The 56713-nt window shown below is 37.6% G+C and overlaps 1 long non-coding RNA gene across 1 annotated transcript; it reads right to left on the bottom strand.

Moving 5' to 3' along the window:
- Positions 1–785: 785 nt before the first annotated feature.
- On the bottom strand, positions 786–18698 carry LOC115428596 (uncharacterized). Its single transcript, XR_003936656.1, has 3 exons — positions 18688–18698; positions 6066–6069; positions 786–915 (listed from the first exon to the last, which is right to left on the bottom strand). It is a non-coding gene; the product is annotated as an uncharacterized LOC115428596 (long non-coding RNA).
- Between the last annotated feature and the right edge of the window lie 38015 nt (positions 18699–56713).

Here is a 56713-nt window from a genome sequence, read left to right as displayed (position 1 = left end):
AGTAACACTTCGTTTTTATGGGTTAATTTATTGCCCAGCTTTGCGCATATTATACAATTACACGTACAAATCTGCAAAAAGTGTTGCTGTCAGTATAATTCTCAGTACCACCATGTGTGTGCTTTCACCACCTCTCCAGCCTTACCTCCCTCCCCTTCCTCGGCCTCCCTCTGCATTAGCATTTAGATTTAGGTGAATCCACAATGTTTATGTGTTACATGTTCTTGTTCATTCAAATATTGTGTACCCAAGGCTCTACTGGAGGGTTCAGGAGCTCAGAGACAGTCTGTGTCACATTTGTTTTTGGAGCATCAGAGCACAACCAAACCACAGAATTCAAATGTTTGTTATTGTTACAGTGAAACCATAATGTGACTGTCCTGACTGATGCGCAGTAGGGCTTTATCTGTAGACCACATGCCAGCACCATCACATACAAGCATGGAAATATCCAACAAGACAAAAAACAAAACATGCAGGATGACATTTGACTGTCCTGTAGTCTTCACTTAGTATGGATCATAATGAGATCAAGAAAAGACAGTTACATAAACCCCCTTTACACAAGGTTGGTGATTGTTGAGAGATCATTAAATGATGAAAAAAATGGCCAGATTCTCAGTGATCTTTCAATGAGCCCCCAGTGATCACCAAGATCTCTCAATGATCTTCCAGTGATCTCCATGGTCACCGCGGTCTCCTCAAAGGTTTGACTCGGTCCAAAACAGTCTCTCAGCAATTGCCAAGGGAAGCAGTCTCAACGAATGCTGAAGTCGTGTTCAAGGAGCCCTTAATGATCTCCCAATGATCTCTCAGCAATCTTTCAATGAATGCCAAATTTTACCACCCAGAAGGTAGAGATGGTTGAGAGATCAGTGAGGGAATGGGTATGACTATCTCGATGACCCCCCCTGTCTGATCTGACTGACCAGACTGTTTAAAGTAGGAGGCCAAAGGCACAACGAGCGCACAAGGATCTCCCAAACATTTACACAGAAATGGCTTTTTCTAGGCTGAGGAGATGGTTGGGTGATTGGGCCAAGTTTTGATTGCTCAATGGTCCCCCAACAATCTCCGTACTGTGTAAAGGGGCCCTTATGTATCTGTGAAATACTGTAGTCAGTTGGTCAGGAAACAAACTGTCAAGAAAAACAACAAGGTTGATGGGGTCTGAGAACAAAACACAAATTCAACTGACACAAAGAAAAGCACCAATTACACAGTTAATAAAAATGTAAATAGCTGCAATAGACCTGCAATAATTATAAAAGACTAGTGATAACGTTTTGATAATCATAGTAAAATAAAGTTACTGTCATAAATTAGAAAAACATGCAGGATGATATGGGACTGTCCTATCTTTACTTTGACAACAGATACTACAGCTGATCAAACAGTAGTGGAAAAAACCTTTTTGGACACCCTTAACCCATAAAAACCCAGTGCTATCTTTAAACAGGGACACAGAAACATGAACATATCTCGCCAGTTTTAGCTTCACGCCATTGGTTGCCAGTGTGTTTTCGAGTTGGTTTTAAAATTCTTCTATTTGTTTTTAAATGTTTGAATGGCCTTGCCCCTCCTACCTCTCTGACCTGATCCACCCCTACGCCCCCCCTCATGCTCTCAGGTCAGCAGATCAGCTGCAGCTTATAGTTCCAAAAACAAAAAAGAAGCTTCGTGGGGACCGTGCCTTTTCTGTTGTTGCCCCAAAGCTGTGGAACCAGTTGCCCTTAGACAGGCTCAGTCTCTGCCTGTCTTTAAATCACGTCTAAAAATGCACTTTTTCTCATTGGCTTTTAATCAATGAGTGACATGTTTCTTTTATATATATATATATATATATATATATATATATATATATATATACTTTTTTTTTTTTAATTTATTTTTCTTATGCTGTATTTATCTGATTTTAATTTGTCTTTGTTTTTATGATGGTTGTATTTTGTTGTTCTTAGCCCGCTTTGCACCCTGTGTTATCACTGTTTTTACTTATTTACTTATTTAACCCCTTGTTTTATGTTTCGTGTACAGCACTTTGGCCAGGTGTAAAGTTCTTAAAGTGCATTATAAATAAAGTTGGTACGGTATGGTATGGTATGGTACTTTTGTGGCTGTTCCCATATGATTTTTTTTCTCAAAATTTACCCTTTCTGAAGTGATTTATCACCATTTATTGCAATAATATCCTCTGTGTTTTACATTGTTTTAATGAAAATCCATGATTTTTTTATATTTTATTTATTGATCATGTAGATGTTCATAAAAGTTCAGATTGAAGTTGAGGGTTATTAGAAACAGAGACAGAGACAGAAACTTAAAAAAAAGTGATTTTTTTCAACAAAATTGATTATTAACTGAACAGAAAACAAGTGTCTCCATCCACTGTCATTGATCCAACTCCATGGGTTTTACTGCTGAATCAATGCTGTAGAAGACGATGGTGTTTCCACATTCACATCCACATCCACATTCTACGGAGCCTCTGAATGTCCAAATCGGTCATATCTGATGACCATGAAAAGATGACAAACTGCATTTTCCACCAATTATTTACATGTATTGATAGGGTTAGTGGATCAACAGATATGAAACAGTTTAATTCAGTAGAAGACTTTGGGTCTTTATGGGTTAAAATCTGACACAATATTATCATGAAATATCAGCAGAAAAATCTTTTTTGTGTGTTTTTTGTGGCAGCACAAACAAATGCAAATGTCTTGTGTGTGTGTGTGTGTGTGTGTGTGTTTTTTTTAATAACAAAATTAAATGCTTGACAGTGTCAGTATGTCATATCCTGGGTGTGTTTTATTATCTTGCCAAAACATCCAGTTTTGACCTTGGCAGAATTGTGCACATGCAGAAGAGAGCATGTGGGTTTGGAGAATGGAACAATACTTGGCAGAGTTCAATGACTTGAGACTGATTCTTAATGCAAAATATCACAAATGCATGGGTTGAACAAAACATTTTCCCACCACTGTTTTAAGATGGTGGTTTTAAAAGTATTGTGAAGATTGAGAAAATATGTTTACTTTTGTATTTATGAAAATATTCAGTTTTTATTTTTTACTTTTTAGAATTGGTCAGTCAGCTGCCAAGAAACACAAGAGAGTTGATGGGGACTGAGGACAAAACAGTAACTCAATGAGCACAAATATGAGCACCAATTACACTGTTAATAAGAGTGGATGTTTGTTATTCAGAGCTGCAACTTAACTAACTTAATTAACTTAACTGTAGCTTTCAGATAATCATAGTAAAATAAACCGTCATAAGAGCAGCAGTTTGAAAATGAGCTAATTAGCACTTATTGTTATACATCAGCTGTTGTTAGCATGTCCTGTGGATTCTTTTAAATTCTGTAGCTACAGTTTTCATCATGTGGTTTTCAGTATCACTCGATGGTGTGTTATTGAAGCATGTGAATCTAGACCATCCCAACATCTGTCTGTAATCCTGACCACTGAGAATACACATCTCAGTCCAGATGTGAGACTGATCTTCCAGGTGCTATTGGGATCAAATTGATAAATGTTTTATTTTTCAGGGAAATTAGTGTGGTTTCATTTTGCAGCCCAATTGGGTCATGCACTTCTTTGATAAATGATACCTGGCTTGATAAATGTGTTGGCTAGTTCTGTATAATACAAGAACTTCACTTGACTTTGATCATTTTTTACTTGTTGTTGTTATACAAACACAAAGACACATGGCTCTCATTTGCTATGTGGCTAGCCTTTATAAGTCTGGATAAACATGCAGGTGCTACACTGTCCCCTATCATTTTCAACAGATCCCCTCACAGCAAGAGGGACTGCACAGGAAGCCAAAGAAGCAAAGAGCTGTGGCTACTGTCTTTAGCATTCATGTATTCACTCAGAACTCAGTCAAAGTGGTAAAAGCTCTGAACACAGCCAACTGGGGATCTCTGGGAAACAAGTCTAGTCCCATTTCATCCTTTATAAATCAAAGCCCTCTCCAGGACTTGGATTGAGAACAATGCCCCTGGAATGGGACGCCATCCATCTCGCTGCCTGATGCAAATGTGATTGGTGTGTTTGGATGTAAGCAAGGGGTGCATGATGCATGTACTGGCCAAAACATGTGACTTTTTATGCATTTCAATTGCATTTTTGTAACTGTATGCGTATCTGAAAGCTGTACCTGAAGGTCCGCCGGATGTAAAACAAAACATATTGGCTTCGTATGTTTCCAAATGCAGTGGATACATTAAACATCACGGTATCTGAAATACAAAAATGCATTTTGTATGAACATTTCTTGGGACATGTATATCATTTGCAGATGCAGATTATAATCAACCCAGTTTCCTTTAAAGTGGATGTTGAAAATGTGAAAAACAGGAAAAGGCCTCTCTAGAGCCAGTACATGATTTATGCATTCTGAGATTTTTAGGGAATAGTAACTGGTCTGCACTCACACATGCAGATAATGATAATGAAGGTAGAAAACACACAGCAGTTGATTTTACACCAATCATTTAATGGTAATTATGAAAACTATAATCAGTGGCTGTGGTTAGACCTCCTTAACCCATAAAGACCCAGTGCTAATTCTGTGGCAGTTCCCAAATGAATTTTTCTCTGTATTGAATCTTTCTTAAAGGGCTCATATTTTGCTAAACCCACTGTTATTAGTCTTTGGTACGTTTATTTGTGTATTTGGAGACCCTAATAGTTCCAAAAGTTTGAATTTGAACCCTCCAGGTGCTGCAAAGCTGAGTGGATTTCTACAACCTGTTCTAATTCCTTCTTAATTTGTTATGTCCATAACTAGTCATCACAACATTTGCACATATAAGGTCAAGACTTCCAACAAATATTTCTCCGAGTACGCCATAATTGTTTATTAGCAGCATCGGTTGTAGTAAAAACTGAAAATATGTCCAAACTTCGAGCCGATTACCTAAAATGTTAATTTGTTGGTTGTATTAACAAACACAAATGGCTGAACGGGACAGAGGAGCATGGTCAAGAACCTGGAGGGCATGGAGCATTTGCATTTAAAGGGCCAGCGCTCAAAACAACCTTTCTCATGTCATTACTCAGAAATAGGGTTGAAGATGGACCTGTGGAGTTGAATTATTGAAGAATTCAGACCCAAGCATAGCATTTACAGTTTATGTAGACCACAGGGAAATGTTTTAAAATGCACAATTCCATTTAAAACAAGCAAAAGATAACTCCTTTAAGTGATTTATCACCATTCATTATAATATTCTCCTCTGTATTTAGCATTTTTTTGAGTGAAAATCAGGTATTTTACACCAGTTATTTACATGTATTGATAGGATTAATGGATCAACAGGTATTAAACAGTTTAGATCAGTAGATGGTTTCGGTGTCTGTTTGGGTCTTTATGGGTTAAGTCTTACACACCAGACGTTTAACCCTATAATGCTAAAAAACATATATTTGGTACATGAGTTTTGAAGCCCTCTACATGATCAGTGGGATTTTTGTTTCTTGGAAAACCTGATGTATACAATTAGACACATTCAATACACAGATAATCCACCAGGGGGGAGGAATTCGTTCACCAGAGGCCTTTCCAGTGACACTACAAGATTGTCATTAATGAGAAAGGAGGCAGAACTTTGCCAGTTTTGAAAAGGAATTACCAATTTGTTAGACATGTTTGTGTTATATTATGTTTCTTTAATAATATTTCAGGATTTCTAAGTACTCAAAGCATCTTTGAGTACTTAGAAAAGCGCTATATAAAACCGATGTATTATCATTATTATTATTATTATTATTATTATTATTATTATTATTATTATTATTATTATTTAGCATTGAGGCCTGATGTATCAAATATGATACAAAATTGAAAATCATACATGGAAATTGATATTTGAAAAAACAAAAATTGGCTTGTTCAGAAGGACCAATAAAGGCTCCATTTTCAAAGAACTGGAATTTTTCTGCCAATAATTTAATGGTTCAGGCTTTACAGGGTTAAGCCAAAGCTGTGACCTTCTACCAAACACTTTTATTACTAAAACCTAAATATTTTCAAAGAACTAAGATATGAACTCCACTCTGGATTTTGTGTAGCTACCGTTCATCCCAACTGCAATCCTTTTGAAGAATGTAGCAGATCCTTCAGTGATAAACTATGCTGAGATTATATATCCAAGGTTTGCGGAAACATAAAATAGCAGCATTTTATCCTGACAACTGGGTTGTGGATATGTGTTACCCCTCTGAGCTCATTACAGCTGATAAGTTGGGGTTGGAAGGTGGGGTGGGAACCCGCTCGGTTAACAAGGGAGAAGCACAGTGAGTACCAGAGGAGTTGGAGCTTTGTCCTTCCTCCCACACTCAGCATCTCTCTCCTGGATTTCCTGCTATTGTTCTCTAATAAGCCCAGATTCTCGCTGTTGCTCACATGCCTGTTTGTGTGTGTAACATCCATCCATAACAACATCATTATCAGGCTTTGTTTGAAGCCCCTCTCCTCTCCTCTCCTCTCCTCTCCCTCTTTCCTCCTCTACTCCCCTCCTCCTCTGCCTCATCTGCTCATCCTTGGCAGGCTTCGTTGAAGAGAGGAAGCAGAAAGGAGGGAAGATGTGGAGTGAAGAAACTGTGTTGGCTGCATTAGCATATCAGACACATGGTGAGGGCTGGAGATTGGGTACTGGAGCAGATGTCGATTTACATATTCAACGTGGAGCCAGCGGTGCATGTGTACATAGGTGGGTGTGGGGGGAGAAAGTAATGGATGTCACAAGTGTGAAAGAGGCATGGGTGGAGCAGAAGTGGATGGAAATGGAATGAGGACTGAATCATAATCAGCGGAAACGCTCGCATCCATCCAACTTGACCAGCGAAACTCATTTCACACGGTGGAGTAAATTAATCACTTTGCCGCTTCCCCGGCCCTCTTTTGTTTTTTTGGAATAAGATTAGCATAAAAGGACGATGGCTGTGATTGACGGGTGTGTTTTGCAGAGTTTCTGCCAGGCTCGGGGAGCTGATGAAAGCTCAGAAAAGCTGTCTGACAGTATTGATGTAGTTAATTAGAGTAAACACAGAGCACTCACACGCCGCCTCGTTATCTTCTGCTCACACACATACACGCTAATATGTGTTGTCTTTATATCTCTATTTACCAGCCTGAAATGTGAAACCTCATCACTTCTATCTCTCTGTTGTTTGGCTCTTGCAAACAATTTTAAATATCCTTATCGTTGTACTTTTTGGACTCTTTAAAAACTTTTCGATTCTACCTTTGTCGCTAACCTCTTTATTTTAACACTGTAACTTTTTGCTGTACTTCTGTGTGTTTCTAGAGGGAGAACAGGTGGTTGCAGAGTTGCCTTAGCTACAGTGTATTCCAACCTCAAAACAGCAAGGAAGCAAAACAGACATGAATCACACTTGACCAATGTTAGGCCAGCATGAAGTGTACTTTCCAAAGAGGAACTGAGGGCAGGTGCTCGTGTGAGTTTGTGTACTGGTATGGCTGTCTTAGTGAGAACCAGTTTTTAACCACTGAAATGAGGACCTGACCCCAACACGCTGCCTCTCGACCTGCATGGAACAGGTCGTACACATAATTTTAAATCATCCTCCATATTTTGACCAAAAAATAAATTGGTTTAAAACCTGGAAAGTTTAGTCAGAACTGGAAAAAAAAATACTAGGTGTTTTCTCGACCTAGACTCCACACTTCATTAACATTTTCCCAGTGCTGAAGATTAGTCACATTTTATCACTGATGAGTTTAATGTCTGTTTTAATTTGAATGTTAATGTTTTTATATTTTAACTTTCTCTCACCTTAAATGTATTTTTATCCCTCTCCTGTGATGCTTTTATGTTTTATGTAAAGCACTTTGAATTGTCCCGTAAATTAAATGTTCTATACAAATAAACCGGCCTTGTTTGGTTTGGTTTGGTTACTTGGTATTTATTTAAACCAGTCACACTTGTATCACGCATGCATTATTCTGAACATGCCCATGCCAAACATTCTGCATTGTACTAGTTATGGGAAAAAGAAGAAAAGTAGAAGGATAAATATGAAATTTGCAACCTCATATAAATACAGAAACATGTTCCTAAGTCAAACCACCATACGGATATAATGTGATATATACACTGCCCAGTCAGTAAAAAGTAGATGCTTGGACTCACTGAACTAATGTACATGTGCAGCCATGATGATGTAAATATGTAATTATATTTAATGCTTAATTCAGATTCTATATTAATATAAATATTTACATTAACACTAAATCTCTCTGTTTTTCTCTTTATGTTTTCATTTTCACTTTTTCACAATCAAAATTTTCAGTCAGATTAATCACAGGGCTGCTGTGGATTAATTTCGAGTAATCACATTTAAATATTAATTTTTAATCTATATTAATCGCGTTTCATTTTGTATGAGCAAACAGACTCAAGAAAGAAGGGAATATATATGTACGAAAAGAAAAGTAAACTCCTTCCTGCAGTGTGTATAATACTTTATGTCAGTCAACTGTTCTGTCTTGGATTTTTTTGTCCTCATATTTCCATCCAGAGGGCCAACATGCTGTTTAGTGTCTTCCATCTTTATGGGTTGGTTCTACTGCCTGTCACTACCGGATCAACTGACCATTTGTGCATGAGCGATGTTAACTCTACTTGGACAAACTGCCCGAAATGCATTGCCATAGATCATGGGTGGCCAACCCTGGTCCTGGAGAGCCACAATCCTGCATCTTTTAGATGTTTCCCTCTTCCTGCACACCTGACGGTCGTTATCAGGTTTCTGCAGAGTTTGATGATAGGCTTATCATTTGAATCAGGTGTGTTGGAAGAGGGATACATCTAAAACATGCAGGATTGTGGCTCTCCAGGACCAGGGTTGGCCACCTCTGCCATAGATGTTCAGAGTCATTCTGCACTGCAGTTGGGTTAATTGCGTAAAAATGTTTGATGAGATTAATCATGATGATGGGTTAATGTGTTAATTTTGACAGCCCAAGTTTTTTTCTGTCTTTTTCTCTGCACTTGCTTGTTGTATGTTGCTGCTATTGAACCTTTAAGTGATTTATCACCATTTACTGAAATATTATCTTCTGTATTTTGTGTTTTTTCAGTGAAAATCTGGTATATTCCTAGGTCAGGTTTTTTTTTTTTTTCCTGTAGATGTTCATAAAACTCAGATTAAAGTTGAGTGTTATTATATCAAAAACTTGACTTTTTAAGCAAATCTATCATGAACTGAACATAAACCAAGTGTGTCCATCCACTGTCAGTGATCCAACTCCATGGGTTTTGCTGGTGAATCAATGTTGTAGAAGATGACAGTGTTTCCACGTTCACTACAGAGCCTGTGAACATCCAAATGGGTCATATCTGATGACCATGAAAAGATTTTACACCAGTTATTTACATGTATTGATAGGATTAGTGGATCAACAGGTATTAAACCGTTTACACCAGTAGATGGTTTTGGTAGACGGTGGATGTTTGGCTCTTAATGGGTTAATTTCGATAATGTCAACTCTATAATTGCGAGCCTCATATTCCCAAACATATGTAAACTGACACATACATATTCATGAGACCATATCTGTACTTTCAAGGAGAATGTGGGACCTGCATTACCAGTTTACCCAAACTCTGCTGTCTAAAATACAAACATGCAGACATAAAAAGTGTGTGTGTACAGTTCCTTGCACACACACATACACACATGTATACAGTGCACAATTTACTGTAGCCTACACAGTGTTATCAGACACCTCCCCTGGGCAATATGTGTTTGTGCCTGTGGCTACAGAATATTCTCCCCAGACTGACCATCTCTCAAACACAACGGGTGTCAGTTTGTGTGTTTGTGCCTGTGGCAGTGCTCTAGACTGATATTGCTGCCACCCTAAAGATTGCAACCCCCTTCAGGGTCTTCCTTTCCATCCTCCATTTTTACCTTTTTCAATCCGTCATCTGATGGTCCTGCTGTATGCGCTTCTCATCATCATACCCTTTGGCCTCCGTGGTCATTCCATTTTGTTGATTGTGTTTTTTTTCCCCCCATCCTTTCTCTTTTTCTTTACCCTCTCAGTTTTTCCGTCTCCTTTAGCTTTGCACTTACATTTTTGCCCCGTTTGTGTGTAGCTGCTCTTTCTTCTTCCTTTTTTCTTTTTTTCAACAGACTTGGTCCACACTCAATATTATATTGATTGGTTTCCTTCTGTGTTCTCTGACCTTGCTGTAATAGTGCCGGAGAGGTCACGGCAGATAGATTTCTCTGAAAAAGACACTGTCATGTTCGGTAATCTATGGTTGCACCGTGCCAATTAACGGCAAATGGACCGCAGACCTTCCCCGTTTAGCTTTTTTTTTTTTTTTTTCTAGACTAAATATGTTTTGGTACATGAGGTCCTGAGGCAGAGAAAAACAGGGCTCTTTTCAAAGGCAGGTAAGTGGAAATGGACATGAGGGAGATCACAAAGCAGCAATGGAGAGTAGTGAATAAGAGCATGAAATGGAAAAAAGGGGTTTTAGGGTGGGGCAATTGAAATGTATTGCTGAGCTAAAGGCCATGATTTACACTGAGAGGGGCCAGGGCTTTTTTTTTTTTTTTTTTTCTCTTGGTTTTGCATGGACATCTCTTTTTCTTGCTGCTTTGCTTACATTTTCTTCACTTCTTCTTCTTCTTCCCTGCTGAATTCACTGTTGATTTGTGAACAACACATCCTCTGGCCGCCACAGAACACACACTGTAGTGCGAATACACACAGATACACACATAAGCTCTGAATCAGCTGCCCCAGAGGAATGCTTCTTTCACAGATGGTGTGAGAAAATTCAGTGCTTCCATAGTGACACCCTCATGAAACTTTCAGCCCCCCCACCCCACCCCACCCAACTCCTATCCTCCTCTCTGCATTTCAATCTCAGGCATCATTCCTTCCTCCTCCTCCTCCTCCTCCTCCTCCTCCAACTCATCTTCAGCTCTCCTGTCATCAGTCTACCTTTTCTCTCTATTTTCACCTCTTTTTCAGTGCCCTTATCACAGTCGTTGCTGTCCCACCTGGTCCCCATAGCTTCATCTGCGCATGTGTGGAAATGCAGTTACTTCCTGTCACCAGCAGTGTTTCAAGGGTTTAAATAAAATAATGATCTTTGGTTCTACTCATCTGTCAGTGTACGACTAATACAAAAATAGAAGACTCCGCATAAGTATTTCATTTTTATTATTGTTATTATTATTATTATTATTATTATTATTATTATGGTCTGTTAAATAGAATCTTACCAGAGCTAACCAAAGAATACAGAAGCAAAGAACTCAGGTGCAGTAATTGTTTTCATCACCTTTTCTCCCCTTTAAGGGTGCTGCTGTCGATGTATTATGAGAAGTATACGGGGCACATCCACTCAGAATTGTTGCCAATTTCCCTAGTGGACAATCCCAATATTGCACTAAAATAGTCCCCCGTGACCTGAAAAGCACTTTCCCCAAGAGCATCTGTAAAACCACTTGGATGGGGAGACCTACACCTGCAAAAACCATCAGATAACATTTTTATATCCACTCTTTAGTATGCTTAGGTTATGTGTTAACTCTTCTATAAACCTAAAACACAGAATCCCAGGAGGAAGGCAGGGGCAACAGGTGAAATGTTTGTCCAAATAACACAGGAAGCCAGAAATGTTTTCCAGTAACTTCCTGTTCAAAAAACAGGCATCATTTTTTGAGTTGAGGGTTTAATTCTAATAACATATGTTCAACAGTGTCTTTGAGTACCTAGAAAAGTGTTATATAAAACCGATATTATTATTATTATTATTATTATTATTATTATTATTATTATTATTATTATTATTATTATTATTGTGGTCTGTTGAATGGAATCTTGCCAGAGCTAACCAAAGAATATAGAAGCAAAGAACTGAAGTGCAGTAATTGTTTTAATGACCACTATTGGTCCATGATTGGCTTTTTAAGATCTTATGTGTTTTATTGTGTTCAGGTTCCAATAAATACATCCAGTTGTCATTCCACCATTTCCTATGTGATGATGAAGAGCAAAAGAGCAGAGGAAATGGATGAAGTTGAAAAGTAAAGTTACAATTCTTAGATGCCCTTGCTAATATTAGCATGTTAGCTAATTACCATTGGTTCCCACTGCATCTGCCAAACCATAACTTTATGGATTCCCAGATATATAATACATTTTTTTAGGTGTTTGATATGTTTAGACTTTTTTTGTTTTGTTTTTGTCAGTCTTTTATCTTTATGGGTGTTGCCCTCATGTGTCAATACTGTATTTAAGACACTTAAAATTGTTATCTATTACAGGTAAAACACTGACTGTGGAAAAGTAATCATTACATTTGGGTTAAATACATGAATTCTGCCTCTTCTGGACACTAAACATTCCTGTAAATAAGCATACACCTGCCACTGCTGTTGACTGTGTGGAGTTGGCAATAAGATTTACTGCCCCATGATGTTGGACTGAACAAGCAGATGAAGCCATGAAACCCCAGTGCTTTGTGTTTTTTTGTTCGTTTGTTTGTTTTCTACAGTTGTTTTATTTCGTTTAATCTATTTCCATATTTTGTTCTTTTATTTTGGTTTATCTTATTCTTCTGTACAGCACTTTGGTCCACTGTGGACGTTCTTAAAGTGCTTTACAAATAAAGTTGGATTGGATTGGATATTGCCACTGCACAAAAACTATTTTACTTCTTATCAGGATAAACTGAGAATAACAAGGACTATAGCTGCAGCAATTAGAGGAAAAAGATGAAACTGTGGTGCTTTTTGAGAACCACCTCTTGTCTATAATGGCCTAAAAAAACATTTGCTGTAACAGTAAGATATATTGGGTTTTGGTCCTTGGCAATGTAAGTTCTTAACTCAGTGTTTCTCAATGGGGGGTGTTGGGACACTGCTGGGGTGGTGTTTGGAACGAGAAAGCTGAGAAGGGGGTGCTGAGACCAAAATGGGGGTGTTATGGGGGTGTTAGTCTGTATAAGTACCAATATCAAGCTGCCAATGTCAATAGCGAATCACTGTGCACACCCCACCACGTTCCTCCGCAATAAGGTACATCATGATACCCCACCCTCCCACCCCGCAATTTTTTTTCCCAGGGGGCAGCAGGGTCATGATAACGTAAAGGGGCATTTACTCAAAAAAGGTTTAGAAACACTGTCTTAAATAATGCAAACCAGCGAACCAACTGCAACTGCCATAAAAACACTTTGTTGATAATAAAATAAATAAGAAGAAGATGAACTGAGTTGAAACTTTCTAAAGCAAAAAGTAATATTCCTTCATTTAAATCCACAAAACTTTATTCAGCAGAAGTGGTGATAGAGCGTCATCTCTCTGTGCTAAACCCCTCATTTGTCCGCCCTCCATCTGCTTTCTTCTCTTTTTGCTTTAAGGTCAGATAACATACTCTATCTCCCCTCCACCACCACCACCATCACCACCACCTCCCACCATTTTGTCGGTCCCTTTCCCCCCGTTCCTCTTCTCTGAGCACCGTGCTGTCATTGTTGAGGCACGGCTCTCTGGGGGTGCTAATGTAGGAGACCGTTACCAGACATGCCACTGCAACTTATTCTTTCTAATGGGACCGGGGACTTCTTCCTCTTTCCACACGAACCATCGCTCAGCTTTGCATTATACATTGCGGTCGGTGCCGCTCACGCAGAGGATGAATCACACTGTGGAAAGAGGAGATGGAGGGGTGCCGCTGCAATTAGTGTACGCTCACAGACTTCTGTGGTCTACACCATGACCTTTCCTGGATCTGGATTTTACTCCAATCACTCTTAAATCCCTATTCCACCATGGAAAAACAGCTGAGCTAATCAGAGTTTAATAGGTGGGATTAGGAATGGTGATCTTAATTTATTTACCTATATTTTTTAATTACAGTGTGAGGAAAAATATACAAAACACGGGTAACCGTAGCAACAGACTGTATGCTTATTCCCATGTTCCATGTGTTTGCTGAGCCATCCAAGACAATAGAAAAAAACATGACAGAAGACAAGGTATTTCACAACTTATGTTAATTTAACATATCACAATTAATCATATATATTGTGAGAGCATGCTAAGGAACATTTACATTTAGATTATCAAATTAGTTAAAAACTGTCTATGCTACATTTTGTTGTTTTGCGTTCTTGCATTACATCAGAGGTTTCCAACATCCAGAAAGTTGGAATAAAATATTTTTACTTTTTCTCTTGAAATTAAAACTTTTAAAAAGATGTAAAAATTAACTATTATTCACAAATACAGAGCACAGGATTGTCCAAAGAAAATACTTGTTTAAAAGACTGGGATCAATCTTGGTAGTTGAGATAAGGACATGATTTACCTGAATTAAATTAAATATGTATTCTCCTCTGTTGTATATTTAGCAATGATTACATTGAAAATTTTTTGTTTGTTTTCATATGGAAACATTGTGTTAATTGTAAATAGGGTAAAGCAAAATAAGTCTTAACTTCAGCCCTTAAACCCTTTTGGTTGCATAGTATATGGAACAATGGATATGGTGTTTTTGTTTGTTGTTTAAAGTAATTAATGACTGAATAAACTACTACTTCACTTTAAATGATTGTGACAATTTGATTGATTTAATCTTGATAGATAAAGTGTAACTAGGACTCAGTGTGTAATCATTAAACCAGGTCAAAGGTGATACTGATGTGTATAAATAGGAAGAAAAAGAGGAATTTGTCAAAAAACAAAATTATTCCAACTTTATGGTCAACAGTGTCTATAGTAATCTATATTCATCATCACATAATTTGGATATTTCTCAGTGGGGTCATATCCACTTTAACATTTACCAGCGTTACCATCTAACATTATTTGCAGCTACTTCTTTAGAATGATATACTATATTGTACATGGATGTCACTAAATGTAATGTGAAGAAAACTGTAAAACATTACCTCATCTGATCGCTCACATGTTCAGCAACAATGATTATGGAAACAGCAACTCCCATGATTCCATGCTGCAACCCATGGAGCCCCGTATTAGGGCTTATTTGAGCTTTGACATTTCAAACATGATTGCTCTTCTTCAAACTTCACATTGGGTCTATCGTCTCAGTTTTGTGTATCTTTTGTATTATTGTGTATGTATTATTGTAAATAATATGAATCCATATTGTAAAGACCTTTGTAAACACTGTAACAAATCACATGATTTGAAACATTCAGGGATTTGGGGTATTTGAGATGGATTCTATATGTTTCTGTGCTAAAAAAAAAAAAAAAAAAGTCACAGCTGAAACAAATTTGTAACACAGGAGCCATACTGAAGTGTAGGCTTTTTTTTTTTTTTTTTTTTAATTCCATTTCTTTAATCATCCATTACCTAGCAGGATTATTACATGTATTTAATATGTACATGTCTTGGTTCTCCATTTCATATTTTACTTCTTATACATACAAAGTTATGCATATGTATGTGGTCTACTTAAATACCAATATATGGTTACAATTTCTAATAGGTTTATTTATAGCATGTGTATATATGTACGACATGGATATTAATATTAGATTTGCAGATAGGGATATTATCTTATTCCAGTGATATCACATGTATGAAGTGCACAGTTTGGTAGATTTAAACCTTGGAAACAGTTGCAATGCTGAAGTTTGGATTGCAGTAACTTGAACAGTATCAAATCGGCGTTGGTTTTGATGGTTTTAGAGCAGATTGTGATATAAAACTGAAAATCAATGGAGTTGAAATTGAAAGGGTGTACAAAACAAAATTTTTCAGAGTGATTATTGGCCATAAACTCTGGTGGAAACCACAAATAGAATATATCAAATGTAAAATGTCCAAGTCTGTTGCAATTCTTTATAAAACTAGAGATTTGTTAAATAAGAAATGTTTGGACATACTCTATTGTTCACTTGTAATGTCATATATGTCATACTGTGTGGAAATTTGGGGCAATGTGTATAAAACTAACATAGACCCTATGATGAAACAAACAAAAAAAAAACCTATTAGAGTAATAAATAAAACTGGTTACCTTCAACCAAGTCATTGTTTTTGTGTAGGATCTGGTATAGTAAAATGTCCTGATATTATAGATTTAAAAACAATGGAAACAAGAAAAGCACTCAGAGAGCGCAGACCTCTGCCAAGACAGATCTGCCCCCCCCCCCCCCCCCCCCCCCCCCCCAGTCACCACCAAAATATAATCATTTCTTCCTTGTGCCAGTATCAACATTTCCTGAAAATTTCATGAAAATCCGTCCATAACTTTTTGAGTTATCTTGCTAACAAACAAACAAACAAACACGCACGCAAACACACAAAGCAAAGTGATCACAGTACCTCCTAGTGGAGGTAGTTATTTTTCGTCTTCCTGTTTGTATTAATTTTTTTTTTTTTTTTAAATTTAGGAGAAAGGAATTATAATTAAGAGGGTTGTTTATGTTTGAAACATGTAAAGTAAGAACAAATGTCAAATATCGCTGTGTTTCTGTTATTGGTGTGAAGTTATGGAATCAGTTGAATGTTGAATTGGAGTTGAGTAACTTGATGTTGAGTTTTAAAAAAGCTAATTTGTCAAATTTTCAAGGGCTATACAGGTCAAATAATCTCTAAGAGACTTAAGAAATTGAATGTAGATTAATTTATGTTAATGTTTTATTTGCAGCAATTTCAGGTAATTCAAATGATGAGAGTAGGAAAAGCAGAAATAAGCCTCTGGCTTCAGCTTCTTCCTTTGTCGGATACTAATTGTGTCATTTGTTAATTCTTTATATGTACCTGTATGTGTTTTGTACTTTACTGAAATATGTGCACCATTACTGTGATAGAAAGGTTTATTTTAATGTGAAATGTTGCTGCAAAATGGACAGTCTATCCAATTTTGTGTTTTATAAATAGTCATAATTTAGTCTGATATATGAGCATTTTTGAGTTACTTATGGAATCTGACATATGAATTTAGGGTAGGTGAAGGATAGAGTAAGGCATCAGGAGATTATGAGTTTAACTTCATCCCGCTCCTTTTTGAATGGTTTACTTTCTATATATATATATATTCGAAAAATAAATAAATAAACAAACATGAAAATGTTTATTCATTCATTCAAATCTAGGTCTAACACTAAAATCTAACCTATTGTCATATAGAGAGAATCAGAACCAAAGGCCTGTCTCCACTGTACTGTTAAGGTTAGTAAAAGCCCTCCTAATATTTGAGAAAATATGACCCATTGTTGTGATGTTTATTGTGCCTTCATACACATATATTTATTTGATGGTGCAGGTTTTCAGTCTGTCTCTGCAGACCGCACTCTGTTAATAAAAAATGCTGCTCTCATGCTGCACAATAACATCCAAATGTATTTAGGTTGAATTCATCTGTAAGAATGTGTAGATGTCATGTCTCGGTAACAAACTAACAGTTGAGTTTTGACGTGTTTGACACATTGCCTAACAAGTTCCAGTTTACAGTATGCCAAACTGACAGGTTGATGCGTCTTTGACAAATACATACACACATACTCTCAATCTCTTATTCTGTCTCTACCCTGTTCTGTTCCTCTCTCTGTCATGTCCCCGTGGGGCAAAACACACCAACATTATGTCTCCAGGATCCGGACCCCCCATAACCCTGGAGGCCAAACATAGCAGCAGCGAAGGGCCGGGGTAAGATGGGTTCACCAGGAGAGTGCTTTCTTTTATTCATACAGGTTCTCCATCCAAATGGAGTCTTCTGAAGGAGTTACATTAGGACAGCTGGTAAGGGAGGCAACACACGTTACAGCTCAGTGAATGTAGTGCCACATTAGGCTGGGGCTGAGATGTGTGTCTGTGTAACACACCAACACCAGGCTAGGTGGAGATGGGGACATATTAGGCAGGGTTTAGACCAGGGGTGTCAGACTCATTTTAGTTCAGGGGCCACATTAAGCCAAATTTGATCTGAAGTGGGCCGAACCAGTGAAATAATAACATAATAACATATAAATAATGTCAACTCCAAACTTTCCTCTATGTTGTAGAGCACAGATGTCTAACATGCAGCCCGAGGGCCAAATCCGGCCCGCCAAAGGGTCCAGTCTGGCCCCTGGGATGAATTTGTGAAATGCAAAAATTACACTGAAGATATTAATCATTTTAGTTCAGGTTCCACATACAGACCAATTTAATCTCAAGTGTGTTGGATCAGTAAAATACTACCAGAATAACCCATAAATACTCACAACTCCAAATTTTTCTTTGTAAATGTGTAAATTATCAATGTCATTTTACTGTATTTACACTAAAACAAACTAACACTTCACAAAAACACAAATATCCTCAACAAATAGAAACATTTTTAAATGTCTAAAGTGTAATTTTAACAATATTCTGCCTTTTATTAGGTGTTTTGTGTATTTGTAGATCCACTGTGATATGTACGTTGTAATTGACATATGTAAATGATAAACTGAGAAATAATATTGTTAAAATTGCACTTAGTTTTCTTAAGAAATTTCAGTTTGTTCACATTATTCACATTGTTTTAAAGGATAGTTGTTAGATGTAAACATTTTCATCACATAATTTTACTTTTTTTGCTCTAAAACATAGAAGAAAGATTGGATTTGACATTATTTATATATTATTATGTTATTATTTCACTGGTTCGGCCCACTAGAGGTCAAATTTGGCTTAATGTGGCCCCTGAACTAAAATGAGTTTGACACCCCTGTTTTAGAGCAAAAAAAGTAAAATAATGCGATGAAAATGTTTACATTTACCAACTATCCTTTAAAACACTGTGAATAACATGAACAAATGAAAATTTCTTAAGAAAACTAAGTGCAATTTTAACAATATTATGTCTCAGTTTATCATTTACACATGTACATTACAACATACAAATCACAGTGGATCAACAAATACACAAAACATTTAATAACAGGCAGAATATTGTTAAAATTACACTTCAGACATTTCAAAATGTTCATATTTGTTCAGGTTGTTTGTGTTTTTGTGAAAATTTACTTTGTTTTAGTGTAAATACAGTAAAATGACATGAAAATGTTTACATTTACAAAGGGAAAAATTTGGAGTTGTGAGTATTTATAGGTTATTATGGTAGTATTTTACTGATCCGACCCACTGGAGATTTAAGTGGTCTGTTTGTGGTCCCTGAACTAAAATGATTAATAGGAAGGAGGAAGGAAGGAGGTGAGGAAAAAAAAGGGTTTTTCCTCGCCTCTGTCACCAGTCACAAGTGTTTGCTCCTGGAGGATTGTGTTGGGTTTCTGTAAGTTGGCTTAGGGCCTGGTTTTGGCCGGCTCTATATGTGGAGTGTCATGAGGTGACTTTTGTTGTGATTTGGCGCTATATAAATAAATTGATTGATTGATTTGATTGGTTTTCCCCTGTAAGTCGCTTTGGAAAAAAGCGTCTGCCAAATGCATAAATGTAAATGTAATGGAATATCTTCAGGGTAATTTTTGCATTTCACAAATTCATTCCAGGGGCCAGACTGGACCCTTTAGTGGGCCAGATTTGGCCCCCGGGCTGCATGTTTGACACCTGCGGTTTAGATAAATCTTTTAAACCTGCATCTGCCCCTTATGACATTATAGGGAGGAAAGATGGATAGGATCATTGCACGCGCTCAATGGGGAATACAACCCGGGTGTTAAAGGGTTTCCAGTCATAGCTGTCAGCCCCTAATTCCATTTACTTTCTCTGGTTTCTCTCACGAGCCATATTCAGAGCGTCAACAAAATGATTCTCCTGTTCATGTGCCAGTATCAATAAGTCACACAGGTGTATGAATGAATGCATTAGGTCTGAGGCGGGCGGCTCCGGGCCTGTCCGATCAGGCCCAGGCTAATTTTCTGCTCAAATAGATGGGAGACGGTGTGGCTATCGTAATCTAAGCTCTTAACAGGAGGCTCATTCTGTGTAGGTACATGCACGTCCACAGTATGTGCGTACGTGTGTGTGCCGCTCTAAGTGAGTGCGTGCATCTTGATCTATTTAGTTTTCGTCCCATCTTAATCTTGGTGGAAGGCTGTTAATTAACCCTGCTGTCAAGTCGGTAGACGTCTAAACCAGCAGCCGTCACTTCTCCTGGGTCTTGTTACTGCTGTAATTAGCGGTGGATAAGAAATTACAAATGCCCCCACTCCCTCCCGTTAAGATTAGGACACCTTGCCGTTTCTCATTCTGATGCATGAGTCTACCAGAGATACGTGTGTGTGTGTGTGTGTGTGTGTGTGTGTGTGTGTGTGTGTGTGTGTGTATATACAGTATGTGCGATGGTGGTTTAATCACAGAAAGTTAGTGACTGTGCAGCAGCAGTTTCTTCACCCTACATATTATCAGTGTGAGTTATGACAACACTTAAACCTTTATCGGGCAAGTGACTATTTTTGGTAATTTCCATATGCATTACAAGACAGTGGCAACAAAAGTTAAAGTGAGGCAACAATGTCAGGTCAAATATGGTGTACAGGGTCTGCTGGGGCACCGCTACCAGCTGTGGACCCCATGGAAAATAAATGTTGTAGGCCCTTCAGAAAACAAGGTATGGAGGCTGGTGCACACCTAAAAAGTCTACAGGGGACAGGTGCGTAGGAGCATGAGGTACGAGTGAAGAAGAAAAAAGGTATCCCGCACACTGTCCAATCAGCTTGCAAAAAACTTCAAGTTGATTGGACAGTGTGCAGGATACCTTTTTTCTTCTTCACTCGGCCCTTCAGAAAATAATCTATAAATGTTTTTTTGGGGGGTATAGGGGTGTGTTTCAAAAGTGCTGTAACAACCAAAACAACTTTGGACGTCCAACTCCCAGCTTCTACGCCTCTCTTTTACTTCAAAACTTACACGAAATTTTCCCAACTTCTAACCTATATCCACTAGGCCCCCCTGGAAATGCTGGGCCCCATGAAATTGTCATGTTTACCCCCTCTTTATGGCACTCCAGAGGGTCTGTAAGGCCCACCGCTGCGTGAACAGTGGGCATACCTGCTTTGTTAGGTACCATGAAGTAATGGTACTAATGTAAGGAAGGCCCTGAGCAGCTCCTTCAGTACCAGACTCTTACATCCCCTGTGCAAGAAGGAGCACTTCTGCAGGTCATTCCCCCCCACAGCCATCAGACTGTATAACAGTACACAGTGACCCTCCACCACCCCCATATCACATCACATATGTGCAATAAATATGTAAATATCTTTAAATTTTATACTTAAATTTTTATACTTTTAAAGAACATTTATTTCTACCTGCCTTTCTTTTGCACTGGTGTGTTACATATTACCGCTGTAAACTGTTAAATTTCCCCATGGTGGGATCAATAATATCGTATCGTATCGTAATCTTATCTTATCTTATCTTATCTTATCTTATCTTATCTTATCTTATCTTATCTTATCTTATCTTATCTTATCTTAAATAATGATCAAAGGGATAATGTGTATGTTGTGTCTGGATCAGCACTTATGTTGGTCTAATGTTCTAAAAGTGGTGTTCTAATGTTCTAAAATACATGTTCCTTTCACTTTACATGTGTTTTTTTTGTGTTTTTGTATATTTACTTCTTGTACTTGTGTTTGTTTGTTCTGTTTTCTGTGTTTTTGCCACTTACGGGTAAAGAACCAAATACGGTAACTTCAGTGACCTTGATTTTTACATTACAGTAAAGAAATAAAGTGTTGTTATATCCTCCACTAACACATTTAGGTTGAAAATTTTGAATTTCAGAGTATTTCTAAGAGTGAACTATAAAGGGTTCAAGGTTCAATATTTTTATCTATTTATCTAGATATTTATTTTATCAATATTTTTTAGCAGTGGTTCCCAGATGGTGGAATGCCCTTCTGCCTGAGCTATGAGCAGCAGCCTCAGTGGACGTTTTTAAGAGGCATCTTAAGACGCACCTTTATTCTATTGCTTTTATGGCTATTCCTTGATTTATTGGGTGTTTTAAAATTTCATATTTAATTTTTTTCACTTTGTATTCTTTTTTGTGTGTTGCTGTCTTGTATCTTTTCAATTTGTAAAGCACTTTGTGAGATTTTCTCTGTGATAAGTGCTATATAAATACATTTTACTTACAGTTTGTATGATTTGTGCTGTGATTGTGTTTCTCTGCTGTGATTGTGTGGCTCTCTGCGTTTTGAGCAGAGAGCCAGTCATTTCTTGATGTTAAATGACTCCATCTCTAAGCGAATTACAGCACTGTTGCTAATGTCATGAAGCAGCAATGAGAACTCACTTGCAAACATACGTCTTTTCACTGAAAAAACGAATTGGGTCATGTATTAAGAGAAATCGGTGTAGAGGGTGTTAACATATTGCATATTAATACATGACTCATGGTGATTTAAGGCATGAATTAATGCAAGTGTACCATGAAATCCTGTTGCTCACCATAATGATCGAGTCACAGCGGCTTTGAGAGATTATTTCACTTTTTATCACCAGTTGAGGAATTTGAATTCAGAGCAGATGGTGAAAAATCTATGACACTTATGACCAGGACCAAAGAGTCAAACTGTTGAAGCCTTATATTAGCTTTACCTGAAGTTTAGGACACTTTTTCTTTTCTTTTTTTTTTTTTTTTTTTTTTTTTTGCATAGAGCTGGATTTAATCATTTGACTTGGAATCTTTTTATGGCCAGAGGAGAAATTACCAGTAAATTACCATAAAGTAATTTTAAGTTTTCACAGTGAAACTTGGCATCATCATTAGATAAAACATTAAATTAAATGGATTTATACCTGTATGTCCTCTAAGCTTATATTATAGGTATAACAGTAGAGGTTTTTTATTGTGTTGCCCCACTCCTTTGTGTTATGCAAATAAATGTAAACTTTTGCCTCTGATGACCATTATGAATAAAACAAACATCATGTGAACTGTTAAAATCTGCTAAAATGGTGGGATAGCTATGTATGATGTCCTTATTTGATAATGAAGTATGAGGTAATGCCATAACACAAGAATGACTTGATCATAACTTCATGATGAGCTATCTATCTATCTATCTATCTATCTATCTATCTATCTATCTATCTATCTATCTATCTATCTATCTATCTATCTATCTATCTATCTATCTATCTATCTATCTATCTATCTATCTATCTATCTATCTATCTATCTATCTATCTATCTATCTATCTATCTATCTATCTATCTATCATCCCTCCCTCCCTCCCTCTCTCTCTCTCTCTCTCTCTCTCTCTATCAATCTATCTTAAAGCAAATTATTCATATTATGGTGCACTCATACTGTGAAGTTCTACTATACTACATTTACATCCATATTATCAAACATCATTCTTATTATTACCTACTTATAGTTAGTTCATCTGAGTATATATATTTACTAAATTGCTGGTTGAGTAAATGCAAATCTGTGATTAAACTGTGATTAAAATCTGTCATCAAACTGGCTTTTAAAGATCAAACACTGGCCCCTTTTACACAGGACTTCTGTTACGGAATATTTCGCCTTTATTCCGGAACGATGTCTGTGTAAATGAAATGGTGGATCATTTGGTCCCACCTTTATTGCGGCTCTGTAACGCCTCTGGAGGTAGCAACAGAGCTGTGATAAAGGTGGAATCATGATTCTGGAACACTATGTAAAAGGAACGCCTCTCGTTCTGTAACCAAGGTGTTGTTTTGATGACATGTTGCATGTGCGACCCCTGCGCCAGGGGGATTAAAAATGAGCGTGGGTCATGTACAGTAAACAAACATATCAATGCAACCAGAAAGATGTCAAACTGGGGAGACGCTGAGATCTGCGAGCTGTTGTCACTTTGGGCAGAGGACTCTGTCCATGCTAGCATTTGTGGAACGGTGAAAGACGGGCTGACTCTGCAGAGGTTAGCAACACTGCTATGCCCGGGGTATTTCCGATGCGCAAGTTATATGACACACTATACACTGCACTGCGTCACCGCCCCTTTGATTCCGGAACAGTGGTCCGCTGTGTAAAAGTCCAGCCTGTCTCTCCTCTGTTACTCCTTTGGCTTGGCTGTGGAAATCAGTCAGTGGTGGAAAAAAGGTGGGATCATCATCTCACCTTTTTCTGGGATCTCTGTGTAAAAGTGGCTGAAGTCTGATAAATGAGAGGAAGAGAATTTACAGGCTTTTCTGTTTCAAAGCCCAATATAAACATATAAAAAATATACTTGCAGCCTTTACAGTGTAAATGTTTTTGACACCAGAAACAAAGGGTAAAAAGTTTAGATCAGAATGGAAGTTTATGCCAGTCTTATTGAGTTTGGAGTCACAAGAGAAATGCAGTCATCGCTTTTGTGTATATATTGTGAGAAATGTTGCAGTGAATTAAACACCCTATGTGGGCAGAGGATGTCAATAGATTTAGTTGACTGGTGTAAATATGTGAGTGATAAAAGACCGCTGGCCTCCACCTACACCTCCCACACTTATGTCTTTACATCAGGAAGCAGAGGAGAGGAAAATAACTACATGAGGTCATGTATCCTCAAAAAATAATGGATAAAGGAATACACAACTTTTAGTCAATGTGCGAGCTATGACCCAATGAGTCATGGAAACTTTTAATTTGATAAATATATACACATAAAGTTGTTGAAGATGAAAATGTTTTACAGGTTGAGAAGAGATGGATTTATTTACACATATCACTTGTACCATAAATAAAAATTTTTTCCACGTTTCTTAAGTACATTATTGAACTAGTAAAAGCATTACAAAATGCAGATTCAATTTAGTTGTAAGTTTGGTTCTAATATTGTATTGTTTATCTTATCTTATTTTATTATAACATTATTGTAGGTAATTCATTTATCAGACAGGAGTAGTTGTTTGTTTACCTGCTTTACTAGTTTCAGCTACTTCCCGTAGCCTTCATCAGAAGCGTCACATGATGTTGCTGTGACATGTCTTACAGGTTGCTCAGGAGGATTGACCAGACAGCACGTCACAGCAACATCATGTGACGCTTCTGATGAAGGCTACGGGAAGTAGCTGAAACTAGTAAAGCAGGTAAACAAACAACTACCCCTGTCTGACAAATGAATTACCTACAGTAGTTATATTTGGAAGCCAGTATGAACCTTTACCAGATATTATATCATTGTTTACATTATAATGTTGTGTAAATGAGAGGTGGGGGTGGGATTTAATTATAAGTTTTCTTTATTCCACTCCTTTTGGAGCAATACATATTGAATTAATTTTGTTTATACACGTGTACAAGGCCATTCCAATAATGTCTTGATCAGCTCTATTTATTAATTTATTTGCTCTGCTGTTAGTTATAGACACAAAAGTTTAGTTTTTTTCTGCTTGAAACAAATACATGTCATGAAAAAATAATTTCTAAGTAAAGGAACAAGAAGTGATGACCATTTCACACATCAGTTTTTTCTAGACTTGCAGGCCTGTGCATATTTTTAATGTCACTTTACTATGAAGAAACAGTTCCCAGGGGGGACTGACCAAATTGTGCACATCTACGTGAAGTTTAATGTAGAGCTTAATTTTGGGAATTTTGTTGAGGGTGAACCATTAGAATTCACCACATTGCTACGGCAACATGATTCAATATGGTTCCACAACCCTATAATTATGCCTGTGCAGTTTTTTCATCATTACACAAAGCGTTGTTTTGGAAATAGCACCCTATGATAAAAATGGTAAAAAAAAAAAAAAAAAATCTCAACTCCTTTCTTTTTGTAGGTGTATGATTTCATTGCTGAATTTAATTGCAGGGGAAAAAGCAAGTGTAATTGCATAGTTAAATAATGAAATAATCATAAAATTGGCTAGAGAGAAGAACATAGATGGGGTTTCATATTTTTAGACGTACATTTTTTCCTCTTTAGATTGTAAAGGCAGCTGGTCTAATGGTCTAAATGAAACCTCAAATGGGGACTTGATTTTTGAACATTTCCAGGAGGCGCTGTTGGTACATTTTGACATTGTGGATTTTCTTGGGTTTTCGAGGCTCGGTCCCTTTGAGGCCTATAAGGTTTAGTGTGTAGAATCTGCCTGTCATGGGAGCTGTCCATGCTCCTGATTTAGATTTTGGCTAAAGTTTACATCAAATCTGTCACTAGTTGGCCTCAGACCTTCTGAAATATAAACCAGTGAATCATGCATTTCAGCGGTCATCAATAATTGATGTGAAGAAAACACATCAATAAGTCAGCCTTTCTAAAATCAGCTCAGCTCCTTCAACAAAAGTTTCTCGTTAGCTGAAAATATTCCATGTACAAGGGGACACTTTCCCAATCACAGACAATAAAATGAAAGACGAGCAAGAAAAGAACATTTCACTTGCAAGTCACCATTATAATTAATCTCCTCTCAGCCTGGGTGGAATTAAATATTTCATTATTAAAAAAAGGGGGGAGGGGGGGATGAAGAGAAATTCTTTAATTCACTTCAAACAGAATCGAATAAGTAAGCGAGCTCAACTCCTAACTTGGCATCTGCCTTTATCCCTGCGTCTTCAGCAGAGATAAAATAAACAAAACTTGATGGTTTCATGCCGTACCATCTTGTGCCTCATCCAGTTTGATAGCTTCCATTGTGTATTTTGTGATGAAATACACAATAGAAGTTAAAATGCTTCTGCCTCTCGTGCAATTCTTTGTGATTAAAAGCCTTTATTGATAAGCAGGGCATGTGGAGAGCCTAGGTGTTTGATGCCTTCTTCATCAAAACATTTCTTTTGAGGCCTGCTGAAGGACAAGACATGCATAGTTTACACACTTGAAAGCTCTCACACACACAAAGCATACACAAATTGAAGTGTGCAATGAATATAAGACTGCCACTGCTAGATCCTATTCAATTTGAGTGATTATATTTCTTTCAAATTTAGGAGTGTAATTAGTTTCAGTTTCAGTAATGTGAGTTGTGAAAATATGTTGTTCCTTATGCAAAAGACCTTTTCGAGCATCCGAAACGAAGCCGCCTCTATCTCTTGATTTGTTTACAACATAATTAGACATTCTCACTGAGAGTATTCCAAGTTTGATTTCATCGAGGAATGGGATGACAAGAACGTTGGACATCAATGCTATTTGGTTCCCTTGATCATTTGCTCACAAGGAACCAAAGTAATCATGATTTTAGGAGGCATGAGAGGATGCACCTGAAAATTTTGCATAAGAATTATGGATCAGAGAAAGGCTACAAAATCAGATGGTATATTATAAAGATTAAGTTTAACAAATAGCATAAAAGTTCCAGATGAGAGTGGATTAATTAAAAAAGTCTGAATGTCAATTGTATAAAGGCGGCCATACACTGTGCAATTATTTCAATCGTTGCACGCAGATCCATCTCAAACTGTGCGAATCAACCATAAAGTCAGGCTCATGATTTGTGTTCTCACACTGTACAGGCCGACGCTCGTATGCGACCTGACTGCTCACACTGTAGGACCATACACCAGAGGACGCACCACACGTTCCAGTGTTGTATCCAGAAATACAACGTTAAAATACCAAGGAATCCGGAAGTGCATAGACGATTGTGTATTTGCGTGAGTCACAAAATGGTAGTGCTGAACAAAAACACAACGAGCTGCTTTGGCAATATGTGCCATTATCTGCAGGGAATCAAAAAAGAAGAAAAGACGACAACGTGTTTGGTGCAGGGATTGGTTGGCCAGATGTGGACAGTATGGGCTGTCAGTCCTACCGCAAAGGGAACTAGAGGTAAACTGCAACAGCTAAACTGCACTAGGCCAATAGCCAGCTACTGTAAGCTTAGAATTAGCTTACAGTAGCTGGCTATTATTGTATTCGTGCATGCACAGTGTGAGAATTTGAGGCACATGGGCTCGTGACACTGCTTTGACAGTGCGATACCCTCACGAGGAGCGAGCAGGATTTCAAACAGCTCCGTTTTCCTTGCGAACACACGATTGCTGGTTGTGAGGTGGTCGTGAGGTGTTAATGGCTTCTCCTTACCCCATGTACACTGCACGAAGCACCACACACGATTAGAGGCACATCTGGCCCGATCCCAGAAATAGTCGCACAAGTGAGAAATCGTCTCTAAAATCGCACAGTGTATGGCCGCCTTAAAGGAGTGAATTTAGCCACTGTGATGTCACCCATTAGTTTTTGGAAGGCTGTTGTAAAGCTCTGATCCCAAATGACTGAGAAGCGTGTAATTTGTAAATGTATTTACAGTTGTGCTCAGAAGTTTACATACCCTGACGGAAAAATGTGCATGGAACAGTCTTGGATGTTCCAACATGACAGTGACCCAAAACACAAGACCAAGTCAACCTGTCATTGGCTACAGCAGAAAAAAAGTGAAGGTGAAGGAGTGTCCATCTTAGTCACCTGACCTCAGTATCATTGAACCACTTTGGGGAGGTCTCAAACATGCAGTTCATGCAAGAAAACCCAAAATCTTTAAGGAACTGAAGGCGTTTTGCCAAGAAGAATGGGCAGCTTTAGCATCTGAGAAAATAAAGAGCCTCATCCACAACTACCACAAAAGACTTCAAACTGTCATTGATGTTAAAGTGGCGATGCAGAGGATTAAGAACTAGGGTATGTAGACTTTAGATCAGGGTCATTTGGATAGTTTCTGTTGTCAGTATGATTTGAAAAGAGCAAACACATTTGTTTGATAATAAATGGCTTCATCCAACCACTAGCCACGAGTGGAAGAGAAGTTTTTGTATTATCTTTCATATTCTCTGAAAATGGGCCAAAGGGTTTACAAATTCTGCTAGGGTATGTAAACTTATGAGCACAACTGTATATATATATACTTGAATTCTGCAGTCCACATATAGTTTAAGGTGAGCAGTTATTTCATTTTGTGTCACTTTTTTTTAAAAAACAATATATTTATTAACACATTTTTTATATATACACACACATACACTTGTAAATATAAACACATGTAGACGTGTACCTCACTAACAAAGGCACCTGCAACATTACAAGTGTTTGTTACAAGTAAAAACAAAAAAACAAGAAACAAACAAACAAACAAATTACAAATAAACAATACACATACACATCACAAACTTCTCAGCCATAAACATTTGTGCATAATTTAATGCCCTGTTACAATTATGAGTATTTGAACTCATTAACCCTGTTGTAAAGTTTACACAACTGAATGTTTTCCTCCTCATTGTCAATTGCTAAGTCAACACTTTTAACAAATATCTTAAAAGGTTTCCATATCTTTTCAAACATATCCTGCCTTCCTTTTCGTATGTACGTCAGTCTCTCCAAAGGAAAAGTTGTCAGCAATTGCTTCACCCAGTATGTAATACTCGGCCTGCTGGTCTTTTTCCAAAACATTGCAATGGATCTTTTGGCATGTAAAAGACACATGTCTATTAATATTTGTTCACTTTTGTTGTATTTATGACCTTTTGGATAAAGTCTCATTTTGTGTCACTTTTCTCCTGTTTTGTTTAGCGTATGGTAGGGATGGTATTGTATTTTATTTTCCATTTCTTGGGTAGGTAAGTGGGTTTGTTTTGTTTGTTGTTTTGGCTTCCATCACACTAGTTATTATTTGATTTCTGCAAATAAACTGCTTGTTGAGCACAGCAAATAGTTCTGCATTAGTTCTTCTTTGTGAGATGTTTTATGTAATGATCGGATTCCCTTATACCGCACATAACAATATTGTTTGGAGAAGAGTGTGGAGCTGGGACAGTGTGAGGACTATGAACTACATGAAACAGAATCATTGGATGATCTGTCATGTTGTGATTACACCAGCTTAATCAGAAATATAGTGGAGCTCTCTGTTATAAACATCAATTAACAGAATCTCTTAAACCCCAACTCAGTCAGAGCAAGGTGTTAATTTCACATACCAATCAAACAAACATCAAACCCATCTATTAGTCCTGTCCCCATCAACCCATCTGTTAGTCAGATCATTTTAATGGCGCAGTCCCTCAAAGCATTAACAGTGTCCTTGTTAGAGTGTTCAAATATAACCATTACATGTCAGTGGTTTAATATGTAAAATTTGCATGTGCTTCTGTGAAATGAGTTTGTTTTGTGCTGGCTGACATTTGCCATTTGTTGACATTAGCTTAATACCTTTCTATCGTAAAGGCGATCTGGGAGGCCCACTTCCATGATAACAGACTATGCAGTGATTTCTGTGTGAAGCACTCAAGTGTTTTTGTGTGATAGAATCCTCCTTAATGCTTTAATATGCTTCTGTTGCTTCTTAACGGCAGCAGAGGTGCACTGATCAACACCAACAAGAGAAGTTGTAATAATATTTATTTATTTACAATGGCATCTGTTGTTTGGTTGGAAATATTTGGCAGCAAATGAACATTTAGTCCTTGAAGCTGGTGTGTTGGAAGCAGCAAAATGATCATTGTAAGGAACTCAGTGACTTTGACCAGGTCCATATTGTGACGGTGATGACTGGGTCAGAGCATCAACTGCAGGTCTTGTTGGGTGTTCCTGGTCTGCAGGGGTTAGTACCCACCAAAAATGGACTAAGGAAGGACATCCCAATCTAAGGACAACTCCATCAAGTCCATGGAGGTCCACCTCTCTACTTCCAGGACTTCATGGATCTGCTGCTAAAGTCTTAGTCCAGATCCCACAGCACACCTTCAGAGGTCTGGTGGAGTCTAGGCCTCAGGTCAGAGCTGTTTTTGTGGAAAAAGGGAAAGCGACATTATTGAGACAAGTGGTAATAATGTTCTGCTTGACTGGTTGTTGTTCTTTGGACCCCTTTTGGCAGGTACTAAACACTTTACATTTGGAATGTCCAACAAGATCTGGAGATGCTCTGACCAAGTGGATTGACCTTCACAATGTCTCCCTTGTTATAGTTGCTCAGATCCTTACTCTTGCCCATTTTGCTATTTCTAACACATCAACTTCGAGGGCACAGTCTTCACTTGACCATGGGCAGGTCCCATTATAATGAGATAATCAAAATAAAAACCACTTAGCGGTGACAATGTTATGGCTGATCAGTGTGTGTAATACTAACATAAAACTGGTTTTATCTAACATCAACAAATGACTGCCTCCTAGTGCAACACAAATTTGGACATGAGGACATGACCATGAACAAAATCTTATGTACAGTAAAACATATTTGTATTCATATGTGAGTACAATGTCTGTGGATTGTCACTAGATGCAACTCGGGGGAAAAAAAATGGATTCATTAATATGTAATTCCAAATAGAGACCCAATGAAATGTGATACATTTTTTATTTACTATTAAAACTCTCTAAACTGTTTTCTGAAGGCATTTCTTTCAAAGTTCTGCATCTATAAACTAAGTGTTAGGATGCTGTGGAGTTATGCTGCAAATATATAAAATAATATGTAAATATAAATGTCTATGTAGAATTAACTTTATGTAATTGTTGGACAGAGAAACTGTAACGTCATCCATTGGGTTCTGAACTGCATTTTGAAGCCAGTTTGTGATTTGGTCGTCCCCATGTTGACTTCTTTTGAGCCAGAAATGACCATATTTGGACAAAATAGGTGGAACTATGGAAGTCAGAGGGGTCAGAGGTGAACTAATGGTAACTTAATGGTAGCTTAATGACTGTAAAACAGTAAACTTCATCAAGCATTGTGTAACAACATAATCTTACAGTCATGTTAGTGGATCCTATTAACCATAATTACACAGCAGCTATTTGTCAGGAAAAAGGGTGTTTTATCAAATAAGCTGGAACTTTGAAAGTCTGACTTGGCAGGTGAGCAAGCTATTAATCACACCTGTCAGTCAAAGCAGACATCAAGGCCTTCTATTCAACCTCAGATCTCATTAATAGAGAAACACTTTTAAGGTGGACCATGAGATCTCTTAAAAAATAAAAAATATAACCAATGAGACCTGAAAAAAAAAAAAAAGATTGTTCTAGTATTTTTTTCAGAGAGAAGTTCCTTGTCAGTCTATAGGTCCCAATGCTTTTTAACACCATCCCCAGTGGCTGCTAATGGTATTACAACTTTAAAAGTCTTTGTTGTAGGCTTCATTTTGGAGCTGAGGTGATTGTCCCTTTGTACCGAGAGAGAGAAAAGAAAAAATGGGCTGATTTAAGGCAAGGTTGAGGCCATGTTTTATTGCTTTTTTATAATCTTTTTTTTTTCCCCAAGACTCTTTGGAGGATTTGTTAAACAGCCTGTTTGTTAATGTTTTAGAGGTAAAATGAAACAGTATCATTTTTTTTGGTTCATTTATAATTTACTGTGTGCTTTAGAAGAAGTAAACAAAATGTAATTAATCTGCAAAATTGCACTGCATAGCATTATATTCATTTGCATCATATTGTGTTGAATCAAATCATGTCAACTCATCCTGCATCCCAATGGGGGTGAATCTTATCACATTGGAAGTTGCTTCATATGCATCTTTAATGTATGAATGTTGCCAATTGAAATGCATATCACATTAGCTTCAGTGATGGGAGATGCACAACCCTAGTTTATGAGCTTATAGATGAAAAACAACTACATTTTTTATAGAAAAAAGCTGGTTTGCCGTGTTCAAAGGTGGGATTTGGCAATAAGAAAAACGTTTAAAAGATATTTTAGTGATGTGAGTGCAAGCCTGGAGACAAAAGATGCTGTGGGTGTTGGAAAGGGCAACTGGTGTGTCAGCTGCGATGGCGCTGGGGAGATAAAGGTTGGGGGTGGCTCATTGATTTCTGCTCTGGTGTACGAACAGTTAGCCACGGCAAATTAATGTGACGCTGCGCAATCTGCCCCGCCTGTCTCTCATTACACAGGACTGGAGCCCTGACAAGCCACAGCTAATAGATAATGCATGTGGGAGGAGGGAAAAAAAAAAAAAAAAAAAGATTGAGGACAGGGATAAGAGATGAGCGAAGGAAATAAATTGCACATGAAGAGTAAGAAGGTGCACAAAACAAATGAAGGAAGGAAAGAAGAATCAAAGCAAGTGAGGGGGAAAAGCAATAAAGCTGTGTTGAAGAGATACAGGCGTGCTGTAAAGGGGGATGGAGATGGAGTACGAGGCCTGAGGCCAGGCAGACAGGTCGATCGACATTACCTCAGACACAATGAAGGGAAACACACAGTAAAACCAGGAGATTTTCCAGTTTGATTATAGAAAGTTACACCCATAAACACAGTTTTTGTTAGACATTAGTGCTGATGAATAACTTGCATTTGCATCATCATCATCATAATACAGGCTAGTCATGCAGGATATATAAAAAAATTCTTGAAAAAAGTTATTTATGTTTAAAGGGCAACAAGTAGTATTTATACTCCAAACTCTCAACAATAGGTTGGAAGTTGCAAACTAGAATAGAATACCAAACTACCACTACAATGAATCAACACTATGTGTCCACAGACTGTATCACTCACTGTATAAAGTATTAAGCTTATTGTTTATATATGTCTGCATTAGGGTACCATCAAGTTTTCATCTTCAGACAAAATGTTTTATTTGTTTATAATCTACACATGCTGTCAGCCAATAGAATAGAATAGAATAGAATAGAATAGAATAGAATAGAATAGAATCTTTATTTTGTCAGTAGGGGTTCACACATAGGGCGACACAGCGGTGCAGTGGTTAGCACTTGTGCCTCACAGCAAGAAGGTCCTGGGTTTGATTCCAGCAACAGTCTATGGGGGTGGGGCATTTCTGTGTTTGCATGTTCTCCCCATGTCTGCGTGGGTTCTCTTTGGGTACTCCGGCTTCCTCCCACCATCCAAACACATGCACTGATAGGTTAATTGGTTAATCTAAATTGCCCATAAATGTGAATGTGAGAGTGATTGTTTGTCTCTATACACTCAGCCCTGCGATGAACTGGAGACATGTCCAGGGTGAACCCTTGGGACAGCCATGGCTCAGATGGTAGAGTGGGTCGTCCAGTAACTGAAGGGTTGGCAGTTCGAATCCTGCTCTGTCCATGTACTGTTGTGTCCTTGGGTAAGACACTTCACCTTCCTTGCCTCCAGTGCTGCTACTCACACTGGTGTGTGAATGTTCGGTGGTGGTCGGAGGGGCCGTAGGCGCAGATTGGCAGCCACGCTTCTGTCAGACTGTCCCAGGGCAACTGTGGATACAAATGTAGTTTACCACCACCAGAGGGAGGATGTGAGAGTGAATGAATAATGGATCCACTGTGCGCGCTTTGAGTATGCGTTCATAGAAAAGCGCTAAATAAATCTAATCCATCATTATTATTATTACCTCGCCTTTGTCCATAAGTAACTGGGATAGGCTCCAAGTGATCCCCGTGACCCTAGTGAGGATAAAGCGGGTTCAGAAAGTGAATGAATGAAAGGGTTCACACATGTAAACATGCACCACATATCAAAATTTTTCTTCTGCCTTTAACCCATCACATCACATGCACCACACACTGCATGCTAGGAGCAGTGGGTTTGCCATATCAGGCACCCGGGGAGCAAATGGGGGGGTTAAGTGCCTTGCACATGGGCACATCAGCCAACAATTTTCTGCCAATCCAGGGAATCGAACTGGCAACCCTTCAATCACAAGCCAACTCTCTAGCCTTCTAGGCCACGGCTGCCCCTAGTTTCCATTATAGCTCTGTTAGTTTAGCTCAGGTTTTAGGCTAAAATCAGCCACAGTAAAGCACCTCTGTTTTCTGAACAGTTTGTGCTGTCAACAGCTGAACTAAAGATCTGTTTGGAATCATCCAAACAAGGTCAGAACTGTCACAGTTTAGTCTGAGCTGTGGCTCTACAGTCAACTTAGCAAAGATAAGATCATCACATATAACTTTATACCTTCATAAGCCTCATAATCAAACTCACCCGAGTAGGAGAAAAGCTGCCATTCCATCATCAAACTCCTTTCTTTTCATTTTGAGCTATGTCCAGTGGTGAAAACAACAGTGCTTCTAGTTTTTAGATCCAGTAGTAGCTCATTTTTCTTTGACTCTAAAAATTGCTTCTCAGTGGTTCTCATCACATCTTGTCATTTTCTGATGCTTTGGTCAGAGACCCTGTGGTATTAGTTTTCATCACCATGGGAAACTGGAAAAGTGACTCACTACTTCCTCTAGTGGTTGTGTAACTCAGCAGTATATAGATCATGTCTCTACAGTCCAATACACTGGCACCTTTGACATATCTTCATAGCTCTTCATTCTATACAGTCTAATGATAAAGTCAGGTTTTTTCTTTTTCTTTTTTTTTTTTTTTTTTTTACATATACTGTATATATATTTGAAAGTCCAAATATGACATTTTGCCCCTTTAAAGTTATTGATTGCATTTGCATCAAATCACATTAATGATTTTACAAACAATGCACAGGCATTGTGAAATAGCAACATAACATCCAAAATCTGACCCAAAAATGCAATTAATTCCAAGATGAGTTAGAGACCTTTTAAATTATGTTCTAATACTATATCAGTACTGCACACACAAGTAATATTGTCACTGCAATATTACTGTACATTGCAGATTTTCCCCACATCATGCAGACCTACTAGACCTACATGCATATAAATAAACAAAAGCATAATGACATACTGCACTCCCAAACACACACAAGATGCTGATGCTCAGCCAGTATTTGCTTACACACATTCCCTCAGAATGATTAATGTCTCTTTGCTCTGCACACTGACCCATGGGGCACAGCAGGCCATTGGCTGAACACAATTTATTAAGTACGTAGCATAAGCGTGTGTGTTTTTGTGTGTGTGTCAGTGTGTATATCGTGGTTTAGAAAGGGAACAGTCAGTATGCAGATCTCACATGCAGAGGGCTCTCTGCAGGGGTCTGGACATTCAGGGATTTTCAGTCTTCTGTGGAACAGGACACAGAAAAAGAGGGAGAAGAGCCAGAGTTTATGGAGAGGATGAATATAGTAATGTTTCCATGGTGATATGTGTCATCATTCTGTCTGGATGTGCCATCTCCATATGGATGGTTAAAAAAAGTCACCTGTCTCACCTGGAGCTGACAGCCAGAGGGAGACACACATCACAATGACAGAGAGACAGGAAAGAAAAAGTGTGAAGACAGAAAGACAGAAATCTGACCCTCTGCTTGGAATATGAGCGAAATGCATATAAATGAGAATTATGTATGTGTATCCAGGATGGAACATACAAAAAGACTCATTTGAATTGCTTGTGTAATATGTTTTTTTTTCTGAAGTGTTCACGTTGCTTTTCTTGGAATCCCAGCCAAAGGCCATGTTATATGAAATCAGCCTGTATTTGCTCTGTAGTTCCCCAGGGCCTCTTATAGTCCGATTAATTTGATCCAGATCGAAAAATAAATGTTACAGGCTTGTTCTGGTTCAGATCATGTAATGGTACCATTACTGACAAAAGAATAAACTGTAAATATTATCAGCCAGCTTCCCAGCCATGGATTCATTCTTGTCTGAGACTAAATGAAAAAAATCATGGTAGGAGGTCTTGAAAAACTGTTTCCAGTCCAGGTCTAAGCTTTACCCATGTCAAGAGGCACTGTATAATATCTGATGTATTCATCTCTTTAGAAATAACACATACGGGGTGGGCTACAATAGTAATTTTTCATGAAGTGCTATGATAGTGCTTCAGAATGTCTATTCACGGCTGTTTTTCAATACCAAGAATGCAGAGTACGGTCTTGTGAACTCTGCAAGTACGGTCTTGGTAAGAACAGTCTCAGAGAACGTACTTCCTAAGAATGCAAGTCTATCTGTACTTGGAACAGCTGCGTACTTTCCTCTCTGTCTCTGCTCTATTTCTACCATCGGCTCCCTGACGTATTTCCCTCAAATCACCACAATGTCACTCGATTTGATTTCACTACATTGAAATAAAGTACATTCAACATACATACAGCCGGGCACAGCCAGCCACGTCTACACGAGTCACCAACCAGTGCATCGTTGGTTTAAGCTAGCAGACAAGAACAACATCTGGGTATTCCATGCCTTCTTGGTTTATGTGAACTTGCAAGTGGAACAGTACTTGGACCACAACTGATGACATTTCATGAGACCACAAGAACAGACAAGAACGTGTATTGAGAAAGGGCCCATGTCATTACAATATCTGTATTCATCAGCTGACATGTTACCATTGAACTATAATATCCAGTGGTTACAGAGAACCTCCTCTGACCCTTCAATATATGCAAATTTAGCAAGAAAGACGAGGGTAAGTGGAACCAGTGTGGAAAACTAGCCAGTTCCCTGTAAGTAAAGGAACATTACTTCATAATCCTAAATCCATAATAGAATAAAACACATGCAATGGTGTGCAAACCAAGGGAACAACCAGTGTTCCCGCAGGGTCTTAAAAAGTCTTAAAAATCTTAAATTTACAAATCTGCACTTAATGCCTTAAAAAAGTCTTTAAAATGTATTAAATTTGATATGGTAGGTCTAAAGTTATGTTGTCATACACTTGTTCACTGTATTGTGTTTAAATGTGTCTGTTAAATGTCCAAGCTGTAAATTAACGTAATTCAACTCAGTCCCACCGGTTCCAACCTGACAATTTATACTAAAATTAGGAACCAATTATCTCTAATTTTACAGCCCCCAGTGAGAAATGACTCTGAACTAGGGCTGCACGATTAATCGATTTTAAATCGAAATCGGATTTTTTAATTTGGACGATTTTTAAAAAAGAGAAATTGTAAAATCGATTTCATCTCTCTCGTGCCTCTGGGCCGCGCACTTGCGGGCTCCTGTAGGCTCCTCCTCCTGTCAGTGACAGTGGTCCGTCACAGAAGTCCGTGTAATGACCGGACTTTAAATGTGTTAATGCCCCCACAGTACTTTTGGCAATGTAAGCCATGGCTTCACGCACGGATCCCGCAACTGAAATATAACTGCATGTGGATCACTCATCTTACGTTGTCCCGGATCCGTACCGTACTGTCTTCTTCCGAACCGAGTCCGGGTCTCGGGGTCATCAGCCTCAGCAGAGGAGCCCAGACAGCCCTGTGCCCACACACATCCACCAGCTCCACAGAAAGAATCCCTCCAGCGTGTCCTGGGTTGGTCTGTTCCACGCACGGATCCTCCAGTTTAAATAGAACCGCATGTGGATCACTCATATTAACGTGGTCCACGCATGCACGACTGATCCCTGTCACTGACTTACACTGGTATCACTTCTGTGGGCCAGATACCCCAAAAAGAAAGAAAGAAAAAAAAAATTTTTTTTTAATGATTAATCTAGTCCTCTTACTTGCTAAATTTTTCATTCACAAATGTAAGTTCTGTAACACAAAACCAAATATTATTTATTTTTTGAAAAATGTTGAACTTTATTCAAAGCTGTTAGATAAATCTGGAAACAAAAGGCTATAAAAAACATAAGTATTTGCTCTGATTTGGAAATTGTATTATAGTGTATTCCCCCTGGCAAACTTATGTTATTTTCTTGTTGTATACATTGTTCGTATACTCTACTTTATTCAATAAAGATTTAATGAAGAAAAAATAAACTTCTGTGGGTTCATCACGTGATACCATCACAGATTTGAGGTCAGAGCAGTGCCTTGCATTGTGGGCTGCTCACGAAAACGACATGCTGACTTCTGTTGTCTTTTGTAGTTTTACCCAAAAATCGAAAATCGAGTTTTTAGAGGAAAAAATAGGGATTTTTTTTTTTTTTTCCAAAATCGTGCAGCCCTACTCTGAACATTTTCCTAAATTCTAGGAGTCATGAATTTTTCCCAGTATGGCCATGAAATAGGCATTCAATTCAATTCTAAATAGTCTTAAAAAGTCTTGAATTTAACTTGTAGAAACCTATAGGAACCCTGAAGAACATAAAAAAGAAAGTCTTAAATTGTATTGAAATAAATTTGAACTTTTTTTGCATAAAACATGGTCATAAACTCAGTGTGCTTCTGTATCTGAGCCACTGTGTCAAACAGTTCTGGAGGTTGGAGGGTAAAACATGACTGTGTGCTTACTTAGATCATATCATCCTGTTTGTCAACTAATTAAACCAAGCAAACCAACATAAAATAAATCAACCTGATCCACAAAACTAATGCATGGCTTTTGCACAATGTGTGCATCACAAATCATCTTCAAATGGTACCATTCACTGTAAACTACACTGCCAAGCAGACAGTGCCAATGTTGCACCTGGGTTATTTGCTTGGATTTAAATTAAGGGTATTAAATCTGCCCCTTTCTGTGCAAATAAGCTTTGTGGAACAAACCATCTAACATGCAAAAGATCAGCACAAATTGCTAAAACACAGTCTGACTGATGCAATTATCACTTCTATCTGACTCACTGTATCTATCTTTTTCTCCAAACCTTCAAGTTTGTTAGATTTGAATGATATTGAATTAATGCTAGCAATATCAAGCATTAAATCCTCAGACAGTGGAGGTTTTTGGTGCTTAAATATAGGCAATCAGACTGTCCCACTTGAAACACTTTGCCTTGTTATCCCACAATCCCAGAGTGTAACAGCTGCAGAACACACAACATTAATGACTGATCCTGACTGATCTGTTGGTAATGAGGTTACCACTGCTGCACCGTGTGCGTAAATGCGTAAATCTCTGTTGGAGTTCGGAGACACCGTGACACTCAGCCAGCTGTGACACCAAAAAGAACATCAGTGCTAATGCTTCCATGAAATCTCAGATACGTTCCTAAGAGCCAGATATTAATTAAAGACATTTCAGACCTGCCAAAATTATGTTAATTGCTTTAGTCTATTTCGATGAGTGATTCAGTAGATTGTGTTATAGACAGAAAAGCATAATGACTGTAAGGTTTATGTTTCCATCTGTGTTCCTTAAAAGACACATAATATGAGGGGTTTTGTTTCTTTAATTTTCAGTATAGACCAATCTGTGGCTGAAATGCAAAACCTCAAACATTAAACAAACACGAGAAACTTGATGCAAAACAATGATGAATTTGATTCAGATACAAAACGTTATGGGCACAATTGTGCCACCATATCATTACAGGTAAAAAGATTAAACATCTTTAACCTCCTAAGACCCAGCTATGGGTTTTCTGTCCACATTTGTGGACAAGAGTTTCACAACTTTATACAAAAAAAAAAAGAAAAGAAAACTGTCCACCACAAAGGACATTCCATAAAAATTTTAAAAGCTGCATCTGAAAAAACTGTTGCACCATGATGTTTCCAATATAGGCACTTATTTAATAAAAACAAAAAAAAGCTTGTTCTTTGCTGACATTTCCTGGGTCTCAGGAAGTTAAAAAACCAACATTCAGAACAAGGATGATGGAAGGTTTGTCTCTTTGAAAGAAATCAACCTATGGAACAACTTAAATGATGAAACAAAGGCAATTAAATCAAACAACACATTTAAAAAGACAATTCAATCCAATATGTTAAGTAAATATGACAAAACGGACAGAGTTTAAATTTTGATATGTATATTACTGCTAAGAAATGGAAAGTTTATTTTGATGTGTGTATGACTGTTATGAAATGGACAGAGTCTATTTTTTTTTTTTTTTTTCATTTATATGGGTATTATTGTAATGAAAAGGACAGAGTATATTTTTGTTGTTTTCTTTTATTTGGGTATTTGTTATAAATTGGACATAGTTTATTTTTGATAAGTATATTACTGCTAAGAAAAGGACAGTTTATTTTTTTGTGCATAATTATGGAACAGATAGTTTACTTTTGTTTTTGATATGTGTATTATTGTTAGGAAATGGACAGAGTTTATTTTTGTTTTTGATATGTGCACTATTACTGCCACGAAAAGAACAGAGTTTACTTTAATCTAAAATGCTATTGCAAAATGGACAATCCATCCTTGATATGTGCAGCAATTTTGTGTTTTGTGTAGGAATTTAGGGTACGTTGGAGGATAGGGTAAAGGGGCAGGAGATTATAAATTAAACTTCATCCAGTTCCTTTTTGAATGTTGGACTTCCTTTTATATAATCCTTTTGTTCTTTGGTTTTAATGTAAATTCAAAATAAATAAATAAACAAACAAAACAAACAAACAGTAAAATCTTTTGTGAATTGGTCCTTAAAACAAAACAGATTGTGAGCTTAAACGCTGCGCAAATCCCTTCATATTAATCCCTGCAATAAAATCTCATAGAGTTGCTAGAAATGTCACATCAAATAATTAGTATAAATACATGCCCTACATCTAAGGGTCTCATTAAACACCCATATATATCTGAGTGAAAATCAATTCTCACAACTATTACGGCTTAGTTCAAAAGCGTGTAGGTAGAAGCAGATTATACTTTGACTGACGTTTACCCTTTTTATTTTAATGTTAACTTGAAGTGTTATGCCATTAAGGCTACAAACCCCTGAATTAAATAGATGAGCATCCTTGATTCACAAAAGTTGTGCTTGAGAACAGTAATTTCAATGTTGTGTAATGCATAAAAACTAATTTCCACTTCAATTCAATGAACAGAAGCTCTGAAAGTCCGTCTCAGCAGGCAGAGAGCTGTCAGTCAACCCCGACATAGCAGTTGCAGACAGCACCAATGTGACACTTGAAGCAGCTCTGCCATTAATAATGTGTAAACTTTAATTTAATGACATAACATGATGCACACTTTTAATACCCCTCAGCCAAATATAGTGTAAGATTTTGTTGAAAGTTACTGCCCTATAATTTAGATTAGACTGTGATTGCGTCAAACTTATTACATACATATTTATGCACAAAAAATACAAAAACCAAGGCACTCTCTAATCATTTTAAAATGTCGTGTCTCAACGGACCATGGACCTCAATGATCCATTGAGACATGGCATAATTAAAAAAGGCATTTTAAAATTATTAGAGTGCCTTGGTTTTTGTATTTTTTGTGCATTGGCGGTCCCTTCACCAAAGAACACCTCTTTTACCATTTTTCATTACTGCCTGGAGGTCCATGAAACGTTCCTCATTACTTTTTGTTCAAGATACATACATATTTGACTGAATCCCAATTCGCCCCTTGGCCCTCCTCCTTCCCCCTACCCCTCCGTTTTGTGCGTACATGTGAAGGGGTAGTGTTGTCCCAATTTTCAATTCAACGGAGGGGAAGGGCTAAGGCAGAGGGATGTATAGCCCTTGAAACGGAGATATTTCAAGACTACACTATGAATGAATGGAGGGGTAGGAGAAATGTCCCACAATTCTGATGTACATATTAATGTACATATTTTTTTCGTAAACAACTTAATCATTTGATCGACCATTTAATGCCGTTTCAATGTGTTATAGATCGTATTTCTGCAGTTTATAGTTGATGGCCATAAAAAGATGACCAAAGCCCATATGTAACAGAGACGGTTACAGCTACTGATGGCATGGTGAATACTTTCGGAAACAAAGTTGTGGCATCTGTTTATAGCAGCATCGATGACTGCTGATGACGTAACAGGTCGCAAAGGGTTGTCCTATTTCATAGGGTAATGTTTCAACCCCTACCCCTTGCAGCTCCATTTCAAGGGGTAGTGCCAAGTGCAAGGGCCAAGGGGTAGGGGTAAGTGGTTAACTGGGATTGGACCTTTATATTTGAAAGTACTCAGATATTATAACTGCACAAAGCACTAGGCCATTTGACCTTCAAAAAGAAACTAAGTATAAGTAAAAAAATTGGCGTATTCTTCAGATAATGCGATTATGTCATTGAATGGACGGACGAACGGACGGACAGACGGCAAAACAATTACAATACCCCTTCGACTAGAAGTTGGCTGAGAGGGAAATGAGCTTAAGGAACAATTATGCTTTTGGTCCCAGGCTGTAAATATGTCATTTGGATGCTTCATTATCATCATCATCATCATCATCATCATCATCATCATCATCATCATCATCATCATCATCATCATCATCATCAGGGATCTAAGGGGACTGACTCACTTTTAGAGCCAGCTTAATGTGACCACTTGAGGAACTCCAGGTCCGTTTTGACTTTATTCTTCATCCCTGGAGGTTTCTACAAATTAAATTTATCCATGACAAACTGAATTACAGTTCTAGGGCTGCTTTAAAATTGTTATTATATTACTTACCGCTCACTGTAAACTGTTTTTTTTTCTTATAGAGAGTAGAAGATGAGTGAATTTGGGAGAGATTTTGATTTTCGTACAAGTGCCTGGAGATGTGTGAACATAATGTGTTTGCCATGCACAGGAAGAAATGGGATTGCACATGATGATGCAACAGGCAGCTCTACTCTGAGGTTATACACAATCTCCAGCAGCCATAACTGAATATCTGCAGCTTAAAGCCTCAGCACAGGGAGTGTTTATCATATTGGCCAATCACTGTGTCTAACATCCCGCTAGCCGTGGCTGAACAGTGTTTTAAGCTAACTCAACAAATGCAGTTTGACAAGATTGACTGCTTTTTATCTCTGTTGTTGATTTACCTAATGCTTTCATCAAGTAAGGATTACAAACGGGGATTCTGGTAATGAGGAATAACCCTGGAATTGGACACAGTCCTCCACCTCACGTACTAACCACACCCAAAGGAAAATTACAGAGAAAAGAAAAGACGAACAAGGCAGAGGCCACTTTATGAAAGAAAGAGCTAGAGTAAAATCATTTCATCACCTGGGAAAAAAAATAGATGTGTTATACCAGGCTTTGCCACAGCAGGAAATAAGTGGCAATATAGAGCAGGAGATGGAATCTGTGCAGCTGTGGACAGACAGAGGCCCACACTAAAGATGTAAGAAGTGAGATTTTCAAGCTTTTGGTCAAGATTGCGGCACAAGTATTAAGAAAAAAATAGAATTGCCAGGTCGTATTGCCAAGTCCTCCTGTCATCATTGGATGTACTCCAAAGTGAAAAAGGGTCAGCCTGAAATATCCAGACAGACAGCACAGAGGTAGGCTGTAACCTCAAAAACACAGCAGCCAAGCTTCACATAAAATCCTTCAGGTTCTAAAACCTTAGAGTGGTTTTGAGTGTTCAGACACGGATCAGCTTGATATCTAATTATAAGACTTTATTTTGCAACAATATTTTAATTTCCAATGAAGATTCTCTCAGGGGTTAACATGTAAATGTAAACCCAGGTCATTAAATCTACATACCTTTGGAATGAATTTAGCATATTTGAGCTGGTACCAGACCTGACAGATGAGATATCAGACCCTGTGTTTTTGCTCCCTTTAGTCTCCCTTGTGTTTGTTGCTGTTAAGCCTTTTGTCTCCCAGTCACGTCTTTACCCATGTGTCTATGTTCCATGAGGGTATAGCAGTGTTAGCATGGAGACTGGTACACAAGCAGCTCATCATCTCATCTACCACAGTTAAAAGCCCAGGTCTTCTCTGTCACTACTGCCAGACCTTCTCTGGTAGAGAAAGAAACCTGTAGAATTTGTGCAGTTACCTGGTACTTATCCTCATCTCTTACCACATCTTCAGTCTGATATCTCCTTCTTTAGCTGGATCCAGGTCAGTCTATATTTTCCAAGATTTAATCAGTCATATTCTGTTATGTCTGCTAGAAGGTACCACGGTTATAATAATTTTGGATTTGTAATTATAGTTTAGTTTTAATTAGTTTTGACTTTTTTTTTCTCTAACTCAGTTTTAATTAGTTTTTAGAGCAGGTTTGCTAGTTTTTAGTAGTTATCGTTTTTTTTCTGAATGCTTAGTTTTAGTTTAGTTTAGTTTTAGTATTAGTTTTAGTTATTTCATATATTTTATCTTCCTCACCATCCTATTCGAAGAAATTAGTGAGGCGCGAATCAGCGGGTTACCCTGGACACTTTATTTGGGGGTCGGGTTAGGGCGGCTCATTGACTGAGCAGAGACACAAACACATGTACAGTACAATGTATAAATTCCCTATAGCAGGTTGGGGGGGGGGTGATCCATACACAATGTCACTTACATGAAAACAATGCGAAGATGTGCAAAGCGTGTGAAGAGATGCACAAAGCAGCCAGCAGTAAACCAGATAGAAACATATATAAACCAGCTAACCAGCAGTTTGACCAGATAGAAACATATGTAAACCAGCTAACCAGCAGTAAACCGTATACAAGCACATATAAACCATATAGAAACATATATAAACCACTTATAAACATATATAACCCAGTTCATCATCAGTAAACAACACCTTAGCAGATATCTCATATCTTAATCATCTACAGTTCCATTATTAGCCAACTTTGCTTCATTTTAATTCAGCTAGCTGTAGCTAGTAACATCAAACATTTTTTAACATTATAACAGGTTCCATACCTCTGTAATTGGATTAGTTTTTATCCTCCTCTTCTAAACTGTGCAGTTAAGGCCTTTTCATGGTGATAAACTCTCCAGTCTTTTCCTGGATGCTTACACCTGTCTGATGCTGTCATTCAGCTCCACTCTGTCTCTGTCACTCACACACACACAGTGAGCGCAAAAAAAAAAAAAAAAAAAAACCCTGACCCCACGCATCACTAAAGTAAATCCCAGACAGGACTGTGCTGCTTTGTCCCAGCTTTAGTCTGTATGTTCCAGGTAGCGTTAGGACCAGAAGACGACTGGAAACCACCAGTGACCAGACATGACATACTGTTAAGTGTCGTATGGTGTCACCAGCTCAAATTGCTGGAGTGAAATAAATCAATTTGATATCAATCTGACATTGACAAAGACAAAAATGAAGGGAATTTTATCCATAATTTTTAGACGTTTTAGTTAGTTTTGTAAGCTCACAATACAGTTTCAGTTAGTTATTGTTTTTTTTTTCCTTTTAGAGTTTTTATTTATTTCAGTTAACGAAAATGTTTTTCAATTTTAGTTTTCATCATTTTGTTCATTTTTGTTAACGATTATAACCTTGGAAGGTACTATCTGTAACAGACTTAGTACAGAGGCTGAACCCAAATGTGAGACCAGTAGACAGACGAAAAGTTGAGTGTTTATTAAACACAATCACAGGGGAAAAAAAATACAACACAGAATAGCTAGCACGTCTGTGAAGGCGTGGGTATCTGGACTCAACGTCTGGGCTGTGAGCGGGGTCAGCGGGCGGTCAGCACGGCCGAGCCGGAGTAATCCCGACAGCAACCCGACTAGGGCAAAACAGAGGGATGTCAAAAAACAGGCCAGGTCATACACAGGAGAGCAAGACAGAAGGCAACGGGACATGAGGGACAGGCTTACTCACGGTCAAAGTCCAGGCGAGGGTCAAAACACACAGGTAATCGTTGGAGGCTGAGGTATCAAAGGGAGTAGGTAGAATCAGAAGTCGGATGAACGAACCAGGTCACAAACAGACGAGCAGGCAGAACAGGAACAGGCAGAATCGGTGGTCGGTAGACAAAATGGGTCACAACAGGCAGACAGGATCCAAAAACGCTGGTGAGTAAGCACACGAGTGTAGCAACAAACTGGCAAAGAAACAGGGGAAGACACAGGGTTTAAATATACAAGAGGGAGGGAAGACAATTAGACACAGGTGGAACACATCAGGGTGGAGTCAGGTAATCAGACACAGGTGACACAATCAAGGAGGGGAAGTACAGACACCAGACAAGACACATGAGGGAAACTTAACAAAATAAAACAGGAAATGACAGACAAAACAGAAAAGACAGACAAGACAGACAAAATCCAGACACAGTCTGGGAGCAGACATGACACTATCAAAGGGTTAACCCTTTATCGGGCACTCATAGAAGTGCACTGAAATGAAAAATTTAAACCCTCCTTGTTATTGGAGGACCTAACAAGACTTTATTACTTTTGTGAAATTTTTCTTTTTTTTTTTATTGTTGTGTAGAAAGTCAAGGTTAATTAAGTTACCATATTTGGTTCCTTGCCCATAAGTGGCAAAAAATTAAAATCCAAGAAGTAATTATAAAAAGTACAAGAAAAACACATGTAATGTGAAAGAAACATATATTTTACAACATTAGAACATCACTTTTAGAACATTACACCAACATAAGTGCTGATCCAGACCCCTGTCCACATCCACATTCTCCCTTTGAACATCATTCCTTACATTAGTACCATTACTTCATGGTACCTAACAAAGCAGGTACACTCACTGTTCATGCAGAGGTGGACCTTACAGACCCTGTAGACCACATTGTACCTGAGATTGTTGACTCATTGTCCTCACTGGAACTGTTGCTGTTCCTGTCTTGTAATGTATGCTGAAATTACCAAATATAGTCGCTTACTCAATAAAGGATTAAGGAAAGATATCAGCGCTTGGTTTTATATACAGAAAGTCTGCTAAGATGTGATATATATCTATATATCTATCTATATATCTCTATATATATATATATATTCACACTCATTTTAGTAATACTGAGGCCAAACTATGGTGTTTTAAAAGGTAACCCTAATAAAAGTGGTTTTGTTGAATAAACTGGGAAAAAAAATGCTAGTCAGGATGAAACAGCCCAGAAGTCTCAGGTCAAGTCCATCATCCACCAGAGATGGGGTGACTTGTCTACCATAGGAAAGGCACAAAAGTAGCAGATCCTTCAATGACAAATTGCCTTGAAATTATATGACCCATAGTTTGCAGAAAAGTACAATGCCAACATTTTATCGTGATGACTGAGTTGCTGATGGAGCACTTTTCCACCAGGTCATAAAAGTGACCTGGTGGAAAAGTTTGTTTCAGACGTAATGTTTTTTCCCCCCATTGCAACCTCACAGTAGGGCGTAACAGCACCGAGCCACCCTGCTGGTGTCCTGTTCGCTAGCAGGGCCAAACAGACCTGGGTGCCTCTATGAAACTGGGTTCATTTTGGTACCTGGTACTTTGCCAGCTTTTTCGACCTAATAATAAAAGAGAAATTTAGACATATTTCCCTACCTATGTGTCATTTGGTCTGGAAAACATGGCTTGAAATAGTCTTGTATATATATATAAATACATACATATATATATATATATATATATATATATATATATATATATATATATGTATGTATGTATGTATATGTATATATATGTAAAGACACTGTGTTAAATTTGAGGATCCTAGTGGTTTTTCTAATACAGACGTGGGTTTTTTTTATGAATCAACGGTTTTTAAGTTTCGCACATAACCCATCGTGCCCACTCACATTAGATGCAGAACCTGCCCATTTAAACACAAATAAATCGTGAGTGATTTTGCAACAGCTGTCTTTTTTGTGAAACACTCTGCCTTGCATAATTAGTTCAATTCCCAGAATGTACCTGTGAGAGAAAAAAAGATATTCAAAAAAATAGTAGCTCGTAATTTTTGTGTTGTTTTTCCCGTGTTACATGCATATTTTCGTATAAAAAGTTGTATAAAAATAATATAAACGTGTTTTATCTGAAATATAGTTTCTCTTTTATCTCAGTAAATATTTATTTTTAAAAAAGTGCTTCCAAACTTGCTTCATAACATTGGTCTACATCTGGTTTGAATTTTTAGCCCCCATGTCCTGCTTTTAGGGACCAGTTTCATAGAAGCTCCCAGCTGACAACCTCCTAAACTGAACTCTAACGTCACACTTTTTTGGGTGGGTTACAGACTGACTGGTCCTTTTCATGTGATGACAGAGGAAGATGGGGTTGAAAAAGACATGAGAATAACTCCAGCAGTTTGCGGTGATTTGTTTTGATGCAAAGTGTCAATAAAACAAAACTTACCAAATTAACAGCTAGTGTGATGAAGCTGTATTATCATCTTTGATGTCTGCTCTATTCTGTTCCCTGTGAGGGTCAGGATGCTGCTCTCCCTGCTTTAGGCTTCATATGTAAACGTATGGATGAGTGGGAAGATCGTACAACGCAGCCATGTTGTAGAACAAATGAAGATGAAATAAGTGGTCTTTGATGAAAGCAGCACTATGGGCCATGTTCTATGTTAGAACTATGTTGCATGTTATTTGGACTGTTCTTTTAACAGTGTTAATTTTGTGTCTCACCCCATTTTAATGGAAAAACACTTGAGCAGAGCCAGTTTGCCAAGCTATTAAAATATTTGTATTTACATATGAATGTGTAAGAACGTGGTAAAATGTAAATTGGGACAAATTCAGTAAAAGACACTGAAAGCATTCAGTGTTTTCATTTACATTTTCATTATCATCCTAAAATGTATGCCTTGTGTTGTTTGAATTTCCAGTCTTTATTATTGATACCAAATTTTTGAAGGTTTGCTGCTTCAATTTTATTCCATTGTTTTCCATGTGTTTCTGACGTCTTGCGCCACCTCTAGGTTTGTTGTTTTTCCAGGGTTGAAATGAGCATCCAAATTTATTTCTCATTTTCTCCTCTTCAGATCCAACAAGAAAATAACAGGAAATATGTGCGCAGCCTCAAAAGACACAAAAAACAGAACTAAAGGTGTTCTAAGGGTTAAATTCACTGTTTAGTGCATAAATTAAGCAGCACAGTTAGAAACATCTGACATGTTGAATGAAACCTGGTATAAATGATCAGAAAATTAATGCATTCAATCTGAACATAAGGTCTAAAGACATACAGTGTTGAGTGCAAATGAAGATCACACTAAATACTACCTATTGGCTTCATAGAAGCTGTTTTTCCCTGAAACTTTTATTTTTACTGCAGTGCATGCTTCACATATATCAAGACTGGACTTTTTTTTTTTTTTTTAACTATTAAAAGAATGTTATGACTTTCATAGGCTAGCCAGTCATAGACTGGCAAAAAAATGACATTTAGTAAAGAGTCCATTTTTGTCACTGTCAAAACTTTTGGAGACCACTGTGTACTTTAAAGCTGGAGGAGCAGAAATCAGAAGAAAGAAAAGAAAAGCCTGGTGTCATTTCAAGCATTTATGGAAAAGTGAAGCCACTTTCCAAAGTTGGGACAGAAACAAGAGGAGTCAATAACATATTTAACCCCCTACCTGCCTGAAAACACTTGTACATTGCCATAATCTGCACTACAGAGTAGACCAGTGGTTTCAAACCTTTTTTGGTTCGTGACCCCATTTTAACATCACACATTTCTACGACTCCAGATCATGTGATAGTTTGCTATACTACGTTACAAATAAATGTTAATTTTAGGCAATATTTAGGCTATAAAATGTATATTATTATGGATGAAGGCAGAAAAGCCAGGTGTAGATTACTGCACAAAGTGAGAATTTTATTTTCCTTGGTCAGGATATGTACAGTCAGTCCAGCTTGGATTTACAAGGCTGACAATTAATACTGAACAAACAATAACTCAAACTATGAATTATGAAAGAGCTGCAGCATCTGAAACTGACCACAATGAACATTTGACAGATAAACGGTACCACAGTGCTTCAGTTTCAGCTTCAGAACTTGTCATGTGTTTTATGTAGTGATTGTCTCTCTCAACTCACCATATATTTTTTATTAGTACGTTTGTTTTTTTTGTTTGGTTGGTTTTTTTTGTGTTTTTTTTATCAATTACTAGAAATTTCAAGCGACCCTGTTTGAATTCCAAGTGACATGGGGTCCCGACCCCAGGGTTGAAAAACACTGAGGTAGACTGTCTTCGTCCTGAAAACACTAGCAAGGAATAGATACAGGAGTCTCATGTCCTCTCAGACCACTTTAACTACAGTATGCTGAGAGGGAATTATGGAATTTATGATCAAATATTGCAGCGTTTGTATACAACGCAATATATTTCTGTTATACTGTTCTATAATGGCACTTTAGGGTTAAAAATATAATGTGTGTCAACATTTCAGCTCTATTTCCTTCGTACATTTTACACATAGGAACTGATTGCATGAACATATGTGCACTCAAACATCATCTACAGAAAATGTCATAATTTATTACTATGACTCAGTAGGAATAAAAGAAAAAATAAAATATTATACGGCAGCAATGACAGTTAAACACTAAACATGAAATGTAATAATATATAAATTATAAATGACTTAATGAAATATATTTAGGGATTAGCGGCTTATTGGATTTCTAGACTTTTTCCTCATTTAACGGTTTGTTTTTGGTTTTAACTATTATTGTGCTATATAAGGCTACAGCTCAGTTCACAATTACACATTAGAGCAGACAATTATTTATCTGTGTTGTCTTTAATGTATTCAGTATGCTTACAGAGAGAACAGATTGCTTAATACTGGACCGAAATTGAATTGAACAGAGCGAGAGCATAACAATTTGCCACTCAAATGTGACCACAGACCTACTGGGGGTTTATCAGTGATGTCCATGTCCATGCTGTACATCTGCCTGCGTGTCCTTTGGCAACAAAGAACATCACAATCGATGATTACCACAGAATGAACTACTGTCAAGGGGCAGCGGAAGAGACGTCCATTAGCATTCCTCTGCTGCAGTCCACATATTTTAAAGCGTAAGACCACACATGCAGCATACAAAGTCTAACACATGAAACTAATACATAATTCATAGTAATACTGTATAGCAATTGATTTATGGTTCTGTTGGGGGGGGTTGGGGGGTGGGGGTCGTGACAATGTGTAATAATGGAGCTACAGATGCTGATAAATCTGCACATAAACAAATTATTGGAATTGTCATGAATAGGATGCATGATGCTGCAGGCGCCTGATGTCTGTAAAATGGCAGATGTAAGATATGATTTGGTGTGGAGGTAATTGCATGGATGTCATACAGAGAGATTGCTATGTGCTGTGTGTCTGTGTATCTGTGTGTGTGCATGGATACTGATGGGGTTCCGAATTTATACTGAATAACGCCACATTTTGTTCATTTTATCAAAGGAAAACAAATGAGATGATGATGATGATGAATGTGGATTTTATACAACATTACAGCTCTGGAAGAAAATGGAGATCACCGGTTTCCTAGTACTATAACTGGAGCGTTAACCCTTTATCAAGCAAGTGACTATTTTTGGTAACTTCTGCAAACATTAAATATGGGGCCAATCCCGTGCCTTGGTGAGGACAAGACGCATGTTGGTTTTTATAACACTGTACAGCGATTCAGAAAGATTTTATAGAGATTTTGAAGCTGTGAATTGTGAATATGAGTGATTTTTGTCAGTTTATGACCTTATAACAGTTGTTTTATTGCATGTGTTTACTTTTTAGGAAGTGCTGCTTGCATGTTTTATGGCAAGAGGAGGGAGACTGTTGACACGCCAACCAACAAGGAAGTAAGCCTAGATGACAATCTGTGTGTTTACATGACAACTATTATTCCTGGTTTAATCTGATTAAAGGTTAGATCCTATTTCAGATGCCCATGTAAACACCTTATTCCAGTTGAAAAAGAAAAGTTGGAATTAAATTTAAACCCGATTAAAGTCACTGGTTTAATCCACTTTTGAATCCAGTCTAAATTATTCCTCGGACATGTAAACCCTTTATTCCGTTTGGACTTTATTCCTGCCGTTCTGCACATGCTCGTTGTCTTGTCCTGTTGTGATGACGCACACATTCTGCGCTGGGGGAAGAATATGCAATGCAGTCTAGTCAACCCAAACCGTTCCAGTGGGCTATTCTGATGGGATCTACCAGCCTCTAAAACCCTGAAGGAAGAGTTCACCACTTGTTTTTTTATTCATTCATTTGTCATGCACTAATGAGTTCAATAAGAGGGCAAAACAGTTTGCACTGCAGTGCGCTGATCGCCTTGTTTTTGCAGCCCTTCCGTTAGCTTAGCTTAGCCTAGCTTAGCATAATGGCTTCATTCCTATGGTCAGACGTAGCCAGGCTTTTATAGGTGATTTGTAGTATTTTATGAGTGATTTTGTGAAATTCAGTTCTCCCTAATCATTACTTTAGTCCGGTGGGGTCAATATGATCACAAATTGAGGCTCAAATCATGGTGATATGACTTACTGCATTAAGAAAATCTTGGGAAATAAAAACTAAAGCAAAGCTAAAATGGTAAAGCAAAGCTAATTTAGCGCATGCATCCCTTCCAACAAAAAGATTTTCCAACTTCCGTCAACACAACAGTCCCAAGATTGTATGAGTGCAGGAAGTCACGGATCTAAGGAAATAATTAGGGAGACTCGGATTTCACAAAATCACTTACAAAAGACTACAAATCACCTTTAAAAAACTGGCTACGTGTGACCATGTAAATGCAGTGATTATGCTAAGCTAAGCTAACAGAAGGGCTCTGCGAGAACCGAATAAACGTTTCTCATGTAAACCTTTATTCGGGTTTAACATTCCCATGTAAACAGAAGAGAAAGTACTTTAGTTCTGGATTAATTTCTTCTGGAAAAATAAATCGGATTTAAAAAACATCATGTAACCGTACCCATTGTCCAATAACACGCTAAGGTTGAAATTTTGAATTGCAGAGTATTTCAATGAGCATGCATGTGTAGAAACTATTAGTAAGAAATCCTGCTGTTTCAGAGGCTGCCACAGATGACAACCAGCCAAAAGGAAAAAAAAAAAAATGCAGTGTTTTAAGACTAAATAATTTACCATACATAATGGACTCTGTGCACAGCCCCACTACTTCCTGAACTTCAGGTGGGTCCTTTATTTCCTGTCTTTCATTATTGGACACACTGATTAATCCAGGTGTGCCTAATGAATCAGTTGTCACAATAAGAAATAGCAGACACACCTGGATTAATCAGTGTGTCCAATAATGAAAGACAGGAAATAAAGGACCCACCTGAAGTTCAGGAAGTAGTGGGGCTGTGCACAGAGTCCATTCAATAAAAAAAAGTTTGTATTCATTTTTAAACAGCACAATACTAATGTATTAATTTACTGACAGTTCATAAAATTAATATATGGACAAATAGCCCTAAATTGCAATCACAGCCTCCATGTGTCTTGGCATGTTCTCCACCAGTGTTTAGTATTGCTGTTGGGTGATTTATGTCACTCCTGGCACAAATATAGAAGCAGATCGGCTTTGTTTGATGGCTTTCTCTTCATCACATTTCAAGAGGTTTTCATGGGATTTAGATCTGTAAAACTGGAGTTGTCTCGTATTTTATTCATGTATGTATGTATGTATGTATGTATGTATGTATGTGTATGTATTTATTTGTCAGAGCAGTACATGCAGTTACATTATGCCTGTGTCTTACTGAGGCCAACGCTTTGATCCAGCCTGACATATCTCAGTGACTATTGCATCTGAAATTAAGTGTCATATAGGTTTTGAGATTCCCAGAACTTGATTTTAAATCTAGAAATATATCTAGATTAACATGTTTTCATGGCTTTTCGCAAGATTGTCTCTAAGATTGTCTGCCATGTGATTAAGTGTTCCAGAATAAACTGATTAAACACAAAAAAGAAACTAGAAAAGCACTCCGCCAAGCCAGATCAGTGCCCCCCCGCCCCCCCGATCACCACCAAAATTTAATCATTTGTTCCTTGTGCCAGTATCAACATTTCCTGAAAATTTCATCCAACTCCATCAATAACTTTTTTAAGTTATCTTGCTAACAAACAAACAAACAAACAAACAAACCCAGATGAAATGAAAACATAACTTCTGCCGTTCCTTGGCGGAGGTAAAAATTATGACTTTCCTTGAGTCTCAATACCTTTGTTCTATCAATAAGAGCTCTGCTGTCAGACAACGAGGAATCCTCAGAACTCGTACATTCATAATACAGGCATTTCCACCATTTTGCCGCCACAAGTTTGTGTTATGGCTATTGTCATCTTCTCTTTTTCAGCGCTGTAAGTGACTGTAGTTGGAGAAGAAGATGGAGGTTTGGGGTGCTAATATACAGTCATGGAAAAAATTATTAGACCACCCCTTGTTTTCTTCACATACTTGTTCATTTTAATGCCTGGTACAACTAAAGGTACATTTGTTAGGACAAATACAAAGATAACAACAAAAATAGCTCATAAAAGTTTAATTTCAGAGCTGATATCTAACCATTTTCCAAGTTTTCTTGATAATAACCAAAATCACTTCAGTTCTTACATCAATAGTTACGACACTGTACTGCCAAAAACAGTGCTTTTAGGCATTCCATGTTTTCTTTTCTGTCTGTTTTAGTCACATGATACACACAGGAGTTAGTACTTGATTGCATAACCATTGTTTTTGATGACTTTTCATGGTCTAATGATTTTTTCTGCGACTGTACAGGGTGGGGAAGCAAAATTTACAATGAACATTTAGTTGTTTTTTCTCAGCAGACACTCCGTCAATTGTTTTGAAACCAAACATATATTGATGTCGTAATCATACCTAACACTATTATCCATACCTTTTCAGAAACTTTTGCCCATATGAGTAATCAGGAAAGCAAACGTCAAAGAGTGTGTGATTTGCTGAATGCACTCGTCACACCAAAGGAGATTTCAAAAATAGTTGGAGTGTCCATAAAGACTGTTTATAATGGAAAGAAGAGAATGACTATGAGCAAAACTATTACGAGAAAGTCTGGAAGATACTATTAAAGAAGAAAGGGAGAAGTTGTCACCCAAATATTTAAGGAACACTTGCACAAGTTTCAGGAAGCGTGTGAAGGCAGTTATTGAGAAAGGAGGACACATAGAATAAAAACATTTTCTATTGTCAATTTTCTTGTGGCAAATAAATTCTCATGACTTTCAATAAACTAATTCATCATACACTGTCTTTCAATCCCTGCCTCAAAATATTGTAAATTTTGCTTCCCCACCCTGTAGATGAGGTCATTTTATATGTGGGTGCAATAAACGAGTAAACTCCATTAAACACTTGCATCACAAAATAGAAACATTTACTTGATGTAAAATATTCTGAGTTTAGATTCTTACGAACAACTACAATAGAGTTGTCTGTTACAAAAAAAAGGACACAATAAACAGAAACTCCATCCCAGTAAATGTTAATCCTACCTATCAATCAACACTTGATATGGCAGACATTCATACTATATTAGCCCCAAATTTTGTAAAATCCTGTAAATAACTGTACCTGTGTCTCCTCATCCCAGACTTTTTTAACCGACATTTCTTCCAAACTCTGACCTGGAAATATATTTTCCACCATACACTGCACATTATTTGGTTCTTACCAAGATAAAAAACAAAGTAAGTTAGATTTAGAAGTGTTAGATAATGTATTTAATTTCTTATTTTAAGTGTTCATACATCTGTAGACATGTTTATTTCTAGATTTAACAATCTTAATTCAAGAAATCTTGTCAAGTGACATTTTCTTGCTGCATGGACAGATATTTCACTTGTTTTGAGTACCTTTTTCCTCAGATTTAGTGTTTTTATCTTGTTTTTAGACACCCCTTTTTTTGCAGTGTACCACCTTCAATGTAAAGCTTTTTCAGCCACTCTGGATAGAAAGAGAGAGTTCTAATAGTGTCACCTCTGCAGAGAATATTTATCTTTTTTTCTAATAGGGATGTTTTTGCTGCCAAATGCCCACTGATAATCTAAGTGAATCATCAAAACTAAAGGAAGCAAACATTAGTAGAAATCCCAGCTGGTTTGTTCTATTTAGTCTTAATATGCGCTACAACTTCTGTGCTCATTCAGTTGATTATGTGCCTTCAGCGCTTTTATTTCTCTAAAATGTTTTTGTTATATTCTGTGCACTACAAAAATCCCCAATCTAAGAGATACTTTTTAATCACAAAAAAAAAATCCTATCTTAACAGAGAGGTAGACCATAACAAGAGCCTGACAGAGTGTGAGTTCTATTTTTTTTTAGTCCCCTACAGGGATCTGAGGAATAAGTTGTGGCAAAAAGTATCTCCTTTAGATAATTCTGTTTACTTTATCAACAAAAATGTAAAAATCTTCCGTGCAAACTTTGATAATAGT

Source organism: Sphaeramia orbicularis, chromosome 11 (genome assembly GCF_902148855.1).
Source record: "Sphaeramia orbicularis chromosome 11, fSphaOr1.1, whole genome shotgun sequence".
Taxonomy (NCBI): Eukaryota; Metazoa; Chordata; class Actinopteri; order Kurtiformes; family Apogonidae; genus Sphaeramia; species Sphaeramia orbicularis.
Note: the sequence above shows the minus strand (reverse complement) of the source record. Positions and strands in the feature narration are given on the sequence as shown.